At 55.7% G+C, this 57,678-nt stretch overlaps 4 protein-coding genes across 14 annotated transcripts; 2 read left to right on the top strand and 2 right to left on the bottom strand.

Moving 5' to 3' along the window:
• Nucleotides 1-9,602: 9,602 nt before the first annotated feature.
• PTGES2 (prostaglandin E synthase 2) lies at nucleotides 9,603-14,714 on the bottom strand. Its single transcript, XM_032308176.1, has 7 exons — nucleotides 14,394-14,714; nucleotides 12,991-13,188; nucleotides 12,243-12,301; nucleotides 11,741-11,890; nucleotides 11,275-11,475; nucleotides 10,809-10,926; nucleotides 9,603-10,164 (listed from the first exon to the last, which is right to left on the bottom strand). The coding sequence occupies exons 1-7, from the start codon at nucleotides 14,661-14,663 to the stop codon at nucleotides 10,042-10,044; spliced, it is 1,119 nt and encodes a 372-aa protein (XP_032164067.1). The 5' UTR covers nucleotides 14,664-14,714; the 3' UTR covers nucleotides 9,603-10,041.
• An 11,202-nt stretch (nucleotides 14,715-25,916) lies between these two features.
• LCN2 (lipocalin 2) lies at nucleotides 25,917-29,574 on the top strand. Its single transcript, XM_032307596.1, has 7 exons — nucleotides 25,917-26,221; nucleotides 26,748-26,884; nucleotides 27,990-28,069; nucleotides 28,191-28,310; nucleotides 28,547-28,648; nucleotides 29,235-29,268; nucleotides 29,393-29,574. The coding sequence occupies exons 1-6, from the start codon at nucleotides 26,084-26,086 to the stop codon at nucleotides 29,255-29,257; spliced, it is 600 nt and encodes a 199-aa protein (XP_032163487.1). The 5' UTR covers nucleotides 25,917-26,083; the 3' UTR covers nucleotides 29,258-29,268; nucleotides 29,393-29,574.
• A 4,437-nt stretch (nucleotides 29,575-34,011) lies between these two features.
• Nucleotides 34,012-37,584, top strand: C12H9orf16 (chromosome 12 C9orf16 homolog). The gene is made up of 2 exons (XM_032307202.1): nucleotides 34,012-34,300; nucleotides 37,114-37,584. Exons 1-2 carry the CDS (start codon nucleotides 34,222-34,224, stop codon nucleotides 37,284-37,286), a joined length of 252 nt encoding a protein of 83 aa, XP_032163093.1. The 5' UTR covers nucleotides 34,012-34,221; the 3' UTR covers nucleotides 37,287-37,584.
• On the bottom strand, nucleotides 35,068-54,393 carry CIZ1 (CDKN1A interacting zinc finger protein 1). 11 transcript variants are annotated; one of them, XM_032307196.1, is made up of 18 exons: nucleotides 54,176-54,390; nucleotides 53,263-53,380; nucleotides 52,895-53,010; nucleotides 51,034-51,105; nucleotides 49,237-49,466; nucleotides 46,943-47,036; nucleotides 46,649-46,757; nucleotides 45,567-46,123; nucleotides 45,246-45,364; nucleotides 44,466-44,663; nucleotides 43,647-43,771; nucleotides 41,535-41,622; nucleotides 41,130-41,243; nucleotides 40,779-40,931; nucleotides 39,203-39,272; nucleotides 38,869-38,990; nucleotides 38,328-38,483; nucleotides 35,068-36,191 (listed from the first exon to the last, which is right to left on the bottom strand). In XM_032307196.1, the coding sequence occupies exons 1-18, from the start codon at nucleotides 54,327-54,329 to the stop codon at nucleotides 36,138-36,140; spliced, it is 2,649 nt and encodes an 882-aa protein (XP_032163087.1). In that variant the 5' UTR covers nucleotides 54,330-54,390; the 3' UTR covers nucleotides 35,068-36,137. The 11 variants fall into 11 exon arrangements, with proteins under 11 accessions (XP_032163087.1, XP_032163083.1, XP_032163082.1 ...); XM_032307190.1 differs by lacking the exon at nucleotides 35,068-36,191 and adding an exon at nucleotides 36,214-36,797 and having other exon boundaries at nucleotides 46,943-47,021; nucleotides 54,176-54,392; XM_032307193.1 differs by lacking the exons at nucleotides 35,068-36,191; nucleotides 54,176-54,390 and adding exons at nucleotides 36,215-36,797; nucleotides 53,874-54,057.
• Between the last annotated feature and the right edge of the window lie 3,285 nt (nucleotides 54,394-57,678).

The raw sequence follows: 57,678 nt of genomic DNA, 5'->3' as shown, positions 1-57,678 counted from the left end.
AGAGTGGGCATCCCCGAGTTGGGGGAAGGGGCAGCCGCTGCCCCGCATCTGTGCACCCCGATGAGAGAAGGAAAAGGTGTTCAAGGCCTTAACTAGGTGTCATTGGGCAAAGGGTTTTTGTTCAGAAGGACAAGCTGGACAGATGGATACATTCTGTGCTTCCACAGGGAAGACAAAGAGGGTAGAGAGCCTGGTCAACTGCATTAAAAAGTCTATTTCCGAGCCGCTGGGGATTCGTGTCCGATCCCAGTCGGGGGGCAGAGTGGGACCAGCCTCACATTCCACTGATGCAGGGGGTCACACTGCTTGGAGCCTATTTATTTCGTATTTATTTGAACAGAGTTATGTCCTAACTATTTTTATAGATTTGTTTAATTAATAGCCTGTCATTTTCAAGTTCATTTTGTATTCATATTTATGTTCATGGTTGATGGTACCTTCCCAACCCCCTCCAGGCCGGGTGGGAAGAGGAAGGAGGGCCCGTGAGAGTGACCTTTCCCACCACTGGCCGCACTGACGTCAAGTATGTCCAAAGAAATTCCACGGAACTGGCGACAGATAAAAGGTCAGGTGGGGAGGGGCCCTGGTCAAGGGGAGATGACCTTGGGCAGGTTGGGACAGGGCTCACACCCAGGAAGCCTTAGGATCTGAGGGTTCGAGAAGGGGCAGGAAGAGTGGCAGAAATTTCAGTTCCGTTGAAGATGGAAGTCCGAATCATTTCTTGGGCTGGGAGGATCCCTTCATTTCATCCCTTCGAATGATAAGGCGCTGAGGGGCCTATCACTGTGAGCTTGGGGCGGGGGCCCCAGGAGAGGGCGGCCAGTATCCCGCCCTGCCTGTGCAGTGGGCTCCCTCCCGGGACCCCTCTCCCCACCCCCCCCCCCAGCCGCTGCCACCCCTGCTCAGCATGCCGGTCAGCCTGCGACTTGCGGTCGCACTTCCATTCCACCAGAATGGCCTGGTGAGGACAATTCAAATAAGACGCAAAGATCAATGCAAAAATTATTGTTCTCTATAAATCTAGCGATAACTGGAATTTGTGAAAAAGCAAATTAAGAAAGAATTGGACGTTGTCATTTAAAACAGCCTTCTAATAAAGTTGTTTCAAAGCGGAGGACGGAGCCATGATCTTTCTGCTACGGGCTTAGGTGATGGGGGAGGGAGCGGTTGCACGGTGAAAGATGAATCCACATTTGCCATCAGAGAAAATGAGAAAGCTAGCCCATCTGGGCTTCCCAGACGCACTCCCTCCAGAGTTGGTATCTGTAGGATTTGGGGTGCTCTACCCCGGCCACCAGAGCCCAACTCAGCCCTTCTCTGATTGAGTCTGTCTTGGGCTGAGCTGATCCCTCCCGGCCGGTAAAACCTCTGTGGAGGCTGCACGCTGCCCGCGCCGTCGGTTCCCAGGCTGCCCTCCCCAGCCTCACCGGTGCACATGCACACTTAGGGATGTTACAGGGTCCCACCGGTCTTTTTTTGTTTTGTTTTTAAAGATTTTATTTATTTACTTGAGAGAGCAAGAGTGCATGAGTCCAGGGAGGGCCAGAGAGAGAGAGAGAAGCAGGCTCCCCGCGGAGCAAGGAGCCCAATGGTGGGGCTCCATCGCGGGATCCTGGGATCATGAACTGAGCCGAAGGCAGACGCCCAACCGACTGAGCCACCCAGGCACCCCCAACCTGCATTCTTGATTTGCTTTCTGCCTGTCTCCCCAGGAGAGGGTGAGGCCTCTGGGGCAGCAAATGCGTTTGCAGTGTCTCTCCAGCACTTAACAACAGTGCAGGGTGCCTTTTCATTAACTGTCTACACTCTGTCCCCTGATGGCCCCAAGTACCATGGGTCAGGGCAGCCGGGGGTGTTAGGAAGCAGCTTGGGGAACCCACCAGGGGGCTGTGGCACTCAGAAGCTGTGGGGAGGCCCAGAAGTGTGCTCAGGTTGAAACTGGTACGTACACCACTTGTGCTGGGTCAAAGAGCGTCCCCTCAAAATTCATGTTCCCTGGGAACCTCAGAATGTGGGCTCCACTTGGAAAGAGGCTTTTGCAGATGTAATCAAGTTAAAGTGAGGTCACACTGGATTACTGTGAGCCCCAAGTCCAATAGGTGGTGTCCTAGAACAGGGGACTTTGGACCGACATGCCTGGAAGAGAGAGACAGGAAAGGCCATGTGACCACAGGGCCAAGTAACGCCAGGGATTGCAGGGGCCGTGGCAAGGGGAGTGGCAAGAAGTTTCTCCCTCAGGTTGTTCAGAAAGACCCAATGCCACCAACACCTGGATTTCAGACTCAGGCCCTCTCAAACGATGAGAGTGAAATTTTGTCTTTCAGGGTCACCTAAGTTTATGGTGATTTGTTAATGGCCGCCTGGGCCACCACCCCCGCCTCCCCCGCCCTGGAAACTAACACGCCACCTGCTTGAGCTGTTCATTGCCAGGGTAACAGGCAGAAACCATTTCCCAATGATCAGGGCTTGCCAAGTAGACCCCCTTACCCCGAGCCAACTCTCCCAACTGTCCGTAGTACCGCAAGCAGAGTTATGCCCCCTCCCAAAGATGTCCCTGTCCTAATCCCCAGAACCTGTGAATTAGGTTAGGCACAGCGCAGGGCAACAGGGCAAGGAAGCTTGCTAATCAGCTGACCTTAAAATAGGGAGATTATCCTGGATTATCCCAATGGGCCCCAGGAAATCACATGGGTCAGTCAGTGGGGGAGACGGAGCACGGAGAGCCAAGCAGAAGGCAGGCAAGGGCTCAGCCCAAGAAGGGCTCAGCCTGAGGTCACTGGCTTTGTAGATGGGAGGAGGAGGCCACAAGTCAAGGACTGTGGGTGGCCCCTAGAAGCTGGAAGAGATGAATGGATTCTCTACCGAGAGTCTCCAGGAGGAGCACAGTGCTGCTGACATCTTGATTTTAGTCTAGTAAGATGCACGTGAGGCATCCGACCTCCAGAATTATAAGGTAGTAATTTCATATTGGTTAGGTCACTACGTCTGTGATTTCATACCTGGTTAGCTCCGCGATTCCTTCACCTTGGCTGAGAGGAGCCTCTGCCCCAATTGGGGTTGGCGACTAGCTGGCACTTTGCGGGGCGGGAGCCCCTCTCAGGCACTCGGGTCTTTGCAGATGGTGTCCAGCCTCCTGTGAGGTTGGGGCCGGCGGAGGCGGGCGCAGTCTGGGGAACAGGGGATGTGGGAGCTGCAGAAAGCCTGGCTGACTTTCTGTGGATAGACGCCGGGACCCTGGAGGTCCCTGCCCCAGCGCGGCTGAGGTGTGGCCTTGGGCAACTCACACCACCTCTCTGAGCCTGGTTGTCCATTAGATGAAGAAAAGAAGACTTGGCTGGGAGCACTGTTAGTGGGAATGAAGGGCACCTGGCCGGTTCGGGCGGCGGAGCCTAGGACTCTGGATCTTGGGGTAGTGAGTTCATTGGGTGTAAAGATCACTTAAAAATAAAATCTTTGGGGCACCTGGGTGGCTCAGTGGGTTAAGCCGCTGCCTTCGGCTCAGGTCACGATCTCAGGGTCCTGGGATCGAGCTCCGCATCGGGCTCTCTGCTCAGCAGGGAGCCTGCTTCCCTCTCTCTCTCTCTGCCTGCCTCTCTGCCTACTTGTGATCTCTGTCAAATAAATAAAATCTTTTCTTTTTAAATCTTTTTTTTTTTTAAGATTTTATTTATTTATTTTACAGAGAGAGATGACAAGCAGGCAGAGAGGCAGGCAGAGAGAGGGGAGGAAGCAGGCTCCCTGCTGAGCAGAGAGCCCGATGCGGGGCTCGATCCCAGGACCCTGGGATCATGACCTGAGCCGAAGGCAGCGGCTTAACCCACTGAGCCACCCAGGCGCCCCTAAATCTTTTTTTTTTTAAGATTTTATTTATTTATTTGACAGAGAGAGAGACAGCAAACGGGGAACACAAGCCGGGGGAGTGGGAGAGGGAGAAGCAGGCTTCCCACTGAGCAGGGTCCCAGGACCCTGGAATCATGACCTGAGCGAAGGCAGATGCTTAACGACTGAGCTACCTAGGCACCCCTTAAAAATAAAATCTTTAAAATAAGAAGAATGTGGGGTGCCTGCGTGGCTCGGTCTGTTAAGCATCCAGTTCTTGATTTCAGCTCAGGTCATGGTCTCAGGGATGTGAGATCGAGCCCCGCATCGGGCTCTGAGCTCAGTGTGGGTCTGCTTGTCTCTCCCCCACTCCCATGTGCACACTCTCTCTCAAAAAAAAAAAAAAAAAAATGAGGCATAAATTATTTTTTAAAAAGTTGGAATGAAATACAACATTGTGTGTCTGCTATATTCAAATTTAAAAGATGGAAAGTTTGGGCGCCTGGGTGGCTCAGTGGGTTAAGCCTCTGCCTTCGGCTCAGGTCACAATCTCAGGGTTCTGGTGGGATCGAGTCCCGCATCGGGCTCTCTGCTCAGCAGGGAGCCTGCTTCCCCTCTCTCTTTGCCTGTCTCTCTGCCTACTTGTGATCTCTCTCTCTCTCTCTGTCAAATAAATAAATAAAATCTTTTTAAAAAATAGTGTTTTTTAAAACGTCGAAATGAGACAGGAAATTAAAAGGACTGGTCCTTAAAAACCAGCTCCCCTTCCCCCAACCAGGCAGGATTGCGAACACACAGGAATTTCACTGTCAGTGCTTGTCATTCTAGCCTCCAGTTTGAGGAAGCTTGTGCACGCCAGGGTTCTCCAACCTGGGGTTTGGGGTGGGGGAGCCCTTTGTGCTGCACGATCAGGCAGATCCTCTTTGTGTCTCTTTCCTGAAGCTAGGCCCTTCCATCTCTAATCCTGAGGCCACCGGCTGGGGCACTGCACACACGAAACTTAGCTTAGCCCTCAGAAGATGAAAGATGGGTTCCTGCCACCGTGACCCCATTTTTCAGGTGAGGAAACTGAGGTGGGGGGCTGGGGAAGTGACTTGCCCAGGGCCTCACCGTGAGTAGGTGTGGGGGCCTGAAATGCAGATCAGCAGATATCTGGGCTTTGTTGGTGTCGCCCACCAGGAGGCCCAGGAGACAGGGACCAGGCTTCCACCCACCCGTCAGGACTTTCACCTGGGAGTAGGAGCTTTTTGCCTTGCCCCGGGCAGGTGGCACCTGGTGCCTGGCTACTCTCCTGGGTCGAGAGGCCACAGAGAGCCTGGGAAGCATTGGGCTTGCCTGTGCTTGAATCCTGGCACCTGGCTGTGTGATTCTGGGCAAATCTGCCTCTCTGAGCCTCCTCAAGACGGGCACAGTACCTTCCTGATGGACTCAGCAGGGAAGGCACTTGTCTGGGTTCATACAAAGGCTAAGTAAATATTGAACTGAGATTCAAACAGCTTTGTTGACTCTGAAGCCATGTTCTCAACCTTGGCTTCCAGCTGCCCCCTAGGGCCCCCCCCTCGCCCCCGCCGCCGGTCCTGATCTCACTGGTCTAAGCAGATTAGAATGTAGGGGAAGGGAATGGGGAGCCCCTGTGTGTGGGGCCCAAAGGCCTAGCCGTGAACCTTGGTCCCTGCCCTCCAGTGCTGACAAGGAAACTGAAGCAAACCAGCAAGGACCGGTCACACCAGCTACAAGGACTGGCCAGGGCCAGCTACAATGGGGTAGGCCAGGCAAGAAGCCAGGATCAGTAAACTGAGGACAGAGAGGGCCAGAGGCCTGTCCCCTGAGGGGGTGGGACAAACCTGGGCCACCTGCTGGCAGTTTCCTGGAACAGCTGGCTGGCTAGATGGCCACCAGCCATCTCTTTTGGCCATTGGCTGTGGCCAATCCACATGGCCCCTTATCTCCCCACAGCACTTGTGGCTGCTGAGGAGAGAGGGGGCTGGCCCCGCCCTCGCTGGCCAGGGTGGGGCACCCCCTCTGTACCAAAGAGCCCAGCCCCACCCCTCGATTTCCAGAGGAGGAAACTGACAGAACAAGGGACTCACCAGAAGTCACTAGACCCCCTATCTCGGATTCTCTTTCATCAGAGGTCACTAGACCCCTGGCTTCAGTCATGTGTGTTGGTGTCCTATGACTGCTGTCCCACAAACGTGGTATCTTTTTTTTTTTTATTATTTGAGAGAGAGACAGAATGAGAGAGAGAGAGAGAAAGCACGAGAAGAGAGAGGTCAGCGGGAGAAGCAGACTCCCTGCTGAGCAGGGAGCCCCATGTGGGACTGGATCCTAGGACCCCAGGATCATGACCTTCGTGGAAGGCAGCTGCTTAACCAACTGAGCCACCCAGGCACCCACAAACGTGGTATCTTAAGACATAACTATTCCCTTCCAGTGCTAGAGGCTGGAGGTCCGAATTCAGTTTCATTGAGCTGAGATCAAGGTGTCCTCTGGGCTGGTTCCTTCCAGAGGCCCCTGAGGAGAGGCCATCTCCTTGCCCCTCTGGGTTCTGGAGGCATCAGTATTTCTGGGACCTTTTTCGAACCTCCCAGCCCCTGCTTCTCACCTTCTCCTCTGGAATCATCCCTCCCTCTTACAAGGGATTGTGATTATGTTGGGCTTTTTAATTTTATTTTATTTATTTACAGGTACCTGGGTGGCTCAGTCATTAAGCGTCTGCCTTTGGCTCAGGTCATGATCCCAGGGTCCTGGGACCGAGCCCCACATCAGGCTCCCTGCTCAGCAGGGAGCCTGCTTCTCCCTCTCCCACTTCCCCTGCTTGTGTTCCCTCTCTCACTGTGTCTCTTTCCATCAAATAAATAAATAAAATCCCTTAAAAAATATTTTATTTATTTGAGAGGCAGAGCATGAGCAGGGGGAGAGAGAGAAGCAGGCTCCCTACTGAGCAGGGAATCCGACGTGGGGCTCAGTCCCAGAACCCTAGGATCATGATCCTGAGCCCAAGGCAGACGCTCAGCCAATTGAGCCACCCAGACATCCCACACAATCTAAATTTTTACTTAAAAAAAGGGAAAACTTACCTAGAGAGAGGGAGGAGCAATAAGACACTGTTAAGACAGTGGATACCAAGCATGCCTGGGTGGTTCAGTTGGTTGGGCATCTGCCTTTGGCTTGGGTCATGATTCCAGGGTCCTGGGATCGAGTCCCAGATCAGGCTCCCTGCTTAGTGGAGAGCTTGCTTCTCCCTCTCTGCCCCTGCTTGTATTCTCTCTCTCTGTCAAATAAATAAAACAAACATTTTTTTTAAAAATACATATATGCACTATAATCTGCATAAAAAAGAATCTGCAAGGCTGTACTCCAAAAACCTTTAAGTGGTCGTATCTCTAGGTTGATGAGGTTGTAAGTAATTGGCATCATCTTTTTGCTTATCTGAAAGTTTTATTCATGCACAATAAATAATTATTGGCATAATCAAAGTGAAGCTTTAAAATTTAACAATCTAACAAACAGAAAAAAGCAAACCAGAATCTTCCCAATTCTTGAAGCCCCAGCTTTGTCTTGCCCTCCCCAGGGAGACCTCCCTGACTCCCAGAGAAGAAGACTCTCGCTGTTCTCACAACTGCTGTCTTCTTGCTTCTTGGAGCTCTTGACCATGAGCTCTGGGATCCTCTTTGGGAACAGAGCAGGAAGTGTGTTCTGAGGACAGCAGACCCCACCAGCTGCCTAAGACACCCAACACATGTCAACCGTGCACATCGACTCTGTGCATCTTTCCATCACTGACCACACAACCCACTAAGGTTATCTGACTTCCAAGAGCTTGCCCAGGGATGAGCAAAGATAGGGTTTGCCCAAGGTCACAGAAGGTATTGGCGTGGTTCTCACCTCCCGCCTTCCGCTGTCATCAAGGCCACAGGCACATGCCCTGATCTGAGCATGACCAAAAATGGGGCAGAGGTTCTTGCCTTTAAGCCTAGAGGTGTGGCTTTTCCTGCCTGCCCATTTTTGGACCCTTACCTGCTAAACCCATTTTACTGATGGGCAATTAGAGTCCCTAAAGATTGTCCAGACAAGCTGCAATACTAAAGTTGGTCACAAGGTGGCAACATGAGGCCTTGTTTAGCGGTCCCTACTGCCCTCTGGTGGTTATGGGAAAATACACGCAGGGGCTGGCCCAGCAACATTTGGGGAAACTGAGGCAGGGTTGTCTCCTGGGATGGAGGAGGGGGAAGCACACTCAGTCGGTGTCCCATGGTGGCCTTGGGTTGACTAGCCATTCTCCAGCCCCAGACCTGGGAGCAGCAGGTCTAGCTAGCACAGTTCTTGGGCTTTTCATCACAGTGACCGTTCAGTGGAGGAGGGTGATGAGGGTGCGGCTGGGTGCCTTTCTGCCTGCAACAGCCCAAGAGAAAAAGCCCCAGTCAGGAGTCAGGTCCCTGTCCCCTGGCATGGCTCAGCCACCAACAGTTCTTCCTCTGCAAAATGCAGAGACAGAAGAAAACCTCAGCCGGTGAACACAGGGAGACGGTAGGTGGCTGGGAGCTGGGGCCTGGCTGCACCTGGACCTCCTTAGCCAGACCAGGCCTCAGCAGGGAAGGCCAGGGGCTGGGAGCCACAGTCGCTGGGCTGGGCAGAAGGAGCCTAATGTTTGGAAGTGGCGGTCTTGGTTTCTCCTGCCATCAGGTCTTAAGTCCTGAAAGGCTTTTGCTCCAGGGGTCTGGAGCGGCCTGTGGCCCAGTTCCTATCCTGCTGAGGGAGGCTGTGGGGCCAGGACTTGAGGCATGATTCAGGGGGACTGCATTCTGGACATGCTGGTGCTCCCCCTGGCCAGGCCGCTGGGCTGTGGCTCATCCTTGTGTCTCAGGAGGAATGAGCCGGCGCGGACAGAAGCCGGTGATGGGAATGAGAACAAGCAGGCAGCGGCCGGCTCTACGGGAGAAACTGAGGCCGCTGCTTCCAAATGTGAGGCCATCGGCCTCCAGAGTGCTCACCAGGCCTCTACCTTATTTGAATGTTTGCCATCACGGGGAGCATGAATTATTTTTATGTCTTAAAAAAAATGAAGTAATATTTTAAGACTCTCGAGAGGTCTGGGGGAATGGGAGAGCCTGGCGAGGAGCGTTCAGCCCACTGGCCACCGGCTGGGCCTCTGGAGGCCATCTAAGGCAGCCAGGGGAATGGGGACCCCCAACGCTGGGTGCTCTGCTCGGGAGAGCTCCACTCACAGCCGCCGCCTCGCTCCCAGAGCTGCCTTTTCCCTGTCCCAGAGTCTCCATCCCCAGGCCTGGGACTGAAGCCCAGGTGGCCACCTGCTTCACAGGTTCCGAGGTTCTGGGAACCCTGCTCCACTGGCCCAGGAGCAGGACTGGAGCCAGTCCAGCCCCTGCTCTGAGCTGGGCGTCCTTCTCCATACTTGACCCGCATCTCACGCTCAAACCCTCACGCTCTCCCCTTGAGGTAGAGGCTATCATTATGCCCATTTCGCGGAGGAGGATGCGGAGGCTCAGAGAGGGGCATCACGGCCCAGAGTCCCACAGCCAGTGAGGGGCACAAGTGGGCCTGCGTCCTGGGACATCTCGGGCTTCCCGGCTGCTTATCCTGTGGTGGTGTCCCAGGGTCCCTGTGACACAAAGCCTGCCAAGTCCTTCTCCCCAGGCCCGACACCCAGTCAGCACCGGACAAACTAGTTACCACCAGGGTGGGGCGGGGGCCTCAGTCTGAAGCCTTGCTCACCAGCAGTCCCGCACGGCACCCTCCACGCCCCACCACAGCACCACGAATGGAGCAGCAAACCTTTTCTTTATTGCGAACGTGACACACAATCCCAGGGGCACCTGGGAAGAGCCGGGACCAGGAGGAGCCAGAGATGAAATCCTTTGTAAACCAGACTATTCCTCCTTCCCCTGTCCAGGGCAGAAGCCTGAGCCGATTCCCACCCCAAGGTGCGGACATAGCAGGGCACAGAAAGTCCCAGAGAAGGGCAGGCTTCTGTGTCCCTCAGGGGACTGTGGGCAGATACCAAGGCTGGCTTTTGTCCCCCATCGCCCCAGGGCTGCAGCAGGTGCTCAGTGCTAGAAGCCAGGGAGCTGGGGGGGGGGGGGCAGGGGGCACAAAGATCCCACCCCCACCCACCACACAGGATCAGTTGCTGACCCAGTGGTCCTGGTCCCTGGCAGCCAGTGTCTTCTGCTGTGTCCCACCACTCCAGGGACACTCAGGTCACTGGGGGGCCTCAGCAATGGCTTTCTCCATCCGCAGGTACCAGGGCTTGATGCGGGTGTGACACATCAGGTCGTCAAAAGCCTCCAGGCCCTCCATCACGCGCAGCACACCATACACTGCCTGGGGGAGGCGACAGAGGGACGTCCACATCTGCCCTCCACCAGCTGTGCGCCCTGGGGCCCGTCACCTCCCCTCTCTGAGAGGGCTCACTAAACCGCCAATTTTGCACATGGTGCTCGGAGTGAAATGTGGGGGATTTCTGTAGGTTTTGTCTGCCCTGCATCCACTCCCCCTATCTGGGCAACAAACCCCACCTCTAGAATTTCCTTTGGGAAAATGTCCTGCCCCACTCTCGGGTCCTAAAATCTGAGGAGAGAGGACCCCACCATCCAGCTCTAAGACCCAGATCTGGCAATCAACATATTCCATCCCAGCTCGAAGGACTGCTTCGGGGCTTGGCACTCAAGCCAGGCCAACAAGACACTGTCCCAGGACTTCTGGTGGGTGCAAGCAGCTCCAAGGAGTTGAGATGCAAGAGGTGAGGCCCAGCCCTGGTAATACCACTTGGGTCCCTGGATCCAGCTGGGCCTGAAGCCAGCCCCTCCCCTGAACCTGTCAGTGATGTGAAGCAAGACAGTTCCTTGGATGGAGCCAGTTGCCTCCAGAGCAGGAGAGCTGTGAGACTAGGTATTGACTCCAGATGGGCTTCCTCTGCCCAGACAGGCCCCTCTAGTCTGGGCATCCCCTGCCACCACCAGACTCACCAGATCAGCCAGGTTTGGCTTCTGGCCCCCCATGAAGGGCCGGTCTTTGCCCACGGCTGCCACCCACTTGTTGGCAGCCTCATAGAGGTCCTCACGAACATCATCTTGAAGGTGGTGCCTAGTGAGGAAGGGGAAGTCCATCAGGGAAACTCCAACCCTTGGCCCAGGTGGGGAAAATGGGAAGGCTAGGGGGCCAGGGCCACCCCCCTAAGGGGCATCACACCTGCAAAAATCAGTTCTCATCCGCCCCAGTCAGGGAGGCCATGACCAAAGGAGGACCCAAGAGACCCAACCCCAGAGAAAGCAACAGAAGGAGGCACAGAGCAGACCCCCAGGCCGGTCTGCTTCCCCTGGGGAGGCGGAGGCATTTGGGAGTTCTGGCTGAGGGTCCCGGCGTGGCATAGACCAGGGGCTCGGGGACAGCAGGCCCCCCCAGGCACACATGCACACCCGTGAGCCCCATCACCTGCTCTTGAGCCGCTTGCTGATGAGGTACATGGCCGCCGCACCCATGTACTTGGCCACAGCACCCTCCACTGCCCCGAACTTGCCCTCCCTGACGATGTAGTCGAAAGAGGCCAGGGCCTCGGCAGGAGTGCGGTACACGTTGGGAGAGATCAGGTGCACCAGCCAGTCATCCGCCCACTGCCGCCACTTCATCTCCTCCCTGTGGGCAAGACGGGGCGGACAGAGGGCAGGCCGGGTGGGCTGCTGAAGCCGGGGCCTGGGAGGCGTGGGAGCAGGTGCACTGTCTAGATCGAGCGGCGTATGGATGGGAAGCCAAGGCCGGAGCAGGATTTCCAGAAGGAGACTTAGCCCTGGCCATGGCCGCAGCCCTCCTGGCCTCCCACCCTGCTCCCCCATCTCAGTGTCTCACTCAGCCTGTCCCCCCTCGTCCCATCTCCAGAAGACCCCGCCCCCGCCTCACTTACGTCCTGGCCTCCTTCCCACCGTACATGCGCTGGGCCTCCTTCTCATCCAGCATGAGCCAATACTTGTTACAGAATTCCGTCACCTCCTTCCCCTGGTCGTTCACAGCCTTCATGGGCGGATAGTAGGTGATGATGTCTTCCAGGGGCTGCCTTTGGGAAACAGCCAGAGTCTCATCCCAACCAGTTCTTCCTCTCAGAGGCCGGGTCATTGCCTGCTCAGCGTGGAGATCTACCCCAACCTGAGCCGGTGCCGAAGGGGAACCTGGACCAACCCCCCAAAGCTTTCGGCCTTCTTCTGGGAGCCAGAGGGGGTCCTGCAGCAAGAGGGCCTTGGGGCAAATACAGAAGCATCTCCCTGACAGAGGGAGATGTGCAGAGCTGGGGGGGGATGGCTCAGAGTAGAATGCCCACCCTGCTCCCCTGGAGGAACCCAGGTGAGGCCTCCTGGGAGATAAAACAGACAAAATGCAACGCCAGCCCAGGCCTCTGAGGGGCTCCTTACCCCGACACCAGGTAGGTCTTGAGAGCGCTGATGATGACAGAGGAATCATTCAGTTGTTGCTGGAGGATGAGAGGTTAAGTTGGGGGAGTGGGTCCTGGAGCCACCAGCAGGGTCACCAGGGCTCTTTTAAAATAAACACGCAGGCATTCCAGGAAACTGGTCCAGGAGAACCCCGGCATCGTTTGTCCATCCCTGGGGGTTCATCCCCAAAATCGATGCCCATGGAGCTTTCCCCGCCCCACAGGACATAGTCCCCCTCCCCCCGCCCACCGCTGCCCAGGCCCATCCTGAGTAAGAGAGGCCCAAGTGTGGCTAATGGGAAGGAGGGTGTGGCGAGGACCGAAAGTCTGGGCCCTGACCACTCACCTGCCTGGCGTCCCACGCGCTGAGGGGCAGGATGGGCTCTAGAAGCTATAAGCTAGGAGCCAAGCACTGGCCAAGCATTTCCTACCACCTGAGAGTATGGCCTTCTGTTGATTAATGAAGAAGCAAGCCCAGAGAGGCTAAGTGACCTGCCCCAAGTCATGTAACCAGAAAGTGGAAGAACCCCACCTTGAGCCCGGAGCACCCTGATTTCAGAGCTCACACAGTTGAGCTCTGGGATACTCCGCCTCCCTTGGGCCCAGCTGGTTCATAACCCACAGCAAGGTCCAAAGAGACCACACTGTTCCAGAGTTGCAGAGCAGGGCCTGCCTAGGGGGTACTCCAGGACAACCCATGCTGTGGGGGGCTGCTCCCTGAGGCTTACCAAACTCTCTCCTTCCTGGGCCAGCAGGATGGGCACCTTCCTGTAGGAAGAGAACTTGATCTCGGCCCTGCGCACGGGGTTCACTTCTACCACCTGGTAGGGCAGGGCGTGGAAGTCGAGGAAGGCGCGGACCTTGCTGCAGAAGGGACACGTTTTGTACTGGTAGAGGGTCAGCTGCAGGCGGCTGGACAGGGAGAGCTGCAGGGGGAGCAGAGGGAGGGGCTTCTGAGGCCTGGTGCCCAAGCCCCACCTCCAAGCAAATTTCTCCCAAGGGAGACTTGTAGGAGGAGGCTGAGAACATCAGGAGGAATGGGGATAGGTGGCAGAGAGAAAGGGAGACACAGGGAGGTGGGGAGCAGACCCGGGCAGTGGACAGTCCATCCTCAAGCACCCATACAGCACCCTCCTCAGGCAGGAAGTACAGGTAGGATGAATCTTCTGGTCTCCGATCAATATCAGACAGACCCCTCTCCTCTCCCTCCTGGCCCAAGAGGACAGACATCACACACACACACACACACACACACACACACACACACACACACACACACATACCTGCCGGCCCCAGGTGGGCTACCCAAGATGCAGAGCAATTGTTTCAACTTGGAGTGACCACTCAAACTCCCTCAACCCAAGGGACCCTCTGGGTGAAGGACTGGAGCCCAGCCTTTGCCAGAGTGGGATCAACCTCAAATCTCCAAGGATGGGGAGGGCCTGAATCTGCATGTTCAGCAGATGAATAAGCCCTAGGGACGTTCACTGCATATTAAAAGCCAGAGCAGCAGCCCCCTCCCTCACTGTTCAGATGGGACACTGAGGCTGGACCACATAGGGTGGGCGGACAGATACAGAGAACTCCACTCTCTCCTACCATCCTGTTTCCCTGAGCCCAGGAAAGGGGCACTCGCACAGCCCAGCTAAGGGACACCTCCCTGCACCTCTCCATCTCAGGGCCTGGAATCTAAGGGTTATCGGTTCCCTATAAATACTGCAACTAATAAACAAATGCATAACCTTATGATCTGAAGATGGTGGGAGGGTTTGGGGAAAGTTTATTACTTTCCAAACGACAAAATGTTTAGAAAGCAATGCTTTCCCTTTCCTGTAATCTCCGAATCTTTCCATTAAAAAGTCTAACAACACGTTAGAAAATGACTTTACGACGAAGACAACAATTCTAGTTGGCAGACAACAGTGGCGACCCCATTGCACAGATGAGGACGCTGACAACAGTGGCGACCCCATTGCACAGATGAGGACGCTAAGTGCTCATATTTAAATCCGAGTCACTTGCCCAAGGTCACAAACGGACAGAAGAGGTGATACCTGACCCCGCCAGAAGTCCCCAAGTTCGGCGCAGACCGCAACACCCCTACCCGCGGCTCGGTGCGTCCCGGGCTTACCTGCGCCGCAGAGCGCTGGGCGCGGAGGTCCTGGGCGCGCAGGTGCCACCGCGCCGTGTGGTACAGCCCCAGGACGCCCCCCAGGGCCAGCGCCGCCGCCCCCAGCAGCCGCGGGCTGCCCTTGCGGGCTGTGGCCGCGGGGCCCGGGCCTCCCGTCGCTCCCGCGAAGCCGGCCCGACTCTGCGCGGGGAGTCCCGACGGAAGGCGACTACCCAGCCTCCAGGCCAGAGCGTGCCCGACCGGCCACAGCGCCCGTGCAGCCTGAGCCATGTTCTCTTCGCCGGCGCCGCGGGCGGGCGCGCAAAACGAAGACCGCCGGGAATCAGGCTTCCCTTAAAGGGGCGGGTCTCCATCGCCGGAGGGTTGCTAGGGGTGACAGTGACGCCGAGCGGGGAAGAACAGCCCCGGAGGAACTGAGCGTGCATCCCGGGCGCCCGGTTTCCACGCATCCGTGAGAACCACAGAAACACACCCTGGGATGTTTGGGAGTCACTAAATGCCCGGCTTCTGAACATGAGTCATAACCCTTCTCGGTGGTGACCCGGGGACGAACGCAGGAACTCGTCGTGAGGACTTTGGGTCCCAGCGTCATCCGGGACCTTCTACCTCATGCAAGAAATTGAATCCTGAAGGGTGTCACAAAAAGGGTCACAGCTCTGGGTCCAGGAGGTCCAGGAGGGCCGCGGTAACGCCAGACCACACCTGGTGCCCACGACTCGGGCTCTTTCTGCCCTCCCGCGCCGCTGCACCGTTTCTTCTGTGTCCCGAACCATAAAATTTTCCATACACACTAGGGGCCTTAGAGACCACGTGTCTCAGATTTCAACCACGCGGAGGCGCTGGTTCGCTGACCAGCAGGTAACCAGTGGCAGGAATGGGCAGAGTGGAGCTGTCAGGCTGCCCCGCCCCTCTGCCGGGCTAGCTCGCCGTAGCTGAGGGCCCGGGTCCCCAGCACCTAGGCTTCGCGGCGGGCAGTCCCGGATGGCCCCTCCCGGAGGCCCGGAAAGGAGCGTGGCTCGGATAGTAGGCGGAGATCCAAAGATCGGTCAGGATGTGGGCAGGGAGGGGCGGAGTCCGACGGCGGGGCGGGGCGGGGACAGAGCTGGGCTCGCGGGAGAGAGCGCGAGAGCTGGGCTGCCGTAGGGACAGAGCTCAGGGCGTGGTGGGCGGAGCCTGACGGGGATGGGCGGGGCTTGAGTCGGGTGGATCCCGCGTTGCGGCGGCATTCCTCTTCCAGGTTCCGCTCGGAGCGCGCCCCCGGCTCTCCGCCGTCTCCACTTTCCGCCCGACGCCAGTTGTCAGTGCGACGGTCGCCGCGGTCCACCGTCGCGCGGACATCGCAGCACCCGAGACCGCAAAGTCGGACCCTAACAGGGACCTGGGCATGCCTGTGGAGGCGGGCGCGGCAGGCAAGGACAACGGCTTCGGGGGAACAGGTGGCCCAGGGGATGGAAGGAGGGGGTGCTGCTGAAGCGACCTTTTCTTTTTCAGGGCTGCCCCCCTTGAAAGGGGAAGCGGGGCCCGGCTGGGGGCTCGGAACCCTCCCACCCCTCGCCCCCGGTAGTTTGCAGCTGCAGGTGACGGCCGGTGGTTCAGGGCGAGCACCTCCGAATGGGTCCCTGGAAACCGCAACCGGAGAACTGCGGGCAACCGGCCCCGTTTTGCAGATGGGGAAACTGAGGCCGCTTCAAGATCACTCGCCCTTTTGGCATTTGCTCCAGCCACTTACTGCAGCCCCTGTGGAGACGGAGGCTCCTGAGGGGATGGGGCGGGTGGACCGTCTTGGCTCAGCAGGAGGGCCTGTCTGGGTGGGCGAAGCCGCCCTGCCCAGTCAGCATCTCCAGCCACCTTTGCCGGTGTGACCCGGAGCCTTGGCGAATGTGACCTGCTTACAGAGTAGCCTGTTGCCTGCCCAGCACTGCGGGGGAGGGTGGGGAGTGTAGGGAGGGATATGGACAGAGAACCATCAGCTGTTTTTCACCTTTTCCAGCCTGTTCCATATCTGTAAGATAAGACTAAAGATTAGTATCTCCTGCATTGCGACGTCAGGATTTAATGGGAAAATGAATGAATGGAGAGAGGCCGGAGGCTAGAGAGGCTTGTACCCTAGAGACTCGTATTTTTTGCAAACCGGCACCTGCTCCACCTCTCCCAAATAGAGAATGGAAACCCAGTGACCAGCACCTCCACCAAATACTTGGCAGAATTTTCCTTTGTTCCTCTTGGTCAAGATTAGGCAGGATGTTAGGGCAGGCTCACTGCCCTTGACCCCTACACTGCTGCTTTCTTCATGCATTTATTACAGCCCCCTGTTTCTGGATAGCATTGAGCAAAGAGCCCTGCTTAATGCCCAGGGGACCTAAGCGTTTGGCTTTGATATTCCTTTTCTATCTTTGTTTCTATTTTCTTAATTTCTGCTCTCCATGTTCTCGTTCTGGTGGTGTTTTTTGTTTGTTTTTGGTTTTGGTGGTGTTTTTTGTTTTGTTTTGTTTTTGGTTTTTTTGTTTTGGTTTGGTTTTTTGCATTTATTTTACGGTTCCTTTTCTAAACCTCTACTCAGGACACTTCACTCATTCCTTTGCAGCCTTTCCCTGTGCTAAAGCACAGGCTTAAGACTACGCACATGCCATGTTTGTTGTGACCCCAGCCAGGGATTCAAGCTCAGCTTCATGCTACCTCTGGCTGACAGAGGGAGCACACTCTTCTATCCAGGCTGCTGTTCAGCCAGGATTGCTTTTTTTCTTTTTTTTTTAAGACTTTATTTATTCATTTGAGAGAGAGGGAGAGCACAAAGGGAGAGTGAGGGGAAGAAGCAGACTTCTAATGAGCAGAGAACCCAACGTGGGACTGGATCCCAGGACGATCCCAGGACCCCAGGACGCTGAGATCACGACCTGAGCCATCCAGGCACTCCACAAGATTGCTTTGTTTCTTTTTTACTACTTTTTAAAAATGTCTTAATGGTTAATATACTAATGTCTGATTTTCAAAGTGTATAAATTAAATGTGTACATTAGGGGCGTCTGGGTGGCTCAGTGGGTTGGGCCTCTGCCTTTGGTTCAGGTCGTGATCTCGGGGTCCTGAGATCAAGCCCCACACGGCCCACTCGGCGGGGAGCCTGCTTCCCCTTCTCTCTCTGCCTGCTTCTCTGCCTCCTTGTGTATCTCTCTCTGTCAAATAAATAAAATCTTTAAAAAAGTAAAAATAAAAATAAATAAATGTGTACATTACTCTTCAAAAGCAAACAAAACAAATCTTGATATAGCCCAGATTTTTTTCCTTTCTTGAAGACTGACAGCGTTCTAATTCCTGATTCATAATCTGACACAGTGCATTCGGTTTTCAACTTTCTATGAGAAGAAGAAAATTATTCTCACAACTCACCAGCTTTTTAATAGTATAAGGCAAATATTCAAAACTAATGATTGGTCTTTCCCTTCATTTTCTTCTCCTTTTTTTTTTTTTTTTTTTTTTGGTGTTGTTTTTGCCTCTTCTTATTGGACCTTTTAAATGAGTTGGGATTTGGGGGCGCCTGGGTGGCTCAGTGGGTTAAAGCCTCTGCTTTCCGCTCAGGTCATGATCCCAAGGTCCTGGCTTTCTGCTCGGCAGGGAGCCTGCTTTCTCCTCCCTCTGCCTGCCTCTCTGCCTACTTGTGATCTGTGTCTGTCAAATAAATAAATAAAATCTTTTTTAAAAATATGAGTTGGGATTTGGACAGAGGAGGTCATCCCAGATTATCCAGATGGGCTGTGCATGTCATCTCAAGGGTGCTCCTTAGAGAGGCAAGTGAGATCACACACATAGAGAAGGGGATGTGAAGACAGGCAGGTTGGAGCAGAGGAGCCACAAGCCAAGAAATGCCAGTAGCCAGCAAAAGCTGGAAGAGGCGAGGAACAATCCCCTAGAACATCTGGAGGGAGAGTGACCTTTCCCACACCTCGATTTTGGCACAGTGAACTTCTCATTTTTGACTTTGGGCCTTCCGAATGCATTAATTTCAGCCAAAAAGTTTGTAGTGATTTGTTGCAGTAATTTGATGATTTGGAAAATAAGTCTATTCAGAAGATGCTAAAAGTAGGAAATTCACTGTTCAGAGAGGGTGCTCTGGAGAGAAGGTCAAGGGTGTGGCTGATCAGGGGACCTACGGATGTGGAGGACGAGGTGGGCCAAGACAGAAGTCTCCAGGGAGGTACGGAGGAGGCAGCCCAAGATGGTGAGATCCAGCAGTCTGGGAAGGTAGCTATCTCAGCCCGTAACAGAATACCACAGACTAAATGGCTTATAAACAACAGAAATTTGTTTCTCATGCATTATAGGGAATTTTGTCCATGATACAGCATGAGACAGAAGGAAGCTACACTTGGGGCAAAGCATAACCGGAAGCTGAGTCACTGTGTTGTACACCTGAAACTCATGGAACATGGCGTATCGACTGTACTCAAATAGAAGAAGTTGTTTTAATTCATTTCTCACAGTTCTGGAGGCTGGGAAGTCCAAGGTCAAGGCGCTGGCAGATTCAGTCTCTGGCGAGTGCCCAATTCCTGGTTCATAGGTGTCTGTCGTCTCGCTGTCCTCACAAGAGGGGGGACAGGGGTGAGAGGGGTCTCCGGGGTCTCTTATAAAGGCACTAATTCCATTCATGAGGGCTGCCCTCTTATTATCTAATCACCTCCAAAAGATAGCCCCTCCTGCAAATACTACTGCCCTGAGAATTAGCTTCCAACATAGGAGTGAGGGTGGGTAGGTATGACACGAGCCTTCAGTCCAGGACTCAGGGACCCAAGAGCAAGGGAGAGAACAAGGAGCCATGGGACAGTCCAGTCCTGGCAGACCTGGCTGAGCAATTAGGGAGGGACACCTGCAGCTGCACTGACCTGGGGGGGAGGCCGGTGTCCACCCAAGACCCAAAGGACTCTGGGCACAGAGAGAGGTACCCAGACCTGTGCCCTGTGTCCTCTGGCCTCTGTAGAGGACTTGGTGCACGCTCTCGGCATTTCCTCCACCCCCTCACCAGGCTCCTGGCCCCTCCCCCCACTCTCCATTGGTCCAAGTTGGCCCCTTCTCCTCATGAAGCTGGACACACTCTCCCTTGGGGGCCTGACCTCGTCCTTTGCCTGTCATAGCCTGTCTCATGACCCCCTTCCCCAGGGAAAGGCTCAGTCACAGACCATACCTCATGTGAAATAAGCACCGGGTGAGAGGAAGAGCCACTGCGACCCCAAGCTTCCTCAACCTGGCATGAATGGGGAGGGGCAGGAGGGCTGGAGCCCTACACTTCCAGGAGGACCTCAAAGGAGCCTGAGTACCTCTCAGACATCTGTACTCTCTTCACCTTTCCAGAACCCATTCCCCTGCCCCCTGGGCTGGGCACTCTCCTGGTGGATCCTGGGTTCTCAGGGTGCAAAGGAGAATCTTTTTTTTTTTTTTTTTAAGATTTTTAATTTACTTAACAGAGAGAAAGAGAGATCACAAGCAGGCAGAGAGAGAGGGGGAAGCAGGCTCCTCTCCGAGCAGAGAGCCCAGTGTGGGGCTTGATCCCAGGACCCTGAGATCATGACCTAAGCTGATGGCAGAGGCTTAACCCACTGAGTCACCCAGGCACCCCAAGGAGAATCAGTCTTTTGGGAGAGCCAGACTAGTCGTCTCACACAAGCCACCTTGGATGGTGTCCCTCATGTCTAGCCAAGGGCCTGGTGGGTAGGGAGCATGGGAGTGCTTAACCAGGAGTGGTCAAGGTGGAGATGCTCTTTCCTGGGGTGCCCGGGGCTGCAGCCCAGGCAGGAAGGGTGCACAGCTGGGAGGATCCAGGTCTTGGCTAGTGCCAGGACCCTGCCGGGAAGAGGTGTCTCCTGCCCAGCCCCACCAGAGCCCAGTATCTACCCACTAACTGTCAGATGCCTGATGCCCACGGCAGACCCTGCCCAGAGCAGTGGCCTCCAGTCCCCACTGAGGTCATCATGGACCTTCTAGCCTGCATGGGAGCCCAGGCTCCAGAGTGAGAGGCAGGGGCACCCAGCTAGAAGGCATGTACCCAGCTAGGAGGCACCCAGCTAGGAGGCACCCAGCTAGGGCCAGGTACCTGAGGTCCAGACTGAGGAGGAAGCCCTGGGCCCAGATCTCATATGGCAAGGCCTGCTGCCCCCTGCCCAGTGGGCCCAAAGGACATTTCCAGAAGGAGGGACCTAGTAGGTGCTCGTGGGAGGGATAGGGAGGGCTGCCTTTTAGAGGGTCCCAACCAGATGGAAGGGCAGGAACCAGCAGATCCTTGAGGCCCCCTCGTAAGCCCTAGCACAACAGATGGGGCCTGGAGATTGGAAAGCTGCTTCTGGAAACTAGAAACTCAAGCCAGGGCTCTGGAGGAGCAGGCCTTCCTCCTCCAGGGTGTTTGGACCACAGTGGCCAAGGAACGCTCATCTCTGGACACCAAGAGTTCCTGTGGCCATGACTGGTCTCCTGGAGGCATTCCCCCAGCACTCAGAGGGATCATGGTGTGGACCTGCTGTTTGGACTCTGGCCAACTCCAAGGGCTCCAGGGTAGACGGGACCCTGAAGGCCACAAAGCTCACTCATTTGAGTCCATAACACATCACACAGAAGCCTTGGGGCCAAGTCCCTCCTGGGAGAAGCCGGGGCTGGGGCCTTCCAAGTCCTGCTCTGGACTTCCATTTGACACAAGGAGACAGACAGTGAGAGAGGGAACACAAGCAGGGGGAGTGGGAGAGGGAAAAGCAGGCTTCCCACCGGGCAGGGAGCCCAATATGGGGCTCGATCCCACAACCCCACGACCCTGGAATCATGACCCGAGCCAAAGGCAGATGCTTCACGACTGAGCCACCCAGGCGCCCCTATCCTTTTCACTCTTACCCTTCCCTTGGCTTCTGAGCTGAGCCACCAGAGGGGAGAGGTAGCTAGGCTAGGAAGGGCGGAAGAGGCGGCGGTCAGCCGTGGTCAGCTGAGGCCAAGCGCACACAGAGATAACAACAGACAGATAAGGCCCAGACACGCCTGGAGCCAACACCCGGAGAAGAGTGGGGGTTTGCTTAGAAGCTCCGAGTCGGCCTCAGGTAGAGACGGCGCCCCATGTGCATGCCCAGCCTCTGTTAAACAACACAGATTGGGCTGAGTAATTTAAAACATCAAACTGGATTTATTGACAACTCATGAGTCAGGCAGCTCCCCATCTAGCAAAAAGAATGCTTTGTTGAGCTCCAGAGAAGGAAAGGTTTTTAAAGGTAGAGAAGGTACAGAAGAAAGGAAACTGTTATCAAGGAATCCATTGTTTTAGTCAAGGTCACCCACGTAAGGGAAATGGGAGGGATCTCTCAGTAAATTCCCTGGCGCTGGGCTTCCTGGGTGGCTCAGTCGTTAAGCATCTGCCTTTGGCTCAGGTCATGATCCTAGTGTCTTAAGATCAAGCCCCACATCGGCTCTCTGCTTAGCGGGAAGCCTGCTTCTCCCTCTCCCACTCCCCCTGCTTGTGTTCCCTCTCTCGCTATGTCTTTCTCTGTCAAATAAATAAATAATCTTAAAAAAAAAAATTTCGTGGTGGAAATTCCATGTGGACTGGTCAAAGGTTACATGGGGGAGGTGTGGTGCAGGGGGGTCAGGACTACGGTTGGGTTAGGCCTTCGGTCTTGGCTTTGCTAAGGTAGGGCCCTTAACATTAGTGAATCCATCTTGGGCCTGTGGTTTTCTGTCGCGGCTGGCGCAACAAATCGACCAGGACCATGAGGGTAAGAGGACGGTGAAAAGAAATGAAGAGACAAAGAGACAGGGGCAGGAGGAGCACCAAGGAGGATGTCCAGTAGAGCCAATTTTATTCAAGGCTGTGAGGTATTATAGAGCTAACAGAAACAATCACAGGAAAGTATCTATTTTTAGCTGATTACTAAAGAGTTTGCAACATGTAGAGAAAATCCTTCAAGCTTTCCCATTATCTATTTCCCAAACACCAATAGCAGACCCTCTAGTGCCAGATGTACTGACTTCAAGGCCACTCAAGACATAGTTTGTGTAAGCACAGCTCAGTCTTACAGTGGTGTGGTCTATAGCCCGGGCAAGGACAGCAAGGACCAGCCAAGAATTTCTGACCCCGACCCAATCGTCTCTAGCTGACTAGCAAACGGGTGGGAAGACACGTAGGTGAGCGCGCAACCCATAGCACAGACCCTTTCTCAGTGCTACTCGACTTTATCGACCTAAGCCTTTTGTTCTGCTATTCAGCCTTTAAAGGTGGCAAAAGTCAGGGTCTGGTTTGGTCCTCATCTCCAGCCTTCCCGTGGCCTCCCCCAGTTTTCCTTTCAACACCTCACAGCATCTGCGACGCAGCTGTCTTTAGGGAGGGAAAAACTGGCAGGGGTGGGGTGGGCAAGGGTGGGCACCTCCTCACGGCGTCAGGATTCAACGAGGGGCCCCTGAGCCGGGCCTTCTCCCTTCTTGCAACTGGCCCTGGTTCTCTCAGGCTCCAGACCTGGTCCTAACCCCTCCCCACCTCATACCCTCATGAGCAGGGGGTGTGAATTCGTACCAAAGGAGCGTTGGCCATGCTACCTCATGACTTCTCAAGTCTAGAATATTCTGTCCATTGGTAGGCACTGCCTGTCGGTCTCCCTCTGATCCAGTAGTCACGGCAAACTCAAAAATAACCTTTTAAGGTCAAAGGGAGGAGCAGGGGTAGAGCTCCTAGGGCTGTGAGTGGGGATGACAGAGGTGAGAGGTGGCCCTTGGTGACTTCAGAGGGCACGTGGGCTTTGGTAGCAACATCATTTCCCCAAAGCTTTGCTCATCCTCACTTTCTGTTCTTTCATCATCCTGAGAGGCCTGAGTGGGCGAGGGGTTCTCTGGGGGGCCTTTTTGGCATCAGGGCGGTAGAGGCTGCCCTGACCCCCCATCTCAGGACCCCTTGAGTCCCTTCCCTCAGGGTCCACCACCCAAAGTCCAGACTAGGGGAGCGGGTTCCCCGGTAGCCGCTAGAAGAGCCAAGGAGACCCCGGAAGTCATCTGAGGCCAGTGAGCCCTCGGTTCTGCCTCAGGCCAGGCGGCTCTTCTGGTGACTTCTAGGAGACACCACCCAGGGGCTAGGACCCTGCACTGCCTCCTGTGGACAACCAGGCTCCCATGAGGAACGTACTTCCCTCCAGGGCAAAGCTGGGATCATCCATGGCAGAAACAGTCCTAGGGGCCCAGGCCTAGGCCCCTGGGGCTCCGCAGCCCAAGGCTGTGGCCAGAGCTGGCAGATGGTATCGATGCTCTCTCAAGGATGAGACCGAGTCCTTGCACGCACTGTGACCTAAAGTACCTGGTGTCCAGAGCAGCAGGGTAGAGAGCCCTGCTTTAGGCCCCAGCCCCCCAGCCTGCTTCACCCAGTGCAGAGCCATGTCCTTCATTGTCCCCACCGGGGACAATGTCCACCGGGATGGAGCTGGGACTGCTGTCCCAGAGCCCTGCTTTGTCAAGCTGTCTCATTTGCAGCAACCAGGCCCAGCTCGAGGGTCTCTGTCCCCTGGGCCTACAGGAGGGGCCAAGTACCTCAGGGATCAGCTGAGGTCTGGGGCCACCTCTGCCACTTGGGGAGCAGCAGACTCACCATGAGAACACTGCCTAGTGGGCTTTCATTGGAGAAAAGGTATCTCACCCCGGGCCAGGCCCTGGTGTGGGGTCCTTGGGAGGGCCAGGATCTGGATCCATGAGCGCAGGGTACATATTCTGTCCTTCCCTGCTAGGAAGGTCCACTTTCAGCTGCCTCCCCTTCCCTGGAGGGGAACCAGGAAGTAGTGATGGGGTTTGGGAATATAAGTGAGGTTCAGTGGGGACCAACAATCAAGAAAGAATTCTTGAGGGCACCTGGGTGGTTCAGTCAGTTAAGCGTCTGCCTTAGGCTCAGGTCATGATCCCAGAATCCTGGAATCAAAGCCCACACTGGGCTCCCTGCTCAGCAGGGAGTCTCTTTCTCTGCCCTTCTCCTGGCTGGTGCTTTCTCTCTCTCTCTCTCATTCTCTTTATCTCTCTCAAATAAATAAATAAATTTTTGAAAGCATTTTTGAGACATCTTTGGTGCAAAATGATGTTTTATTAAAGCACAGGGACAGAAGCCTTGGGCAGAAAAAGCTGCCATCCCAGGGTTGTGAGCGGTGACTAATTATATTCTTGGGAGTTGTGCCGGGGTAAAGAGGAGGGATATTTCAAATGGATTTTCCTAGTTAAAGAAGACTCATAAGATACTGACTTTGTCAGGGCGCCTGGGTGACTCAGTGGGTTAAAGCCTCTGCCTTCAGCTCAGGTCATGATCCCAGGGTCCTGGGATGGAGCCCCGAATCGCATCGGGCTCTCTGCTCAGCAGGGAGCCTGCTTCCTTCTCTCTCTGCCTGCCTCTCTGCCTACTTGTGATCTCTGTCTCTTTCAAAAATAAATAAATAAAATCTTTCAAAAAAAAAAAAAAAAAGATCCTGCCTTTGTCAAGTTAAGGTTGTTTCTCCTTCTAGCAAGACATTAATACGAAGGTAGTTGGGAGCCTCCTGGAGGAGCATATGCTCTGCCCGCTTCAAGCATCTGTCAATGGGCTGCAGCCTGTAAGGATATTTTTTTTTTTTTTTAAGATTTTACTTATTGGGGCACCTGGGTGGCTCAGTGGGTTAAAGCCTCTGCCTTCAGTTTAGGTCATGATCCCAGGGTCCTGGGATCAAGCCCCACTTCGGGCTCTCTGCTGGGCAGGGAGCCTGCTTCCCTTCCTCTCTCTGCCTCTCTCTGCCTACTTGTGATCTCTCTTTCTGCCGAATAAATAAATAAAATATTTTTTGAAAATTTTTATTTATTTGAGAGAGAGAGAGAGCACAAGCAGGAGGAGCAACAGAGGGAGAGGGAGAAGCAGGCTCCTCGGTGAGCAGGGAGCCCCACCCTGCCAGGCTTCATCCTGGGTCTCCAAGATCATGACTTGAGCCAAAGGCAGACGCTTAACCAACTGAGCCACCCGGGCGCCACAGTTATAAGGACATTTCATTGTATCTACATTTCCTTCTGAAAGCTAGGTTGATAGAAATGCTTTGTTCTTGCAAATTGCTAAGACATTTGTAAACTGAGAGAGATTCACTTCTTGCAGGATTGCGATCTCTATTTTAAGTTAACTGTTCTTCCTTTCCTTAGCTTTGGGGGATCCAGGAGTGCCTGAGGAATGTCACATATATGGGGGGGTGGGTTGTGGGGTGTCAGCTTGCCTTCTGTTTTCCCTCATCAGTACCACAGTCTGTTGGCCCGAGGCACTGTCTGTCTTCATCAGGTGCCAGAAAGGGCCTCTCCGCACTTACCCCACCCTGGACTTGAGCTGAGCAGAGGCTCCTAGAGGTCAGGGATGACAGCTTGTCCAGATAGGAGATGGTGGACCACACACAAAGGATTCCTTGTCCCTGGGGGAGATGTAGAGCTCTGGGGAATGCCCCTCCCCCCTCCCTGGCGGTCCTGCCCCTCACCTTGCATAATCCTGACCTGGGGGAAAGGGACCGAGAGCTTGCCCAATTTTCAGCCTGAGTTGCTGGCAACTGCCTCACCCTTCCTGGATTTGGCAAAGGATAAATTCACTCCACCCTGGCGTGAGCCGCTGGTCAGGGGACCATAAATAGGGTCTCCGGGGCAGCCTTCTCACTAGCTTCTCCTCCTTCGCTGCTGTCCGGCACGCCAGTTTCCTAAGCCCTGAAGTCATGGCCCGAGGTATCCTGTGTCTGGGCCTCGTCCTGCTGGGGGCCCTGCAGGCTCCGGCCCAGGACTCCCTCATAAGTCCCATCCCAGTCCCACAACTGATCTCGATCCCCCTGCAGCGCGACTTCCAGGAGGACAAGGTAAGGGGCCTGGAGGGGCAGCTGCAGGGAGGTGCCTGGGGCGGAGTGTGAACAGAGTGAGGAGAGGCAGAGTCTTAGGGAGCGCGTCAGGGCCGGATGGGTTCAGGCTTCAGCTCAGCCCCTGATGGAAGGCACACCCCACACCCCCATCCCCTGACATCGCTGACAAGAGAGTCACTTGAGCAGAACTTGCCAGGTCCACGATCCCTTCAGTAATCCCCACAGTCCTTGCAAGGTGGGGACATCTTCAGGCCCTTTGCATGAACAGGAACAAGGACTTTACGGGCCACTTGCCAAGGGTCACCCTGTCCCTACCAGACTCAGGGCTCCCTCCTGGCTGGGGGCCCCCAACTTCTGTGGCTGCATCAGCGCAGGCCTGTGTGGCCAGTCAGGGTCCCTGCTGCCCAGCTCCCGACTCCCAGTCAGGCTGCCTAGAGGTACCTGCAGGGACAGAGCAGCGGGGGGCGGGCCCCCCAGGGGTGGTTCCTGGGTTCCACATATCACCTGCCACCCCTCCCCGCCGTAGTTCCAGGGAAAATGGTACGTCGTGGGCATAGCAGGGAACTCGATTAATGCAACAAGAAGAGCCCGGTTCAAGATGTACACCACCACGTACGAGTTGAAGGACGACCACAGCTACAATGTCACCTCCACCATGATCCGGTGAGAGCCACCACCTCCTGGGCGGGGGGTGGGGAGTGCGGCAGGGACGCCCCGGGGGTCTGAGAGGCAGACTGATGTCAAAGCCGAGTGATGACTGAAGGTGGAAGGTACACTTCAGTGCAGACACACAGACAGTACTGGGGATGGATCATACAGACAGCCCTAGGGAAATGGGAGCAGAGAGAGCAGGGGCATCCTCGAGTGGGAGGAGGGTCACTTGATCCAGCCTGGAATCCCACCCAGGACTACATCAAGGGCTTCCAGACAGGTGGTCTCTAGGCTGGGCCTCGAGGAAGTTCCAGCTCCTTCAGGAGATCATCACAGGGCTGCCCTGAGCTGGGGCTGATGAGCAGCCCGGAGAGAGGCGGTGGCCGCAGGGCAGGGTCCTCAGACGCCAGTACAAACGGATCTGGTGATAAGCAGGACTGGCTGCAGCGAGGAGAGGAATGATAGAGGCTGGTCAGTCCCAGGTCGGAGATGACCAGGATGGGGGCAGATGAGGACCTACAGAAGGGAGCCAAGAATTACCCAGCTCCTGTGGGCTTCTGGCTCTGGAACTTGGGGGATGAGGCCGGAGCACTTGCGGTGAAGGGAACAGAAGAAGGGCAGGTTTGGGGAGATGAGCTCTGGGGTGCCAGGGTACCAGATGGGATGCCTGTGAGAGGGCAGGGTCGGCCCAAGAGCTAAGGGCATCCTTGGCATCAACAGACTGTAGCCTTTGGAGTGTGAATCCCCCAGGAGACTCTACGGCAGGAAGCTGTAAGATAGGAGGGATGCGTTCAGTGGGGAAGAGCCAGACCCACTGGAGCAGGGTAGGCCGTGGTCCTCCTGAGGCCAGGTGGGCTGTCACCTTTTTAAAAAAATATTTTACTTATTAGAGAAAGAGAGAGCATGTGTGCACACATGCGCCAGCAGGGGCGGGGACAGAAGGAGAGAGGATCTCAAGCAGCCTGTGCCGAGCCCAGAGCCGGACTGGGGGCTCCATCCCAGGATCCTGAGATCAGGACCTGAGCCAAAAATCAAGAGTCAGATGCTTCACCAACTGAGCCCCGCGGGCGCCCCCGGACTGTCACCCTCTTATCCACCACCCATCTTGTTTCCACAGGAACGATACCTGTGACCACTGGATCAGAACTTTCGTCCCAAATGGCCAGCCTGGCCAGTTCACTTTGGGCGACATCGAGAGTGAGTCCTAAGCAGGGCGGGTCTCCACAGGACACAGACGCCGTTCTGCGGGGGCTGGGGAGGAAAAACCATTTCCGGCACCAGACCAGGGTGGGCTGATCCCCTCACGGCCACACTGCAGGTCATGTCGGGGTGCAGAACTACACCGTGCGCGTCATGATGACCAACTACAACCAGTTTGCCATGATGTTCTTCAAGAAAATTCACGACAACTACGAGTTCTTCAAGATCAGCCTCTACGGTAGGTCCTCTCCCACCGCCACTGGGACCGCGGTCCCGTTCATGCTGGGGGTGAAGACACCCATCCCACCCAGGCCCCAAGGTCCCCCTTACTCTGAGCCCCTGGGGGGTGGTAGAGGGGTCTTCCCGCAGGTCTGTGCCTACCCCTCCCATGAGGAAGGGCTCTGAGGCCTCATTCACAAGTTCAAGACTATTTATGGAGCATTTGCCTGCCACTCACTGGCCATTTGACCGTAGGGAGGACCAAGGAGCTGAGCACCGATATGAAGGATTATTTCACCCGCTTTGCCAAATCCCTGGGCCTCACCGATGACCACATCATCTTCCCTGTCCCCATTGGTAATTGTCAGCTACGGAGAGGAGAAGGGGACATGGGGGACTGTCCGGGTCTAATGTTGCCTCACAAGGAAAAGGGGAAGCGGGAGACTCAGGCCCCTGCTGCCATCACTGGAGACCCTGGGAGCCACTTTGGGTTCATGAAGACCCTGCCACGCCCAAGGCTCTGTGGGCTACCCAGCAGGGTGGGTCCCAAGGGTTCCTCCCTGGCAGAGAACCCAGGTCCAAATTTCCCATCTCCTTGCCCGGCCACCTTCCCCTCTGCCCAGGTCTGCTTGTCCTGGGCTGGTTCCCCCTTGGCCCTGGGGCTTGCTCACCACTGACTTGGGAGGTGCTCAGGGGTTCTGGCCTGGACAGGCGCCTCCCCAAGGCTGAGGTCACCCAGGTCTGTTTGTCCTCTGGCTTCTCTCCCCATTCCCTGCCCCCATCATCCACCCCTCTGCTGTATCATCCTTGAAGGGAACCCCCAGATCTTCTGTGGCTGGGCCAAGCAGGGGCCCAGGGCATCCCAGGGGAAGTATAGGGGCCCTGGAGGTCAGGGATCCCCCCCATACACCCCTGCCCTTGCTAACCACTCTATCCTCCGCAGACGAGTGCATTGATGATAAATGAACGAGCATGTGGTGAGTACGGCCCAGGAGGAAGGGGCTGATGGGAGCCAGAGTGCAGCGGGAGAGGGTCCCAGGCCTGCCTTTGCCCCCTTGCCCAGCACTGCTGCCCTCTTTATTCCCCTGACTCTCTTTCTAGGTGCCTTCTGTCCCCACCCCATCACCCTCAGGCCAACCTCTGCCCAGGACACTGCCAGCTGCCTCCACCAACCTGGACACCAAGAGAGAGCCGGGAGACCCTTCTCACTGCACAGCCCACCAGCTGCTCCCCAGGCTTCCCTTCTGATGGAACCCCTCCTTGTTTGCTAAATAAACATATGCCCCCAAGTCCCAAGTCTGTGCTCCTTGACCCCTGGGCCGTCTGAGAGGGAGAAGAGCAAAGGGTGGGCTCCTGTTAGCATCACTCCCAGGGACATGGTCCCCAGAGAGGGCTGGGTGCCGCAGAAACAGAGTCCAGCTCTGACCAAACACCTGCCGCTCCTAACTCCGGGCCCAGCCCCAGTCCCGGCAGCAGCCCGCATTGACGCCCGCCTCCCAGCACACTGATGGGCACATCTCATACCCATAATCAGCCACCTGCAGCAGGGTCAGGGAGCTGCAGGGTTTTGGGGGGACTGAGTGCTGTCACCCACACTTCACCAGGGCCCTGTAGATCATGGAAGACTGCAACCAGAATGAGGGGTGCACAGCAGATAGGGCAGAAGCGTGTCCAGCTTGAGGCCGTGCCAGGCACAGAGGGCCACTGGAGGTGGTCCCCTTTCCCTCTGCCAACCCCACTATGGGCCCACTGGTGGGTGGCAGTGTCCACGCTGACCCTATTCTCAGTGCTGTACCTCCCCCACATCCCACCTCTGTGATGATCTTTGGATCACCAAGGTCAGGGCCAGGGGAGGCAAAGAGGAGAATATGCTGCCAGGAAACCAGATTCCAGAAGCCTTGAGGGCTCCAGGCCTATACCCAGCACTTGGCTGGGCCTGTGTGTGGGGCCTGACCAGCCCGTCAGGCCACCCCTCTGTGTCTGCATCACACCACATCATAAACTTGAACTCCTTCCCTGGCCTCTTCTGCCCTTGCAAGGTCAGAGGCCAGAGGCGGTGAGGTTCTGAAGAAACCCAGGTGTTCCAGAGACTTGCACACTTACCCGTGGACGGGGTGGGGGGTGGGGAGGGTGGGATAGTGGGGAGATACTGGAGGTCTGAGCAGTTCTAGACTCAGCCCCAAGGCAGCAAGACAGGACTGAGACTCAGGCCCACCAGATAGCCTTACAAGTCTGGATCAGGGGGCGCTTGGATGGCTCAGTTGGTTAAGTGTCTGCCTTCTACTTAGGTCATGATCTCAGATTCCTGGGATCAAGCCCTTAATAAAGCCCAGCACAGAGCCCCAGATGGCTCTCTGCTCCGCAGGGTGTCTGCTTCTCCCTCTCCCTCTGTGTTCTCTTTCTCTCTCATTCTCAAAACAAAACAAAACAAACAAACAAACAAAAAAAACAGCGGTCTGGGTCAGGTTCCAGGAAAAGACAGGCTTGCTGCAGCATTGGCTGAGGGAGGAAGGGTAGAGGCTCTCCCCAAGCCCAGAAAGACCCGCACTGAGAAGGGCACCCAAGGGACGGCTGGCCAGGGCCCACTAGCTGGCCAAGGGGGTGGGAAGCCAACCCTGGCATGCCTGGTGCTGGGGCTCCACTTCGGGCAATGCAGACGGACCCCTTCTTTGCTTTGGCCCAAGCCATGCAGCCTCCTGGCATCACATGGGCCTGCTGGGTCTTCCAGGATCAAACTCAGGCCACAAATGGGCTTTGTGTTTCTTCCCCGGGTCACTGGGTTTTTATCAGTTTCCTATTGCTGCTATAAGAGATTATCACACACTGGCATCTTTTTTTAAAAAAATATTTTATTTATTTATTTGACAGAGATCATAAGTAGGCAGAGAGGCAGGCAGAGAGAGAGAGAGGAGAGAGCAGGCTCCCCGCTGAGCAGAGAGCCCGATGTGGGGTTCAATCCCAGGACTCTAGGATCATAACCTGAGCCAAAGGCAGAGGTTTTAACCCACTGAGCCACCCAGGCTCCCCCACACACTGGCTCTTAAGACAATATACACTTATTTTCTTATAGTTCTGGAGGCCAAAATTCTGAAATCACGTTCACTAGCTAAAATCAAAGGGTCAGCAGGGCTGTGCTTCCTCCAGAGGCTCTTGGGGGAGAGTCCCCGTCTTTGCCTTGGGGTTCTTTCTTCCTTCTTTTTTTTTTTTTTTTTTTAAGATTTTTTATTTATTCATTTGACAGAGATCACAGGTAGGCAGAGAGGCAGGCAGAGAGAGAAAGGAGGAAGCAGGCTCCCTGCCAAGCAGAGATCCCAGTGCGGGGCTTGATCCCAGGATCCTGGGATCATGACCTGAGCTGAAGGCAGAGGCTTTAACCCACTGAGCCACCCAGGCGCCCCTCTTTCTTCCTTCTTTAAGACAGCAGTGCGGCATCTCCGAATCTCTCTCTTTGCTGAGGTCATCATGTGGCCTTCTTTCTTGTTTACAGCCAAATTTCCCTTGACATTCCTCTCTCTAGGGACAACTTATGATTACATTGAGGGCCCACCTGGATCCAAGGTAATCTCCCCATCCCAGAATACTTCCTGTAATCACATCAGCTCCCACCCTTTATCCAAATAAAGTATTGTTCTTAGGTTCCAAGGATTACGATCCAGATATCTTTGGGGGCAGACCACTACACTGAGTTCAAAGAGGGAACCATGGCAGGGCTAATGAGATGGGGACACAGAGGCAGGGCAGCACCAGAGCACCTCCCTTTCCCTCATCAGGGCTGGATGGAGTAGGTCGCTGTTTTGTCCTGTGGTCTGGTTTACGGACCTTGACCATGGCAGTGAGGTGGGCGGAGAGAGAGGCCTTCCCTGGGACCCCAGCACTGCATCAAACTCCATCATGCCTGGGGCACCTGCTGTGACTGACCGTGAGGTATGCAGATCTGTGCGGATCTGTGCATGCCGACGTTTGTTTCTGAGAAACTACGTGACTTTCTGAGGGTTTGTCTGATCCTTCCCCTGTGCCCTGGAGTCTGCATGTTTCTCCCTTGGTCTAGACATCGAGTCAGGTCCCATTGATCTCATGTGTGATTTCACATTTAAGAGGAAAACACGTGTCTGTGTTTTTTGTTTGGGTGTCTCGCCCCTACAGGGATAAATGTGTTTGGATTACATCGGCACATCCACACCGGTGACCTGTGTTTCTGTCCTTTCTCTGCAGACCTGTGTGCCATGCTCGGATACAGGTGTTTCTAAGCCAGTCAGGGCTCATGGGGCTTTGCTTTCTTGGTTGGTGAAATGCTGTGGTCCTAAGGAGGGCCTCTAAGCCACCTGCCGAAGGCGGATGCCCAGGCCTCTTGCTTTCTCAGCCCTGCTTACTGGTTCTGTTGTGCCCAAATTTCCAGACCCCCCCCCAAAGACGACCACCAGAGTCCAGAGTCAAAGCCAAACAGCAAGGGTTGTTTATTACGAGTTCAAACCCGGACCTCCGCGCACTCGTTGCGGGTGATGCTAAGAGGTCCCGAGCTCAGGATCACAACACTTTTTATACACTATTTTTGGGGAGGCAGGAACTTAGCATACATCACAGTATCTTGTAACAAATAGCCACATACCGCGGGAAAATAAAAAAGGAACTCTGTAATATGACTGGCGCGCTACAGAGCGGGAAAGGGCTGGGAACAGATTATTGGTTAGGTCAAAGGGCTGTCATTCTACAGCTGCTGAGTTGGCTCCGCTAGGGTATGTGTCATCTCAGGATTGACCGGGGTCTTCCTGTCAAGCCGTAGGGCGCCAGATGGTTGTTATCTCTCGGCCCAGAGCCGGATGGGGGGCCCCGGAGGCAGCCATTCTGTCAGGTTCAATTCTAGGTGGGGGATGTGTGGTTACAGAGTGTCTATAGAAAGTCTGCTGGTATTTTTCCATCTCCTCATGGGTTAGCAAGCGAAGGTACAGAAGCAGAAATAGCGGTAATGGTTATAATTTAGGCATCTCAGTTCAACGCAGGCCTCACCTCCATTCCACCGAGGTCTGGGAGGACAAGGCAGGACTGCCAGTGTGCAAGTCAGTGGAGGCACGAATGGTAGGCTGTGGACTCCAACTTCCTCAGGGGGATATGGTGGGACATACCCAGGTCTGACCGCTATCCCAAGGATGTCCTGCCCACAGGAAGCACGAGCATGAGACCAGCACCGGGCAGCTACAGGGACGGGACTCCCAATAAGTGAATCAGTCAGACCCCTGGCCAGGATAATACCTCTGGGTCCAGCTCAGGAGCGACAGTGGCTTGGTGGGTGACTTTGGGCAGGCCTCCCTTTCTCACCAGGTAAAAGGGGTGGGGGATGATGGCGGCTGGGCCAACCTTCTCCCGACGCCACGCGCAGCACAGACCGTGACTCTCACTGAGGCTGTGAACCTAAATCTTCCAAAGCCATAAGGAGCCTTAGAGACAACGCGTTTCAAATTTCGCCCACGCGGAGGCGCCGATTCGCCAACCCGCAAGGCCGCAGCGTAAGGCAGAGCTGAGTGGAGGGGCCGCGGTGCCCGCCTCCTTCTCCCGGGTTCCACGCCTCTTCCACCACCTAAGCTTCTGGGAGGGCAGCCGCGGTTGGCCCCGCCCCGCGGCCGGGAGGGGGCGGGGATAGGGGCGGGGCGCGACTGTGAGGCAGGGAGTGGGCGGGACTCTGGATGTGGGGGCGGAGTCTGACGGTAGGCGGAGACGCAGTTCTGGCGGTGGGGCGGGGAGGGGGCGGAGCTCGCGCCTCGAGGTTCCGGCCTTGGGGGCGGGGCCCCGGCCGCCCCGCCGCGTTCCGCCGGGCCGTTCCACTCTTCCGGCCTCGCGTTCCATCCGGCGCCTCCACCTTCCGCCCGGCGCAGGCTGTCGGCGCGAGGGTAGCTGGGTTCCACCGTCGCGCGGCCCTCGCGGCGCCCGAACCCGCAATGTCGGGCCCCAACGGGGACCTGGGCATGTCGGTGGAGGCGGGCGCGGAAGGCGAGGACGACGGCTTCGGGGAAGCAGGTGACCAAGGGCGGGCTGCTGAAGCGACCTTTGCTTTCTCAGGGCTGCCGTCCTGGAAAGGGGAAGCGGGGCCGCGCTGGGGGGTTGGAAGAGACCGCAGAGTCCTCCTACTCCTCGCCCCTGGTGCTGCGGCTGCAGGCGCCGGCGGGGTGGGGGGGGTTCAGGGCGAGCACCTGCGAGTGGGTCCCTGGAAACCACAGCACCAGAGAACTGCGGGCAACCGGCCCCCTTTTACAGATGGGGAAGCTGAGGCCGCTTCAGGATCACTCTCCCTTTTGGCATTTGCTCCAGCCGCATCCTGTAGCCCCTGGGGAGACGGAGACTCCTGAGGGGATGGGGCTGGTGGTCCGTCTTGGCTTAGTGGGAGGATCTGTCTGGGTGGGCGAACCCGCCCTGCTGAGTCAGCATCTCCAGCCACCTTTGTCGGTGTGACCCGGAGCCTTGGCGAATGTGACCTGCTTACAGAGCAGCCTGTTGCCTGCCCAGCACTGCGAGGGAGGGGGGCGGAGAGAGACCCATCAGCTCCCTGTCACCTTGGGGAGCCTCAGTTTCCCCGTCTGTTAAATAAGACTAATGATTGGTGTCTCCTGCATTAAGATGTGTCAGGATTAAATGAAGCAGAAAAAAAAAATGGAAAATAGTTAATAGGATCGAAGCATGCAGGTGTTTGGTGAGTGGTTATTTTTCTCTGTAGCGTAATAAAGATTGGTTTCTCAAGTCGAAGGGCAGGACTTAGTAAATGTGAGAAAAGTATGCAGTCTGCTTTTTGTTTTGTTTGGCTAACAGCTTTATTGAGCTCTAATTCACATATTATACAATGTATCCATTTAAATTGTACATGTCAGTGGGTTTTAGGATGTTCAGAATCATGCATCCATCACAGTAGTTTCAGAACACTTTGATCACCTGGGAACTGCATTTAATAAAGAGGGAGAGGACCTCCCACAGGGTAGTAAGTAGTAGGCTGGCCAGTTTGCCCTGGGCGCTGCAGGTGAACAGAAGCCAGATGTGTAGAAGGAAGCCTACAGTGGCAGCGAGAGCCTTCAGAAAAAGCCGCTCAGGTGTCACACTGAGTGGGTGTTGGCAGATTCACGGGACTTAGTGCAGTGGGGAGGTGGCTGTCCCAGGCAGAAGGCAAAGGCTTAGCACTGGCAGTGCCCTTGACACAGATAAAGCCTGGCCCCAGTGGTGTGGGGACACCACCTGCCTCCGGCCTGTGTCACCTGACACAGAATGCGCAGTGTTGATAATAATGACCATCTACTAAGTACTTGCTGTGGCCAGACCCTATCTGAGTTCTTAATACATTGGAATCCTCACAACCTGGTCCTTATTCCCGTCCCAAAAAGACAGCAGTCACTGGCTGGGGTGGAGCAGAGTGGGGACCGAAATCCAGGTGCCCTGCTCCCTCTGAATCTTGGCTGTGCCACCAACCAGCTGGCGGATCCTGGATAGGTCCCTTCCTTCTTGGGCCTCAGTTTTCCCATCGGTACCACAAGGGGCTTGGACTCTACAATCCAGGAGGGACTTTCCCGGACTGTCCTCTGTGAGGTGTGCCAGCTTCGGGCGATGGTGCTCTTCCCTCAGAATGCACACTTGCACCCATATCCCAGACCCACTCCTCCACCCTGGCCTTTTCCAAACACTGCCAGCAGCTCCCCTCTTTGTCCCAGGCTGGCAGCTGAGTGTGTCTGAGTCACAGGGCTGGCTCCGAACTGGGTCCGCAGTGGGCACAGGCCCAGATCTTGGATCCTAAGGGACACTGTGCTGCTGAGAGGCAGGTCAGGAGTGGCTGTGGAGGGGGTGATGGTTTCTGGTGGAGACCAGGGAAGGCTTCTTAGAAGAGGAGGCGTTTTGAGCTGGTCCTTGAATGACTTGTGGTTGAGGCATTCTGAGTGGCAGAAACAGGTGAGCAAAGGCAGAAAGGCTAGAAAGTCAGAGGCTTTGTTCACTCATCCATCCATCCGTCCATCCATCCATTCAGCTAGCGCTTACTGCGTGACCACGAGGGCACCACGGAGACAGCAGGGAACACAAGAACATTCCCCGTCTCACAAGCTCTCTAGTCTGGTGGGGGACACAGCAGCACACACTCACAGTAGTCTAGCCTGAGGTGAGGGCTGTGGAGGTATGTGGACGACAAGGGGATCAGGAATAGAGGCCCGATCCCGTCTGGGGAATTGAGAAAGCTCCCTGTGGCCACATCCATGCTGAGACATGAAGGATGAGGGACTCATCCAGGAGAGGGGGAGGGAAGACAGGAGGACGCATTGCAGGCAGAGGCAACCGCATGTTCAGGGGGCGGGAGGTGGGTAGAGACCGGTGAGAGGAAAGGAAAGGGCATGGGAGGCGGGGCTAGAGGGGGCGGGACTCGGGGCGGGGCCTTGGAGTCTGGGCGGTGCTTTTCCGGGGCGGGGTTAGGGAGCCTCGGAAGAGCTGGAGAGTAGGGCTCTGGCCTAGACTGGCTGATTCCAAAGGTGGGCTCTGGACTCCTAGGCTGTTGATGAAGGAAGTGGAGAGGAGACTTGGCACCTGGCAGGACTTCCTGGGCAGGACACTGTCTGGCTGACTTTCCCCGAGCACCCTAACCCTAGAAAAAAGGATGGGGCTGGCTGGGGGCTCTAATAATACCACTAAGGTGTTATTTCTTTTCACTTTTGGTATCCACCCATTTTCCAGATGGTGACACAGAGGGTCAGAAAAGAGGTGTAGGGACTTGTCCAAAGCCCTTTTGTCCCACAGGTAGGGGGACAGTTTGGGGGAAGGTGTCTCTGAGGAGACTCTCAGAGAGCCAACTCTTTTCCCTTCTCCAGAATATGCTGCCATCAACTCGATGTTGGACCAGATCAACTCCTGTCTAGACCACCTAGAGGAGAAGAACGACCACCTCCACGCCCGCCTCCAGGAGCTGCTTGAGTCCAACCGGCAGACACGCCTTGAGTTCCAGCAGCAGCTCGGGGAGGCCCCTAGTGATGCCAGTTCCTAGGTTCTGGGAGGCCCCAGCAGGCCCCAACCCTGCCTCCCTAGGCAAGACTCTGGCCTGGGTACTCCCCACCTGGCTTAGATACCTTCTCAAGAGCTGGCCTACTGGTGGGTCTGCCTGCCTCAGTCACCCTTCCGGTATACCCCTTGGCATGCCTGGGCCAGACCCCACCACCCGACATCCCCTTCTGGGGTCAAACGTGGGCCCACAACCCACCCGCCTTGCCTGCCTGCCAAGTTCCGGGGCACTTCCCACTCTACCCAGGCCTTGAGCATCCACATTAAATGGGTCTCCGACACCACTGTGCCTCTCCTCTGTATCCTGGGTGTGAGGACTCCACTGGCCCCCAGAGGTGACTGGCAACTCACGGGCCTGCTGGTGGGGTAGGGGTTCTTGGCCTTCTTGTTATTTCTGGACACAGAGGGAGCAGATGAGGGGTGAGGCAGGGCTTCCTTCCTACCTGGTGCCCTCCTGGACAGCAGTAGATTCCCCAGCCCAGCTGTGACAGCACGGGACGTGCTGTGTGACCCTGTGGATACACTCAGCTTCTCTGGGTCCTAGGGCCTTTCACTAAGACAGCCAACTCCTATTCATGCTGTGTAATCTCGCTCCTGGCCTCAGTCTTCCCAGCTGGCCAATCACGGGGTTGATCTGCTTGTCCACCTAGCCCTGATGACCCCATTAGAAAGGGAGACAGGCTGTGAGAGAGAAAGTGCCTTGTGACCCCAAAGGCCCTGCTTAGGGAGCCTGTCTGGCCTTCCGGCTTGGCCACTAGAGAGGGTGGATGCTGGCTGAGAGCAGGCTGGGGTGCTCCCTTTCCCCCATCCACCCAGACAGAAGGGCTGGTGGGTACTGCACAGCCAAATTACCTTCTTTTATTCGACTTTCAGTAAAAACACCAACCATGTCAAATTTCTACACAAGACTTCTGTAAAGCACGGTGGACCCCAACCCAGACAGGGTGCGTGTGAGGCGCTCCCTCCATCAGGGTTTGAGGCGTGTTGAGCGCCGCGGTAGTGAGGGCGGAGGGGGTTGGGCTGTCACCTTGCTGGGGGTTTTCGCTGGGTCCTGGGTGCTGGGCTGGGTGGGTGTGCGGCCGCCAGAAGTGAACAGAGCAGTCAAGGCGTTGCGGGCGTTGATCGCACACCGGCGGCTCACGGGCCTGCTGGTAGGGCTGGGGTTCTTGGCCTTCTTGTATTTCTGGACACAGAAGGTACTTAATGAGGCAGGGCCTCTCCCCAACCTGGTATGCTCCATGCCAGCAGCTGCCTCCCCAGCCTGGCCAAGACTGCATGGGACATGCTGTGACTGCGTGTGTGTCTGTGTGTATGTGTGTGTGTGAGAGAGAGAGAGAGACACCCCATATGGTGCTCTCAGCCTCCTGGGGCCAGAGCTCTGGCATTAACAGCCTGGCCCTCAGCTCCCCCCAGAACAGTAGCAGGAAGAGCTGGGTCCCACCCCTACTCAGGTTCCCTCTGTGGGCAGGGCCTCCTAGGGGGTGCGCCGGTGTGCTGAGGCCAAGTGCAGGAGGAAGGTGGCTGCTGGCCATGCTGGGTGGGCAGGTGGGGCAGGAGGCCCCACTCACCTGCAGGTTCTCGAAGTGGGCCAAGGACTTGCAGTGGGAGAGCTGTGCCCCCGAGTTGCTGTGGTAGAACTTGTGGCAGATGCGGCAGATGTAGCCCATCACAGGCACCAGGAAGTCCACACCTGTGGGACAGCAGCATCCAGGGACTCACCCCACTAAGCCAACCTGGTGGCCCTCCCTCTCTGGGGCCCCATATGTTCGTCCACCCTCCAGGTGTGAGGAGAGAAGAGGACGAGGGGAGAGGCCGCCTGGCCAGGAGGCTGTGCCTGAGATCTGGGGGCTGGGCCCCCGGGGCCTCAGCTCCTGCAGGGGGGCGTCGGGATCAGAGTCTTACCGTATGCGGTATTGGGGCTATAGGTCTCTGAGCCTTTCCACTCCTCTATGGATATATCTCTGGACCTCACCTAGAAATATACAAGTGTGGGCCTTGGTTCCAGCTTCCTCTGTGCTCTTCCCACACGCAGGTGGGGCCTGGTTTCCACCCATGCTTCTCAACACCATCCCCTTGATTCCCAGGAGGATATCCAGGAGGTTGTGGGTGGCATTCTCTGAGCCTTAGCACACGCTGATCCTGCCAGAGTGTCCTTCCCAATCTATAATTTTTGAGTTCAGCTCAATCAGTCCCCTCCTCCAGGAAGCCCTCCTGCTTCCAGAGTGACCATAATCCATGCCAGGTATGCCCAACACATCATGTATGTCCTCTCTGAATCCCCATGGTTCACCCATTTTACATAAGAAGAAACCGAGGTCCAGGCACAGTAACTCACTTGTCCAGGGTTCACAGAGGAGCAGGGTAGATAACCCTGGTGAGCCCTAAACCCTGGATACATTCTTAACCACGAGCCCCTGCCAGCTCCCTGAATGCCTGATGTTGCAGTGACCTCAGTCCCGGGGGGCTGGGTTTCAGGTGATCAAGGATGCCTCATCTCACCTGCTGGACACAAGCCCCTTCCGGAGGAGGCCCCTTCCGACTCCAGCTGCACAGCCCCACCATGCTTGGTAGAGCCCTCCTCCCCTTACCAGGCAAACAAATGTGCCTTCCAAGAGTGACAACCACTCCCCTTTGCCTGGGCTTTGACCCACCTTCACAGCCTGAGCTGGGACTCCAGAACTGGGGCTCAGAGAAGCCAAGGGGCTTGCCTGAGGTCACGCCATGGCTGGTCGCATGTAACAAAGTGGCCTCACCCCAAACCCACTTGGGGCTGAAGACCACCATTGCAACCGTTCGTCCACAGCCCCTCCACGATGCCCCTCTGGCTGCCCCTCTCCACTCCGGCCTGCAACAGGCAAGCTCTGGACAGGCAGGGGCCTTGATCCCCATGTAGTGCCACATCTGGCACCAGGGCCTGGCTCAGAGTAGCTGCTTTTCTTTTCTTACACGAAAAGAACCCAAGTTCCTCCAGGTCCTTGCTTGTTATGAGCACAGGCTCTGAAGCCTCGCTTCCCAGCATCCAAGTCGGTGAGATTCAGCCAGGAATGTGCTTGGTACACAGCTGGCATATAATAAATGCTTGGTGTTGACTGCTACTACCATCATCATCCTCATCTCACGCTGATGCTTCCCGTGTACCCCGCACAGTTCTCTCCAGTGCCCTTACTCGTGCTTCCCGTGTACCCCGCAGTTCTCCTCAGTGCCCTTTTACTGGCCTGGGATGCCCTCTCCCTCCCTCAACACAGGTCCAGCTTTCAGGCAGGCTTCGAGGTCCTGTTGCTGGCCACCTGTGGTCCTCACGACGTGTGTTTGCACCTAGTTGTATGGAATACAGTTCCATGGATACTAAATCATGGCCCACGTTAGTGCCTACAATGCCAGCAGTGTGCCCCTGGCCTCTGGGAGGGGGGTGAGGTCCCGCCTGGTCTGGGAGTCTAGTCTCCAGCCTGCCTCCCACGCCCCACCCCGCCCCAAGCACCTGCTTGCAGAATTCCTCCTCAACCTCAATCTCTTCTTCCTCGTCGTCATCATCCTCCTCCTCCTCTTCATCACCCTCAAAGCAGCCCACGGCATCCACCGTGATGAAGTGGTCCTCATCCTGGCCGGCTGTCTCCTTCTCGAGCATCTTCAGCTGCCCAGGGGGATGGGCCAGGGCTCAGGTCCACTCTAGGCGGCTGAGGTGCCACCCCCACCCCCCTGGGCACCCCCAGAGCCCCAATCCCTCTGGACTTGCCGAGTTCAGACTGAGCTAAACCTCAACCCGCTGTGTGGCCTCGGCCAAGGCTCTGGGCCTCCCTGGGCTCACATCCTCCAAGGGAGCTGGGGCTACCTCCTTGGCTTTGTCCTTGTGTCCCTGGGACTTCACGTGCTCCACAAACTTGCGGGGGGTCTTGAAATAGCGGTTGCAAATGGTGCAGAAAGGTCGCAGGGATTGCTTGGCGATCTGGCGAAAGGAGGGCCGGCCAAGTGGGTGGCGAGCAGTGTCCCCAGGGGCCGCCAGACTGTGCCCAGTGACCCCTCCTCTCCCACACGCAGGCCGCCACCTCTGGCATCAGCTGGCTGTGCTCCGCCCCTTCCCTAGAACATGGGCACACGTCCCCCTCCCCGTGCCATGGGCTTCCAGCAGGTGGCAACAGAGGACAGAGATAAGGCAGGGCCAGAGAGGAGCTGCCAGAGGACCCCCACGAGCCCTGTGGCTGGGAGACAGCATTGTGGGCGCCCTCGCAGCTCAGACCTTGTGGTCCTGCGTCCTGCGGTGCTGGATCAGGTCCCCCATGTAGTAGAGCTGACAGGTGTTACACCAGCGCCTCGGCGGGGGCTCTCTGAATGGTGACAAACAGAACGAGTGTGACACGGCCCTCGTTGGGAAGACAGCCACTCTCCCAGGATGCGCCATAAATGTAATGCAATTCCAACACGATGTGTTTTTAGAAACTTAACAACGGTTCTGAGATGCATCTGGAAAAATACTTAGACAAGAATAATAACCACGGAAGCTGGGCGGGGAGAGACTGAGAAGCATCGGGGACACCAGGAGGCTAGCAGGACGGTGACAGACCTGAACCTACCTGGCCCTGACAGAGCAGATGCCCTGTCCTTCCTGGAGCTGTTCTTGCCCCCCACCCCCAGTAAGCCAGACTCCCCTCTGATACCCCAAAGGGCCACTGCCACAGCATTTTCTACAGCAGACACGGAGGACCTGATCACCTCTCTGCCTCCGCTGGACTGTGGTGAGCTCTGGGAGGCCAGGGACTCCCACTGCAGGTCCCAGGGCCAGGCACGGGATCAGCCCCGAGTTTCTGACTGTATTGGACGAAGGAAGAACAGGCAGCCTATTGGAAGGACTGTGGGCTCAGGGTACCCGGTCAGGCTTCAAGGGGCAACATCATCAGGAGACGGTTCACTGAGTTCCCTGACCCTAAAGCTTGTTTGCAGGATGGGCCACACCTTTCTAGTTTCCTTGCGTCCACAAGATAGATTTTTATATAACTGAGCTCATTCTGCAAATGCAGACTGGAATCCTGTTTGGTTTTTTTTTTTTAAGATTTTATTTATTTATTTGACAGGCAGAGATCACAAGTAGGCAGAGAAGCAGGCAGAGAGAGAGGAAGGGAAGCAGGCTTCCTGCTGAGCAGAGAGCCTGATGCCGGGCTCGATCCCAGGGCCCTGGGACCATGACCTGAGCTGAAAGCAGAGGCTTTTACCCACTGAGCCACCCAGGTGCCCCTGGAACCCTGTTCTAACCTGACATTTCCACAGCCTTCTGAATTCCCTGCTACTGTCCTACTTAGGAGCTGTTCTACCACATGGACAAGCCTGAGCTAACCATCCCCCAGGAGAGGAGATCTGCCACACTTTCCAAAGAAAATTCTTCAACCTGACAATCCTCTGCAAGGAACGTCTTCAGGAGTCACCTTTCTTCTGTATTTATGATTACTTCCCCCAAGGAGAATTCCTGGGTCCCCTCCCTGAGCAGGGGGAGGTTTAAGGCTCAAGAATGTGCTACACGCCATGTCGGGAAGTTCTTCTCAAAGTGAGAACCATCTAATGGAGAGGCCGCTGCCTCTGGAGAGAGCGCTCCGTCACCCAGGGCATGCAAACCGCAAGCTCTGAGCTGTGACCCTCTGTGAGTGCTCCCAGCGGAGTCCCCAGCCACTGCCTTGGGGCCTGTCCAGCCCATGATGGGGTTGGATTCGGCCTCCCTAGGCTTTGTTTCACTTTGATTCTGAACTAGCTGCTAACATTCTGAAATTGGGAGACTTCACGTACAAAGCTGGGTTTCTAGATTCTCCGGAACAATCAGGAGACCTGAGGCAGAGGGGCAGCTGTCCTGTGGGACAGAGCCCATGCCCCCCAGCACATGAAAGGTCTCCCAGCGTCTACCAGGTCTCCTCAGCCCATGAGCTAGTCCTGGACTCCACAAGGGCTCATATTTTGGATCAATGATGCAACCACGACAATAAAAGGGGGAGATGGAGGGTAGCTGTAACCTCGGGCTACAAGATGACCAAGGGGGAGGGGTCAGCACCTATGCCAGGGAACCAGGGGTCTGTGCCATGACCCACTTCCTTCCCATGTGGGTGGTCACACTGTTCCTGCCTGGATGGCACCTTAAGAGACTATCTAGTTCATGAATTCTTGCACTGCACCCTTTACCAGGCCATTTTACAGATGAGGAAAACTGAGGTCTACAGGTAAACAGTTAACGGTGTGAAGGGGCCTCTGGTGGTGAACAATACTGAACCCAAAGGGAGACCTTGCAGATGGTGGACTCAGGGCCCCCCATCGGCCTGGCCTGCAAGGCCGTCCACCCCCCCGCATGGAGCCTTCGAGATCCCCCACTCACTCATCTTCTCTCTCCAGCACATCCCGGGGCACGGGCAGCAGGGACAGGAGGCAGGCCTGGCTCGTGTGCTGGAGCTCCCCGAGCCGCTGCTGGTGCTGGGTCCCCGACATGTGGTTCTGGAACTCCTGCGGCGGGATGAAGAGTGAGCCCGGGATCAGTGGGGGAGGGTGGGGCCTGGCCTCAGCTTCATGGCCACCCCGCTGTCACCACCACCGCCACTGAGGCCATTTTTCTTACAACAGCCCTGCGGGGGCCAGAGCATGATGGTGAACAGAGGCGCCAAGTGAGCACACAGCAGCTGGAGCTTTGACAGCTCCCCCTGGGCACTGCGTGAGCCCCTCAAAGACAAGGAGCAGTATGATTGGCCTCCAGACCCCACGGCTCTGCTAAGGATGACACTGGCAAGCAGTCACAACAACACAAGCATAGTGCTGTTAAGGCTACTCTGCTCGCTCTGGGCTGGGCCGGGGGCTCTGGACTTCAAGGTCAAGTCACCAAATCTTCAGAGCCTCCCAGCAAGGTGGGTTCTTGATGTTTCTTCATCTGATACACATGGAAATGGAGGCACACATAGGGGGAGTCTGCCCTCCGGAGTCTACACTGCTAGCCAGGGCTGATTCAGACCTGGCCTGCTGGAACCGCAGATCCTAACTTCTTGGCTGGTCGGGAAACGTCTCCAGAGCAGATGCACAGCTGCCGTGGCAGGCGCTCACCGTGCTCACGGGCCACTCGGGCAGGGCTGCCTGGCCTGGGCACGCCCTACAGACACCCCCACCCTGCCCGCCGGAAGCCCCCTCCCCGGGCCCGGGCCTGCAGTACCTGCTGGCTGCTACAGTTGGCCTTACAGAGGTAGCAGAAGAACTGGAGGGTCTGCTTAGAAGGCGTGCTGGCGGCGGCTGGGGCAGTGGACGCAGAGTCGCCAGCGCGGGGCACAGGGGTGATAGGGACGGTGCTGAAGGCCCGGCTGTCGCTGCTCTGCAGGATGGTGACCTTCAGGGAGCCCCCGGCACCCCACACCTGCACCGGGAGCAGGGGCAAGAGCTACCACCGGCGGGGTACCTGTGATGGGCCAGGCCCCCCATGCTCTGGCATCTTGCCAGAACCTTCCTGACAAAGATGGGGAAACTGAGGCACTGAGCTGGTAGGTGACTGTCCAGGCTCACAGAGCTAGGGAGTACCACAGCCAGGACTCGGCCCTAAGACCACCCTGCCCCACCCTCCCGTGACAGATGGAGAAATGGAGGCCCAAAGAAGGAACCGGGTTTGGCCACAGTGACACCCTGAGGCAGAACTGGAACCCGAACCGCATGCGTAGGTGTGGGCTCTGTGCTCTCTCCCCTGGAGCAATGTTCCCCCTATGAGGGGACCCTGGGGTCCGGTCTGGGGACAAGCAGGTTGGAAGGGACTTGTCGCCACAAGTACCTCCAGTTCTTCCAAGCAAAGGCATGGGAAGGCAAAGGAGCCACAGTCAAAGCCAGTCTGCTCTGCCCAGGGCTCACGGTGGTGGGGAAACAGGAGGGGCCAGAGGGGTTGGGGTGGAAGACCCTCCCGCTGCTGGGACCCTGGTCCCTGAGCAACCCCAGCAGCACACCAACCCACCCCTAGCATCTCTCTGGCTCTTTTTTCACATTCTCCCACATCGAGGCCACCGGTCAACTCGTCCTGGCTCTCCACGCTGACCTGGGCGCCCCCCGGCTCTGGGGAGGCCTTCTCCGGGCCTGAAATGATAGATGAGTCCATCTCCCACCGGCCTATGGACCTGGGATTGATAATCCCCTTCTCTACCCACGGCCAGGCCCTTGAAGCCTCTGGTGGGGACAGCCCCAAGCCCTGGTCAGGACGCACGGCGCCAGGGGAGGAGCCAAGGGTCCGGGCAAGGCTGTCCCATGCCGGGGGAACTAGGCGCCAGGGCTCACTTACCGGCTGCAGTATCTCTCTTATCCGGCGGCGACTCCGGCGCCGGCTCCAGTGTGGGCACCAGCACCCGTGGCGGGGGCTGAAGCCGTCCCTCAGTCTGGTCCGGCGGCTGCCCGGGCGACGGCGCTGGAGGGTGCCCCCGTGGCTGATCCGGGGGCTGGACCTGAGGATACGTCTGCGTCTGTGCCTGCTTCTGCAGTTGGGTCTGCACCTGGCCCGGGGCCTGGGAAGGTGCCTGGGGCTGCGCCTGTTTCTGAGGCCCCGCCCCCTCCTGCCCCGGCCTCGGCCCCACAAACTCCGGAGAGGTCTGTGTCTGCGCCTGCTTCTGCGGTTGGTGCCTCGCCGGGGTGTCCACGGGGGCCGTCAGTGGCGGCGTCTGCGGCTGCACCTGGGCCTGGATCTGCAGAACCCGTGGCTGGAATCGTGGCAATACTCGGGCTTCCAGTGGCTCAGGCAGCAGCTCGGGTGTCTGTGTCTGCTTTGGTGCCGTGGTGCGGGCCTGAGGTGGGACCTTCGCCTGCAGCTGCCCGGGGGGCCCCTTTTCTGTGGGCAACTCTGAGCTAGAGAGGATGGAAAGATAGCTTCCAGCGTCTCCCAGCTGACCCTTTAGGGGCTTCTCAAAAAGGCCAAGATCCAAGTTCAGTCCTAGTTCTAGCACGTACAAGCTGGGCATTCTGGGAAGGGCCTGCAGTTCTCCCGGCCCCAGCCGCGCCTAATTAAATTGGGAGGATCACTCAGCCCTACCTCCCATAATCTGCTAAAATGAATCCAAGGCCCTGTAAAGCTGCCCACCCTCTGCCCACTTGGAGGCCCAGATGCACACGTTCACTTGTCCAACTCAGCCACCTAGCCTGCCTCCAGATGGCTCAGTCCCAGGGAAGACACCAGAGACTCTGGCCAGGGGCCTTCCCAAGTGAGATACAGAAGTGGGTTTGACCTTCCTCCAAGCCAGATGCCAAGGCCCTTTTCTTCCTCCAGCTCCCTAAAGAGTCCTGACCACCCCCCACAAAGCCCCTCAGCCCCAGCCTTTGCAAGAATGAGGGTATAGGTCCCCTGGGCCTGGGCAGGTTTTCAGCATCGGTTACCTCTTTGACCTCTTAGCTGGTGGCTCAGATGCCTCGCAAGACTCGGGGGTAGGTGCTAGAGTGCGCTTCTCCTTCATGATGTCACCTGGGCAGGGTGGGGAGCCTTGGTCTGGAACGGAGGGCAGAAGAGTGACTGCCGATGCCGTGTAGAGCACAAGCTAGCTCCGAGAGATGGGGCCTGGGCTCTCCCTGTGCCAAGAGCCCTGCTTCCCAGGTCCGCCTCCATCACTGACCCTGCACCCACCTGCCCCAATCCGTGGCCCCTCCAAAAGCCCAGCAGCCTCCCTCCCTTACCTTTCGGCATGTTTGTTCGGGACTCGACAGCTTCCTCAGACCCCTCTGGGGGGTCTGACTCGTCCTCCACGGGCGTGGTCTGAGAAGAAGAATCCTGCTTCCTTTCAGAAACTGGTTCTGACATCTGCCGCCCACCCTTGTAAGTACACCCTGTCCCAACAGCAGAAGTGATGGTCCCCTAGGAGATGAAGGGGCCTGGGGACCTCTGGTTGGCCTGGTCCACAGGAGCCTACAGATGATCCTAAGCACCCCAGGAATCGTCTCTAGGTGGGTCCATCTAGCTGCCTGGCTGTTCAACCAGATTTGGAGGATACAGAGGAGCCCTCCTAATTCTGCAAGCATCTTCTCCATGAAGCAACCACAAGGATCCTTCTAAAATGCAAATTTGATTGTGGCTTTTGCCCCTTTCAGTCTGAAATCCTTCTTGGACTCTACAGTAATCCTTCCTTACCCAAGCCCAAAACCACCACCCAGTCTGACCTCTGCCCACACGCCCCCACCTCCAGCCAAGCTTCCCCGCTCTCCCCCTCACCCTCTCTAGGTCCACACTGGCCTCCTCTCCGGTTCCCCAAAGTCCTAGGCTTCTTCCTGCCCCAGGCCCTCACCCACTCAAAGGTACTTCTTACAGGAAGCCCTCTTGACCCCAGAGCAGACCCTTCATACGGGTTCCCAGAGAAGCCTGGGCTTCCTTTTTGTGGCTTTTTCCAAAGTCTTAATTCATTGGTGGGAATATTATTTGCATGAATGTCTCACCACTGCTGCCACCTTCTGCCTGGACCTCCCCAGCCTAAGACCTCCATGAGGGTCAGACCAGATGTGCCACTGGCACCAGGGAGGCCCCTAGAGGACTCACAGATGTCTGCTAAATAAATGCATGGCTCTGGCCGGTCCCGGGCACTCCAGTAAGCCCCAGGAGCCTGCTCCCGCCTCCCTGAGCCCGAGGAACTAGCACCGGGCAAAACATGCACCGCATCAGGACTTCGGCCTTTCAGAAACTATCTGGCTCTCATCCCGCACAACAGGTGCATTGCTGGCCTGCAAGTCAGGAGGCCTGGGCTCTGGGTCTGTGCAGCCCAGGGCAACCTCCACCCCACTCCCTGAGCCTCAGTTTCCCCAGATGTAAAACGAGTGGCAGGGAGCTCTAGACAAGAAGACCATGTGAGGACAGGCCCCAACTGGCAGGCTGGAGGCTGGGACCCCTCTCTGGAGGGAGACGCCTCACCTCCAGATGTGGGCTGGCCTCAGGGTAGCCCAAAAGGGGGGCGTGCCACGCCTGCCCTGGAATGTTCTCAAGAGCGTGCTGTGTGTGAGGAGCTGCTGGGACACTCAGGGACAGGACAGTCCCAGAGAAGTTATCCCCTCGCAAGTCTCCTTGACTTTCTCTGCTTACGTCAGAGAGAGCCTCCTCTGATACCTTTCAGCCCCCAACCTCCACCGCCCCATCTCCCAACAAGGCTCAAGGAGCTGGGGGTACAGTTCCAGAACCTTTGGTTGGCAACAGTGTAGAGTTTAGGGTTTCGTAACATTGTTTTACCCCCTTACCTTTCTTTTACTTGCAGGGACAGCAATTAATTTAGATTGTTTTTGAAATTTCAGGTAGTGACATAATGTTTCCTTATTAAATAAATGTAATGGAGAAGGTGATTCATTTAGAGCTAAGCCCCCACCCCAGGTGCCTGGCTTTTCAGCTCTCCAAATGTCGCCAGCCAAACTGACATACAGGTTTTGAAGACTAGGTACAAAAGACCAAGGAATATAAAATGCCTCGTTCATTTTTTAAATATTGATTAAAGGCTAAATGATAATATATTTTTTCCCATACTGGGTTCACTAAAATCTGTCGGTAAAATTAGTTTCACCAGTTTGTTTTTCCTTTGTTAATGTGATTACGAGAGACATGTAAATTCCATGTATGGCTCTTCTTTTCTTTCTACAGGGCAGCGTGGATTTACTGAAAACCATTAAAGGGCACCTCGAACTACTAGAGTGTTCTGTCATTTGTGTCTCCGTGTGTTTGCAAAGAGAGAAACATCAGGTCAATTAAGATTACTGGTGGTGTTTGGATATGGAAAACATCGCATCCATTGGATATGGAAAACATCGCATCAGAGGTTCACAAATATCTGAAATTTGGGAAACCCTAAACAAGGCCAACTTACGCTCCTCTTTTTACATATGGGGAAACTGAGGACCAGACTGAGCCAGGTGGGTGCAGCTGGGCTGATGCCCAGGTATGACCTTCCTGCTACCATCCCCGCTCTCAGCACCACCAACCCCCATCGGCCTTCACTTACCTTGCGATGAGGGGTGCTGGAGGTGGGAGTGCGGGCCTGTTTCTGGGGAGTCCGCCCTGAAAGGTTGATCTGGGAGGGGTTCATGGGGACCCCGACAGGAGGGGGACCCAGCAAGGACTGCCGAGTGGCCTGGGGGAAGAACTGCTGTAGATTCGGGGTAGCCAGCTGCGGGGGAGTGAGGCTGGGGGGCGTCAGGTTCGGGGTCGCCAGGCTGTAGCCCCGGAGGTTACCTGCGGGCAGGAAGAGGGGAGAAGGGTTACAATGCTGTTGGATGCTAGAGGCCAGGGTCAGGCGTCAGCCCCCCAAAGCAACATGGAAACAACACAGATGACTTTAATAGGGACCCTTCCCATGCAACAGCAGCCAGGGGAGAGAGGTGAGAACCGAAGGCCCACTCCCACCTTGGGCATTGGTGGTGAGGGGGCTTTAGGGCTGGCTTTCTGCTCAAGCTGAGGAGGAAAGGGACACCCTGATCAGCAGCTTGCGCACACCCGCAACCCCACTCCCTCCAGCATGCTTTAGGGCACACCTTAAGATGTGTGAGACCCAGCACAGTACCCCTAGGGAGAATCAACAAGTTGACTGAGTGGTCCCTGGAAGAAGAAGACGTTGTCCTATCCCCCCACCCCCTTCAAAAGTCTACTGGGAACCTGGCACTCGCTAAGCACTTTGCATGCACGGCCTCAGTCACTCGGCCCAGCCCCCCCTCAGGGTGGGTGTTATGGTCCCAACCAATGACAAAACAGGCACAAAGTGGAGGAGTAGCTTGCCCAGGGTCTCTGCTCATTCTGCCTTCACTCCTCTCCACCTGCTTAAATCCTTCCATAGCTCCCTGCTGCTTGGAAAGGAGCCCATTCTTCACCTTACAGGGGTCTGGCCCTGCCCTCCTCCCACACCTCCTTTCTTGCTGTTCTCCCCACACATGCACCCACTACACTCCAGCCATATGCTTCTGTGCATCCCTCAGCAAGCTGGTTCCTTCCCGCCTCTGGGCCTTTGCATATGCTGTTCCTTCTGCCTGGACTTTCCTGCCCTGACCACCTCCGGTCATCCCTCAGATCTCCCGTTAGGTGTTTATCCGCTGAGAGGCCTTCTCAGATCTGCTGTGTGTGCCCAGAGGCGCCAGCTTCCCTGTTCTGGGACGAACTGCACAATTTCCTTGTCTGCTTCCCACCACCCAACCACCCTGGAACTCCTATAAGGGCAAGCACCGCATCGAACTCAGAGGCCCAGTGCTCAGGAAGTTCGAGTGTAAGCGACAGTTCGAATCCTTGCTCCAAAGCTGGGATATGAAGCATAGGGGTTGAGGACATGGGTCAAATGTGCTGTCACACCTAGTTCAAGTCCTATAGCCCAAGCTCTGTGACCTTGAGCAAATCACTTCCCCCTTCTCAGCCTCAGTTCCCTCATCTGTACAATGGGATAATAATAGTGCTTGACCCGTGGTTTTATGAGGATTCACTGAGATATACAAGTGTGCCTGGGATCCAGGAGTGTTCAATTAACATTGACTTAAAACAAAACAAATACAGGTACACACATGTGCAGAGAGAATGCCAACCGGCTATTAAAAACAGTAAGAACAAGAGATCTCAAAGATCTAAAAGAAAAATGGACAAAGGACATGGACAAGTCACAAAAAGAAATATGAATGTTTAACAAACAAATAAAAAACGTTCGACTGAACTAGCACTCCAAGAAATATAAATTAAAATATTAATGATGTAGCTTTTTTGCCAACCAAGTTAGTAAATCAGGTATATATACATATATATATATAAAAAAAGCATATAATACCCAGTGTTGCTGTGGGCATGGTGAGACCGCTACTGTCGTACGTGGCTGGTGGCATTGCAAACTGGTCCAGTCCTTTGGGAAAGCAAGTTGGCAATACTTATCAAGAGCCATAAAACATCCGTCCCCCGACACAGCTTTCCTATTTTTCAGAATACATTCTAAGAAAATCGTCTCAAACATGACATTCAGCCCCGTGTTATTTAAAACAGAAAAAAAAAGAAAAAGGAAAAAAAAGGAAGAGTGGGGAGAAAAAGGAAGCAGCTGAGTTTAGGTACAGAAGGGCTTGCCTGCCCGTGGAACATGAACAGCTGTTAAAAAATAATTTTTAGGGGCGCCTGGGTGGCTCAGTCAGTTAAGCAGCTGCCTTTGACTCAGGTCATGATCCTGGGCTCCTGGGATCAAGCCCCACACGGGGATCTGCTTCTCCCTCTCCCTCTGCTGTTCCCCCTGCTCATGCTCTCTTTCTCTGTCAAATAAATAAAATCTTAAATAATAATAATAATAATAATAATTTTTACAGAGACTGTCAAATCATCTGGTGAATGATCATGTCATTCTAGTCCAGGAAAAAGCAGATACAACCTTTCACTTCCATGTCAGTAACCAACCACAATCATATACAAATACCCAAGTTTGGGCCTAGAAAAAATTGGGAGGAAATACACCCAACCCGTGACAGGTGTCTTCTGTTTTTGTTTTCCTTCAGGAGGTAAGTGAGTCTATCTATGACAATTTGGGGTTCCTTATCCTCTAAAAAAAATTTTTTTTCACTTTTGTTTGACAAGTGTGACTTTTAAAATGGGAAAGAAAAGGAGGGACATGTATGTGTATATATCGTGGGTCCCTGTGCGTGCTTTTGTCTCTCCACCTATCCACTGACCATTTTTAAATCAATTCCAGGACCTTCCACGCCTGTGTGGCAGGGCTGGGAGTGACAACCAACACATCTTCCAACCTAGCAGCGTACCCCGCTGAATGGCAGGACAGCCTAGGGTCTAAGAACACAGCTCTGTAGCAAGACCTGGGCTCTAACTCTCCCTCTAATCCATACCTACTCCCTGGGTGACCGTGGGCACATGATTCCTCTCTAGGAATCAGTTTTTTCATCTGTAAAATGGGACCACGAGTGTATCTTCCTCCACCCCCCCGCCACCCCCAGGGTTGTCAGCAGAGCCGAGGAATTGTGTTTGTAAAGGTCTCAGCACAGTGCACCACCCAGAAGGACACAGCAAGCCACAGCTACCGTGCAGGAGGGGCTGGGTCCGAATAGGAGCTTGCCCCAGGTCACTGGGGTCCTAAGATTAATACTGAACGGGCTCAGATATCTGGAGCAGCATCTTAAAAGGAAGAGCTGAGAGACTGCTCTCCACATGGGGAAACTGAGTCAAGGGCACAGGCCTACTACATAAGGCTAGAGACACCCACACGGAGATCTAGGGGGTCAGAAGGCTCAGGCCTTAATATCTAGGTGCATGATCCTGGGCAAATAGTTTCCCCCAGCTCTGGACCTCAGCCTCCTCATCTGTCAAATGGGATGCAGGGGAGAGTGGTCCAAAGAGATCTTTTTCTCCATCATCTCATCTAATCTGAATGGGAGTGAGTTTGTGCTGAGGACTGACTACAGAGCCAGCACCACGGCCAAGGGCACGCCTTTGCCATCAGAAAGACCCATGTCCCGCTGAGCAACTCTGGGACTATCACCTCCTGCAGCCTCTGAGTCCTCAGCTGCAGACTAGGACACCGAGGGTAGCTCCCTCTCAGAGTTAGCATGTGGATTTGCTGAGACTGAGTGCCAGCGGGGATGCTGGGGATGCAACATGGGCACCAGCATGAAGATGCAGTGAGAAGGGGCCGGTCCTACCTTGCAACTGCTGCAAAAGCAAAGCTCTCTGTAGCACAGAGCCATTGAGGAGGGAGGCGGAGTTGGCACCTTGGAGATTCAGAAGCTGCTGCTGTGGCTGCTGCTGGGGAAGTCCCCTGTGTGTTGGAAGTCGGGGGGGGGGGGGGGGGATGTCAGAGGGCTTTGGAGGCGTCAGACCCTCCCTCTTCCCTCACCTCCATTCCCTGCCCCTCTCTACCGCAGCCACGAGAACCTCTCAAGGTGGGAACTGACGGCTTCCGGGGCTGAGAAAGGGGTGTCCCTGGGAGAAAGGGCTGGGATGGGGTTTCCACGAGGGGGGTTCTGAGTGCCAAGGCTGAAGCCGCCCACCCCTCCGGAGGGGAGCTCACCGGCTGACGGCCATGGGCAGCGGGGCTTGCGGGGGGGACTGCTGGAGCAGCTGCTGGAGCTGGAGGAGCTGCTGCTGCTGGAGTTGCTGCTGCTGGAGCTGCTGGTTGAACATGGTGGCTGAAGGAGGGACACGGAGTAAGGCAGGACCCCTGAGTCCACGCCTACCCACCCCCGCCCCGTGGCCCTCAAACACCTGCCCGCTGAGCTTCACGGCCACACCCCAGTCCTGCCAAAAGCATGCCGCATTCGCACCCTGATGCTTTCAACACCCCTGCCCCCGCCACTTTCCCGCAAAGCCTGCCGACTGTCCTTCCCTCGAACGCCCAACCCCGCCCGCCATCTCCCACACTCCCGGGACTCGGTCCTCCCCCGGGCGTCCGACCCAAAAGCACATGCCCCGCCCCCAGCCTTTCTCGCGCCGTCACAGCCCGATGCCAGCCCCTCTCCACACAGTCAGCCCACCCTAGTGCCTATTTTGTGTCCATAACGGCACCCCCAGCCTTTCGCTTTGGCCTCCGAACAAAGTGAGAGGAAGGCTTCCCTCCCCCACTCCGCTAACCCTTCCTCTGCAGATCCAGCCGGAATTACACATCAAATCCGGTCATCCCACCTGCCCGCGATGCCCGCAGCCTCCATCCAGGTAGACCCTGAGCCTTCCGGGCGTCCCCCAGTCGCGCTCGGGCCGCGCACTTCGCTTCCCCGAACCCCCTCCGCAGTCGCCCCGCCTCCACTGACAGAACTGGCTGGGCAGCTGGAGCTCGCGGCTCCCCCCAGGCCTGGCCGCTTGAAAAGCTGGTCTGCGGACCGGAGCGCCGCAGCGCCCTCTGGAGGACCGGAGGACCCGGTACCGCTACCCGGCCGCGAGGTCCTGCCCCGCGTTCTGGTCTCGCTGCAGGGAAGGGGCCGGCTTACCCGGCGCCTCGGCTGCGACCCGCACGGCTGGGGGCTGACAGGGGGCCCTAAGCGGCGCAGACCCTCCGGCCCGCGTCCTCTGCCCCGGGAACCAGCGGCTCCGAGCCCGAGGTCCGTCTGTCTCCCGGAGGGGTCTGTCGTCTGGCGGAGACATCGCGGGCGACTTCGAGAAGGACTGTTCCCAACCGACCTCCCCGTGGCTGCCAGTGTCCCGCGATCCGGGGGCCCCGCGCGAGGCTGGGGTGGGAGGGGCCGTGCAGCCGTCGTCGGAACAGGCGGGGACCGAGACCCAGCGAGAGGGTGACAAGCACAGCGGGCTGGACAATTTGCCCTCGAAGCGGGTGGGGATGTCCGACTCCAGGTGTTTCTTCGATTTCACTCGGGACGGGGTGAGGAGGGCTGAGTTCTATTATGAAAAACGGCGCTCATCCTGAGCCTAAAACTGTCCTGCCCCAAGGACTCTTTAATGAAGACTCGGTCCCTCATTCCGGTGCCCTTCTCCTTGGTCCCCACATGGAGTCACTAAGCCAAACAACCCTCGGCTCTAAGCAGCGATCCCTTTTCCTTTTTCTGTTACCTAAAACCGTCCCCTAAAGGTAACAACAACCCGGGGCAATGGGCTTCTATTGCATTAAGCGCCGCTTTTGCGGGGGGCACGGCGCACGGTGGCGCTAGAGGCAAGCGGACTGGAGGCCGGTCCCGCGCGCTCGGCGGCTGAGGCCCGAGTGAGTCAACCAATCGCTGCAGTCGTGTGACACGCGCAGCCCTAAAAGCTCTGGACCGGCTCCGCCGCAGCCCGGGGCGGCGGCACCGGCTAATTCCGCCCGGATTTAGAGGCGCGGAAGGTGGCTCGACGTGGCCACCGCGCCAGGCGGGGGCCGGAGTCAGTAGGACTGCCCTTGGGTGGAAGGGCAGCCTGGACCGTGGGAGCTTTGAAGGCCTGGTCTTGGGCATAATTTTATCCCGAAGGGCAGGGAGCGCTAGGGGAAGGTGTCTAGGGAAGAGTGTGACAGCATCACCTCCGCCCGGCTTAGAAAACTCACTCTGGTGAGAACCAAGACGCAACCAATGGGGACGGAGAGAAGGAGTTAAGATCCTTAGGCTTCCCAACTAGGTCCAAGCACGCAGAAGTCTGAGAGGTCGAATCCGGGCTCGACTCCCTTCTGGCTAGGGGACCCGGGCCCCCTGGGGAGTCCTCTCTGAGCCGGTCTATAAAATGGGTGTTCCCTCCCTGGGTGGGTGTGAAGATGATATTACGTAATGCTAAGCGCTGGCACTTGGCACTGAGTGAGCTTAGCAAATTGCCAAAGTAAAATAAAAAACACAAAATAATGCTCATGCCCGTGATCCTGTGTTGATTCATCTTTCAGAAAAGCAATCTGCAAATTCTCTATCAAGACTCTTGAACGAGTTCTGCCCTTTGACCTGGTGGTTCGGCTTGTAGGCAACGTGCCAAAGAAAATAATCAGAAAGGAGATTTTTTTAAAGGCAGCAGGTCATTCATGGAAACATTATTTATAATGGCTGTCTGGAAAGTCATCAACTTTAGGGGAACAGCTAAGTAAATCACGGTGTCTACCTTTGAAGGAGTAGCACACAGCCATCAGAAATTATGCTTTCAAAGGTTATGCAAACACCCACGATATGATGTGAAGTGTACTCAGCAGGTTACAAAATTGCCTACACCATTATGATCCTAGTTTTAGAAAAAATAAATATATGTGCGTAGTGGGCTCTTGGGGGGGTCACTTTCTTTCCTTTTTTCAATTTGCTGTAATCGGTTTGGATGACTTTATCATGGGGAGGGAATGGAACATTTTTTAGAATGTATATGACTTTGTCCTGACTCCTTGAAGACAATACAAGATAATACCTGGTAACTTGTTGGGGACACTGTTGGGGCAAAACTCATGTTAATTGCTTTTAACCAATCTCTTGCTGGCAAAGGTCCCCAATGTTCAGAGGGAAAAGAGATGCCCCCTCTCTTTGCATCTGAAATGAAGTCTGAGGCTGTAGCATTACCTGGAGGTCTCTTACTTGCCTCTAATTTGAGCTGCACCTTTATCACGTAATGGACTCTTATGCTCATGTAGATCTACCTCCAGACCTACCCTGCTCCAGGATTCTGCCAGTCTCTTCCCGTGATGCTACTCATAGCGTAATTATTACAGTTTGGAAATATATTTTAATGCCTGATAGTACAAGCCCCCAACATTTTCATGCTTTACAAAAAAAAAAAAAAAATCTCTTGTTAATTCCCAATTATGTAAATAAAATTTTTTCCAGCTAAATTGCAGAATGATTTTGTTAACCTCTTCCTCCCACCCCCCACCAAATCTCAAGCTGCATATAATGATATATATTGGAGCTGCTTCTGTTCTGATGCACATAGGAATCTCCTGGGGCTCTTGGTTCTTGTTAAACGCAGGTTGTGAGCCAGCAGGCCGTGAGCAGAGCCTGAGATTCTATATCTTGTTTTTAAAGATTTTATTTATTTATTTGACACAGAGAGAGCATAAGCACGCGGGTTGGGGAGAAGGCTCCCTACTGAGCAGAGAGTCCGAGGAGGGCCTCAATCCCAGGACCCTGGGACCATGACCTGAGCTGAAGACAGACGCTTAACCTACTGAGCCACCCAGGTGCCCCGAGATACCACGTTTCTGACAAACTTCAGATGATGTCCAAGCTGCTGGTCTGGTACCAGACCTATAGGATGATCCTATTTCTGTAAAAACAAAATGAAACAAAACGAATATATAGAGGACCAACCAGAGAATAAACACTATAAAAGCTATAAATAGTGTTTATCTGGGGGTGGGGGGATGACCAGGAGCTTCAAATACTGGGTAAGGTCTGACTTTTACAGTAAGTTTCACTACTGTAATTAGGAAAAACAATCCAGCTGGATGGCGCCCCTCTGGGCAAACATCTGCAAACCGCACCTCTTCCCCAAATTAATGGCTCCACTCCAGGCTTCATCTCTGCCCTCTCTGGTTCTCAGAGCATAATAAAGGGGCCGGGTATAAGCAGTTGCTCAGGCAGTGTGCTGTAGGTAGCTGAGGCTCCAGGTGCCTGGAGGGCTCAATCAGTTGGTTTAATTAAATTCTCCTGAGCACCAAGCCAAGGCCAGGCCCCTGACAGGGATTCCAATCTCTCATCATCCCCATTACCCAGATTAGAAAACTGAGGCTCAAAGACAGGAAGGGACATGGATCACCCAGCTTGACCAAAGCCCACGGCCTGCTCATTTTCTGCCTGCCTGGAAAATCCCCCGCCCTCAGATGTCCACGTGGGTAACTCCCCAACTTCCTTTAGGTCTCTGTTCACATTTTTACCAGAATCCTACTCTCACCGCGCTAAACAAAGAGCAACACTACCCCCGCCCCTAACCTTCCCCAGCTTTCTTGCTTTCCAAAGCACCCATCACCATCTGACAGAATCCTACTTATTGGCTCGTTGGTGCTTTGTTCCTCTTTTCCCACATATGGATATAAGCCACATAT

Source organism: Mustela erminea, chromosome 12, assembly GCF_009829155.1.
Source record: "Mustela erminea isolate mMusErm1 chromosome 12, mMusErm1.Pri, whole genome shotgun sequence".
In the NCBI taxonomy this organism is placed as follows: domain Eukaryota; kingdom Metazoa; phylum Chordata; class Mammalia; order Carnivora; family Mustelidae; genus Mustela; species Mustela erminea.
Note: the sequence above shows the minus strand (reverse complement) of the source record. Positions and strands in the feature narration are given on the sequence as shown.

Bases quoted from the DNA above. Each gene is read 5' to 3' on its own strand.
- PTGES2 (XM_032308176.1), bottom strand. From the start codon at position 14,663: ATGGCTCAGGCTGCACGGGCGCTGTGGCCGGTCGGGCACGCTCTGGCC. The intron at 12,302-12,990 runs GTAAGCCTCAGG...CTCATCCTCCAG, and splicing joins CCCAGGAAGGAGAGAGTTTG to CAACAACTGAATGATTCCTC. The intron at 10,927-11,274 runs GTGATGGGGCTC...CTTCCTCACTAG, and splicing joins AGCAAGCGGCTCAAGAGCAG to GCACCACCTTCAAGATGATG.
- LCN2 (XM_032307596.1), top strand. From the start codon at position 26,084: ATGGCCCGAGGTATCCTGTGTCTGGGCCTCGTCCTGCTGGGGGCCCTG. The intron at 26,885-27,989 runs GTGAGAGCCACC...TTGTTTCCACAG, and splicing joins GTCACCTCCACCATGATCCG to GAACGATACCTGTGACCACT. The intron at 28,649-29,234 runs GTAATTGTCAGC...TATCCTCCGCAG, and splicing joins CATCTTCCCTGTCCCCATTG to ACGAGTGCATTGATGATAAA.
- C12H9orf16 (XM_032307202.1), top strand. From the start codon at position 34,222: ATGTCGGGCCCCAACGGGGACCTGGGCATGTCGGTGGAGGCGGGCGCG. The intron at 34,301-37,113 runs GTGACCAAGGGC...TCCCTTCTCCAG, and splicing joins CGACGGCTTCGGGGAAGCAG to AATATGCTGCCATCAACTCG.
- CIZ1 (XM_032307190.1), bottom strand. From the start codon at position 54,329: ATGTCTCCGCCAGACGACAGACCCCTCCGGGAGACAGACGGACCTCGG. The intron at 38,991-39,202 runs GTAAGACTCTGA...GCTGTCCCACAG, and splicing joins TAGCCCCAATACCGCATACG to GTGTGGACTTCCTGGTGCCT. The intron at 38,484-38,868 runs GTGAGTGGGGCC...TTCTGTGTCCAG, and splicing joins CCCACTTCGAGAACCTGCAG to AAATACAAGAAGGCCAAGAA.